The following is a 70,224-nucleotide window of genomic DNA, read 5'->3' as shown; positions in this document are numbered from 1 at the left end:
ATGTAGACAGTGCACCCCACCGTACAATGGGAATCAGCCAATGTGAGGAAGTTTATTCTAGTATCTCAGCATCCTTTCCCACAGGCACAGTCTCTACCTCTCTCTCCCTGTCAGATCACTTCTTCCACTTGGAACGTGGTGGTGTCATGATAGATTTCTTCCAAGAGTTCCTTTATTTGAATGACAATGATTCAGCTCTGAGGTTGTTATCAGTCTGAACATGTCTCACGCCACCTCACGTGATCTTTTCAGAAAATTTAAATGTGCAGGAAACCCCCAAGGCTCAAAGTACATTAGCTTTTTTATTTTTGTTCTGATGCACACCAGCTCTGGTTTTAAACATGACACAGTTAGGTACAATAACATTTATGAAATGTGTATTGAGTTGTTGTTGTTTTTTTGACAATCATAAAAAAGTCATTTTGAATATTTCAAAAATCGACTTTACTCCACTTAGGCTATAGCCTATGTGATTAGCCTATGTGTTCAATTGTGAGGCAAGTCTCTCACGCAAAGTATTTATATGCTGCTGCATGTATAGAGCCTTCCAAATGAGTCACTTGAGGTTCACGATGACTAGAATGCTGCATAGTCTTTAAAAAAACTGTCTGTATAAACTTTTGTACTGTAGTTTAAGGTTCTGTTGTAAAAAGGGGAAGATATTTGAATTACTTCCACTTTTGGATGCTAAATATTCTAGTCATTTATTATAGTATTATGAGTATAGTATATAATGACATCCAACACTGTTGTGAATATGTGTAGGGCAAGGGCAAATGTGTAGTGTATAAGCTAACAGGCTAATTTGTTAGTACTTAAGCTAAATAAAATGTACAATGTATTTCAAATAGAATATATAGTGATTTTGTAGGATTTATACTTGGGCGCTAAAGAGAATGGGATCGCTTGGAGTCCTAATGGGCCATACAGCTTAAGTTTTCTTTCAGGACAGAACAAGCTTTGCAGAAGCAGCTCGGAAGAATCGGAGCTTCTCATGTTTGAGATGCTGATGTTTCCTGCTGTTGTCTAAATAAAAACTTGTATTACATAGTTGCACAATATTGTGAGATACAGGACATAAATGCTGAAAGGAAACTCCACCTATTTTACAGGAGCATAGATGAATCTGTATTGTTAAAGTGCTGTGGAGCGTATCAGTATGCATTTGTTAGTGACCTGTTGGCAAGAAAAATGGCAAGTGACATATTAACAATCGACTGTTCAATTAGGAGTTGTTTTTCATCATATACTCACTCCGTAAGGTGACATGGATTGATTTGACTTCGCATAAAGGGTGGTGGGGGGGGGGGGGGTCAATACAGCATAGTATCTAGGGCTGGGTGATATATCTAACGATATGATCATGCGCATCTAGTCATGTTTCCCTGCTGCTCTGTCAAGCTTTGATGAAGGTAAAGATGGAAAATCTGCCTCCTCCTTGGACAGATGGCTGTCAGGCCACTTATTTTCTGTTCCAGGACAAATTAATCATATATTTATTATGCATGAATAACATCCTAAGACCTATTTTTAATGTATTGGTGCTGTGGCATAACAGATATGTTGGACACGTGGGCAACCTAAGTTTGAATCTCCTTTCTCTCTCAACATTTTTTCTTCCTCCAGAATTAAATAAATATTCTTTGACAGTTTTGGCCAAGGTTGGCATATGCATTCTGCACAGGAGCAACTGAAGTAGCATAAAATTCAAAGCATTGTTTTGGTGAGGTAAAAGTCAAGTCAGCCTCTGGTCTAAAATGGACAATACGACTTACCAAACCACACTTCCTAACTAGGGATGTGCCTGAATAGTGAATCCGTATTCGGAAAGGCACGGAAAGCAAATAATGCGTTCTACAGAGCCACTATCAATCAATCAATCACCTTTATTTATATAGTGCTTTAAACAAAATACATTGCGTCAAAGCACTGAACAACATTCATTTGGAAAACAGTGTCTTAATAATGCAAAATGATAGTTAAAGGCAGTTCATCATTGAATTCAGTTATGTCATCTCTGTTCAGTTGAAATAGTGTCTGTTTTTATTTGCAATCAAGTAAACGATATCGCTGTAGATGAAGTGACCCCAACTAAGCAAGCCAGAGGCGACAGCGGCAAGGAACCGAAACTCCATCGGTGACAGAATGGAGAAAAAAACCTTGGGAGAAACCAGGCTCAGTTGGGGGGTCAGTTCTCCTCTGACCAGACGAAAACCAGTAGCTCAATTCCAGGCTCCAGCAAAGTCAGATTGTGCAGAAGAATCATCTGTTTCCTGTGGTCTTGTCCTGGTGGAGTTGTTAAAGGGACATGGTTAGCTGCTTGCTAGCAGTTGCCTTTTACATAACAGTATATAACATTTCACTTACCACATAAACAGAGAGAGGTAAGAGGAGACTGATATGATGATGGCGAATGATTTGCACATCCTGAGCACCACTGACAAACATCTAACCTTGTGAAATGTTTGGTAAGTAGTGCCGCTTCGTAGTAGAGTAGGCTATGTGTAAATGCAAATCTCGAAAGTGGAATTAAAAATCAAATATTGTCCGCCACATGACTCTCAGGAAAATACGTAGTTTGGAGGCATTTGGATTCAAGTTTCCAGTCGGGTGTAGTGGTTTGGACAGTCAGGGGCATATATGGTCTCCTATATAAGTGCATTGTTTGTTTGTTTTTTTATGACGTATTGAAACTGATACCATTGCTATTTTTAGATCCCGCGGTATAACATATTACCGTATTACCACCCAAGCCTACTTTACAGTTGAGATTATATCGCCACCTGTTGGCTTGGCATGCTCTTGACAGTGCATCATAGCATGCGTTTGCGTTTTAATGGGAATGGAGATTTTTTTTATTCATTTTTTTAAACGGAAGTAGGAAAAACTCAGTTTATAAAAAAACTACTGTACCGTGTACATGTATACATGGCCTTTGATTATGTCTTAAAGGTGACATGAAAATCTGAATGTTTCTGTGTTTAAGTGCTGTAATTGGTTCTAATATAAAATATAGATCTAATATAAACAATGCAGTTTCTTTTCCCAGCTGTTTACCTTCACAGAAACTGTGTTTCTGCCTCCACTTAGAATAGGCATTTTCAAAACTACATAATAAATGATCTGTGGGGTATTTTGAACTGAAACTTAATGGACACATTCTGGGGACACCTGAGACTTCTATTACACCCCCCTTTTACAATATGTAATATGTCTCCTTTAAGACGTGATGTTTAAATTGATGTAGAGAATAATCACATTTTATTGGTTTTTAAAATGTTAAACCTTAAATATGGTGATTATTATACAGAATATTTTTATTGTGAAATAAAATAACTCATTTCAGGACTTGGTTCATATCACCCTGCTTTAAATTGTTTTAATTATTAATTAGATTAGCACTAATTAATAATCACTTTTTAAATAAATCCAAATCTTTGTTAGATGCTAAAATTAGCACAACATGCATAACATGTAAAAGTTTCATTTATTCTTGAAAATTTGCTGGTAGCCACATCAGTGTTTGTGTTTGGAGACTAATTGAATTCCTCCAGTGAAACTGAGTGAAAGACTTGAACAAGAGATTTCTTCAAGGTTGTGAATTTATTTTTATTTTTTTTTCAAATTCCATTGTTTCAGAGACTGTGTTTCACTTAAATATGAAGTTGATTATCCCTGATCGTCCAGCATCCTTGTCTGGTGGTGTTAAAGCTCATTAACTGTCTTGTTTCAGATTGGGCTGTTTTGTGAGTGAACCTGTGTCGCCATGACAACCCACGTGACCCTGGAGGATGCTCTGTCCAATGTGGACCTGCTGGAGGAGCTTCCCCTCCCAGACCAGCAGCCATGCATCGAACCCCCACCGTCCTCCATCATGTACCAGGTACATTCACACAAATTTTTTTTTGTATTTGTTGTTGTATGTAGAGTTCACAGTAAATTTAGATATAACTGGACTGACCTTCTGTCTGTTACTAGGCAAACTTTGACACCAACTTCGAGGACAGAAATGCGTTTGTGACTGGTATTGCCCGCTACATTGAACAGGCCACTGTGCACTCCAGCATGGTGAGTAGAAGGACGACTTTGTGAAACAGCACATTAGAATTGCTGGTCATGTGACCAGAGCAGCAATAACGAAAGGATGTTGCATTATAACAAAGCTGCTCTTTCTGAAATCTTTATCAGAAGGGCACTGAGAAGCAGAAACATGTCATTCAGTTTATCTGATGTTAGCTTTTCTTTGTTACAGCCAAATTTTAATCAGCCCAGAACAGTGCAGTTGCCTTCCCAGTGCAGTTGCCTTCCCTTTACTTACAAAAAAAAAAAAATCGTTAACATATTTTTAGGAACTGTAATAAATTAACAGTTTATTAAAATAAACTGTAATGCAATGTCATGGTTTTCTGTGAAGCACCTTGAAGTAACACTTTGTGCTTTTTTCTTTGTGAATTAATACATTTATCCAGTGTGAATGCATTAATTTAATCAAAATTGACATTTATAATATTACAAATTATTGCTATTTCAAATAAACTACTTCAAATGGTTATCTGAACATTCCATTCGTTATATAATCCTAAAAAAAAAGAATCCACAAAAGCCAGAACTAATGCCGTAAAGGGTGTGTCGTGGTGATGATGCACGTTATCATGTGACTTTTTTACCAGGTGTTTTGGAGGCAGATCCGTGTTTGCGACAAAAATATTTGTGCAAACTGTAATGAAGCAGAGATCAGTTAGTTCCTCACTTTACGCGCCGAAGCTGAGATCGTTCGCCAGCTTAAGTGAAAGTTAACGTGCCTAGCTTTTTCGACTCGTACATTACACGTCACATCCTGATGTCACGTGTCATTACGGGACCTTTATGGTTTGTGTGTGAACGCACGCACATATTCCGGGTAATCACTGGCAGTGTGTGAAAGGGACAAAATCTAGCGACCCGGGAACAATTACTGGGACACATTACTTGTGTACTTTCCAGAATCGCAGTGTGGAAGGGGCTACTGTGTTTCCTGATGATATCTCCCAGGAGTCACATGAAAAGCGTTGAAAATAACAGCCCTAGTGCTGAGCCTAGAACTGGGTTCAAGTTCAAATCAATTTAAACTTGGCTTTCATTATCCCAAACATGGATTGCTTTGTGAGAATTCTGAAATAAACATCTCGAACCATATCAACAGATTTGCAACTGTAATGACTATTTACTGTAAGGGCCAGGCATGTGTAAACTGGGCAAGATATTTTGTAACATATCAAAACCCCATCAGTTTCAATTCTGTTTTAGCAGAGGCGTGAGGCAGAGAGCTCAGGACAAACACCTTTTCACAAAGACACCCTTGTTTATGCTTGTTTTGTACAGTTTAGTTTCTGTGGGGGTTTGTGCTGGATAGAAATGGTATTGAAGGATCTACTCCACCTCTTCCTCTCACGGCTCAGTGGCTCGTGGATGTGCGTGGACTGTCAAACAGGAGTGCACATTACTCCTCAAGGACTGGAGGTCCTGTTTGCTTCAGCAACCTTCTGCTAAATCTCTAATGAGACGAGAGCATAGATGTAGACTTTGTATTCTATACACAAGTCGCTGGAGGAATGATGTGGTCTCACTAAACTTGGATTTAGGATTTTAATACAGTTTTTGCAAGGTGAGCAGTGTAGGCCTATTGAAATCAAACCCTCTTTATGTTCTTTGTTTTGTCTCACTTTTATACATTTAAATCAACTTAACATACAGACTCTATTCAGATGTTTTGTAGATGTTTAATTAGTAAGTTTGACAAGTCTAGTGCTTTCAATGAAAGACAACAAAGAGGACAATTTCAGAGAAAAGAATTATAAAAAACTATTTCAATAAGTTAAAGTACCAAGTGTACTTTTTTCACATTTTTATTACTTACTACCATAATACAATTCCATGCTTGTTTCTATATTCTAAATGTGAAATTATTCAAAAAATTTTCTCCAAAAAAAAAAAAAAGAAAAATTATAAAAATAGTATTAAATATTACTTTGAATATTTACAATGTATTTTTTTTAGCTGTTTTTTTTAATGTAATCCAGCTGTTTCTGAAAAATCACACTACAGGATTTTTAGCCCGATTTAGCCCCGATTTCCCCCTCCCGAGAATCGGAGCAAACATCTTGTCGAGCACCTCGATCTGTCCCGATGTACGGCGTGGATTATCTGGTAATGTGCGGTGTTCACCGATCGAATCTTGCACCTCCCGATCTGCTCGCACCCAAATCGGGGCAGCCCCGATTATTATCAAACATGTTTGATATTTAGGATTTAAATCGGGATGATGATGGCTAGATGATTACGTCAGTACTTTCACAGCCAATGCGCAAAACTGCAAAACAGCTGATGCGGGGCTTCCTTGGATAGTGGAGATAGAGGAAACTGTTTCTTGACATTTTGTAGTAACACAACTGTCTGTATAATATGGCAAAAACGCATCACATCTGTAAGGAGAAAGAGAAGCGCTGGAGTGAAATCGCCTTAGTATGAATGCACCGGGGTGAGGGCACAAAGCTAGCACACAAAAATAAATAAATAAATCTGATTTTAAAACTCCTGTAGTGTGAACCAGGCTTTAGGCTGTTGTTGACTAGTTGTTTAGGCAAACCACTGATTAGTTTTGCTAATATTTAGTTTGCAAAGCCTTCGTTGTAATGCTTGCTGAATGCTACTGAATTGTGATTGGCAGAAATCCAGGTTACATGTTTTATTAATGGAAAGTGGAGCGTAATTAGGGACTTTTACACCCAGTCTAAAATAAAATGTATGACAAAACTCTATCTTGACTGCAAGGACTCTGGTGATTCTAGGTTTGGCGTCTCTCCCTCTGTCTGTAAACTTAATGTTCCATCATTGCTGCCTTGCAAGAAATAATGGTCACTTCCAGCAAAAAAAAAAAAAAACGGATTGTTGGATTGTTGTTTGTAAGCATGAGGTCAGTAAAATGATCTAGCGCACATTTACACGGAATTCCCAGGAGATTATATGACTGGTTCCTGTCAAGTTGTTGTTCATTTTCCTCTTTTTCAAACTGTTTTTTTCCTTCTCAGAACGAAATGCTGGAGGAGGGGCACGAGTATGCCGTCATGTTATACACCTGGAGGAGCTGCTCCAGAGCCATTCCTCAGGTACACACACACACGTGACATCCAATGCAGTATCAGTGCTCAGATGTGAGGTGTATTCTCAAATGCATGCACAATTTGGCCGACTGGCCCACATACTGTTTTACTATCAGGTGTGTCGTGGTGCAGAAGAGGAACTTGATTATAATGGGCTATTAAGTTACATATGCATAGATTTATTGAAGTTTGTGAATGTTGCTGCCAGCATTCAAAAGTCTATGTGCTAAGTCTTGTTTTTTATGATATGCTGTCTGTCCGAAGAGAATCTGAACCCTTTTTCGATTGCTTATCTAAAAGATATGATTGAAAGGAGGACCCAGTTCAACAACATGATTGCCCTACACTCACTCCTCTCTGCAGAGAAAAGGCTCATAATTCATAATCTGAATCCTGCCAGTTTAATGACGCCCTCATGTGCATATCAGGTGAAGTGCAACGAGCAGCCAAACCGAGTGGAGATCTACGAGAAGACTGTGGAGGTGCTGGAACCTGAGGTCACCAAGCTTATGAAATTCATGTACTTCCAGGTGAGAGAGGAACTATTAAATCCTTATTAATCCTCAAATGTCATGATTATTCATCAAACAACATCTCTGATAAGAAAGAGGGAGAAATGCTCATTGCTCGTTATTTATTTCTTATCTCTTTATTTTTATTTGCTTATAAAAATAAAAAATGCTTAAAAGCAACATTCAGTTTAATTCCTTAAAATATATATTTAACTTTTCAAATAAAGGAGTGTAGTAAATAAGTAGCATAGCATAGGTTTTGCTGTGCTTTCAAAATTGTAATTGAGAGTTGTGACATTTAGTTAGTACATGGCTTTAACATTGATATCCCTCCTTCTAGCGCAAGGCCATTGAACGTTTCTGCAGCGAGGTAAAGCGACTATGTCATGCTGAGCGCAGGAAAGACTTTGTGTCCGAGGCCTACCTCCTTACTTTAGGAAAGTTCATTAACATGTTTGCTGTGCTGGACGAACTGAAGAACATGAAGTGCAGTGTTAAAAATGACCACTCTGCTTACAAGAGGTATAATGGTCGTGCTTAAATTTAAAGGAGTCATTAAAGCACTGTGACATACATGCATGCAATATAAAAAAAACAAAATCCATATTTCTTCTGTGTCTTCTTTACAGAGCAGCTCAATTTCTGAGAAAGATGGCTGACCCACAGTCCATCCAGGAGTCTCAAAACCTCTCTATGTTTTTAGCCAATCACAACAGAATCACACAGGTATGTTTAACTTCAAATATAGTCATATTTATGTTAAAACACCAAAAAGGAACCATAAAAATGGTCCATACATCTTCGGTAACTATATGTTAGGCTTGTGTGAGGACCAAGACATTTTTAATGGATAGTCTTGTCTTCCCCTAAAGTTTCTCTGTTCACTATTCATTTGCATGCAGCGTGTCATGTTTTATGTGATGTTTGTCCAGTGTCTGCACCAGCAGCTGGAGGTGATCCCAGGTTATGAGGAGCTGCTGGCTGATATTGTCAACATCTGTGTGGATTACTACGAGAACAAGATGTACCTGACCCCCAGTGAGAAACACATGCTGCTAAAGGTGAGCACATCCATTCCTGCTTAAGCTTTTAGACCTCGTTGAAAGATCTTTAGAAATGAAGGCATGGCTCTGTGTTTCAGGTCATGGGTTTTGGCCTATATTTGATGGATGGAAATGTCAGCAACATCTACAAGCTGGATGCAAAGAAAAGGATAAACCTTAGCAAAATCGATAAGTTCTTTAAGGTGAAGACAGACGTTCCGGATCTCTTGAAAATGGACTGTTTTTTTGTCACAATCCTCTGAGTGGAGCTTTGTTTTGGTTGCCTTTACAGCTTCAGGTTGTGCCTCTGTTTGGAGACATGCAGATCGAGCTGTCACGATACATAGAAACAAGTGCTCACTATGAAGAGAACAAGTCCAAGTGAGTAACTGACTTCTTAAGATAAAAAGCACACCGTGTAACCACAAGTGCATTGTTTTTCATCTGATACTAGTTCTCCTGTTGGCATTACCTGACTGGTTAACTATTTTTGGAATATATTGATACTTTTTTATTCAGTTACAAGAGTTGCATCAAAAGTGACAATAAAGACATTTATGATGTATTCATAAAAGATCTCGGTTTCAAATAAATGCTGTTCTTTTGAACATTCTATTCATCAAAGAATCTTAAAAAAAATGTCACAGTTTCCACAAGAATATTATCCAGCACAGCTTTTTTGAACATTGATAATAAATGTTGACGTAATAGAAGTGTTTCTCGAGCGGATGATTTCTAAAGGATAATTTCTTGCAAAATCAGTTTTTACTTGATAGGAATAATTACAAATTAAAATCTATTAAAATAGAAAACAGTTGTTTATTCCACATGTTACTGTTGATGTTACTGCTTTCACTGTATTTTTATCATCTTTTTAGTAGTGTCTTCTTTCCTCTTACTCTCTCTCAGGTGGACCTGCACTCAGAGCAGCATCAGTCCGCAGTATAACCTGTGCGAGCAGATGGTGCAGATCAGAGACGACCACATCCGCTTCATCTCTGAGCTGGCGCGCTACAGTAACAGTGAGGTGGTGACTGGATCAGGGCTGGACAGTCAGAAGTCTGATGAGGAATACAAGGAGCTTTTCGACCTTGCCCTCAGAGGACTGCAGCTTCTGTCCAAGTGGAGCACTCATGTCATGGAAGTGGTATGTTTGAGACCACTTAAGCAGTTGGAAGCATTCCAGTTCTCCGTCGATCTCACGTATCTTCTCTTCCTCTAGTACTCTTGGAAACTAGTCCACCCGACTGATAAGTTCTGCAACAAGGACTGTCCGGGCACAGCTGAGGAGTATGAACGCGCCACACGCTACAACTACACCAGCGAGGAGAAGTTCGCCTTGGTGGAGGTCATAGCTATGATCAAGGGTCTTCAGGTTCTGATGGGCCGGATGGAGAGCGTGTTCAACCAGGCCATCAGACACACAATCTACTCTGCCCTGCAGGACTTTGCACAAGTGATCCTGAGAGAGCCACTCAGACAGGCTGTGCGCAAGAAGAAGAACGTTCTCATCAGGTAAGATATACACCACAGAAAAAATACATACTTTTTTGGGCATTACTTCTCACCTTGCTTCTATATAGTGTACTTCAGGCAATTCGCAAAACCATCTGTGATTGGGAAGGAGGAAGAGAACCTCCTAATGACCCCTGTCTGAGGGGAGAGAAGGACCCCAAAGGAGGATTCGACATCAAAGTTCCCCGTCGTGCTGTTGGCCCCTCGAGCACACAAGTCAGTTCAATTCTGTTTGTAACATAGATGATATTTAGTGCTGTTTATAAAGATTGTTTCTGAGTAGTAGGTGTTCCTCCCTGTCCTGTAGCTCTACATGGTGCGCACCATGCTGGAGTCTCTCATCGCTGATAAAAGTGGCTCTAAAAAGACTCTTCGCAGCAGTCTGGATGGCCCCATCGTTCAGGCCATAGAGGACTTCCACAAGCAGTCTTTCTTCTTCACCCATCTCCTGAACTTTAGTGGTGAGACAAAAGCAACTGTTTTCTATAGTGCAACTGTATCATCTTTACATGTCAATATAGACTGAGAAATGTCTCATTCTCTCGTGATTGGCTGTTAGAGGCCCTGCAGCAGTGTTGTGATCTGTCCCAACTGTGGTTCCGAGAGTTCTTTCTGGAGCTCACCATGGGCCGCCGCATCCAGTTCCCCATCGAGATGTCCATGCCCTGGATCCTCACCGACCACATTCTGGAGACCAAAGAGCCCTCCATGATGGAGTATGTGCCACATACACAGTTTATTCTATTTATTAAGCTACACTAGGATTCAGAAGTTTGGAGTCGGTGTTATATTTATTCTGTGTTAGGGATGTGTTTAAATTATCGAAGGTGACAGTGAAGACATTTATATTGTTAAAAAAAGATTTTGGTTTGAGATAAATGCTGTTTCCTTTGAACTTTCTATTTATCAAAGAATCCTGAAAAACCTGCAACCTTAATGGGCGTAAAAGAAAAATCTTACTAACTCTAGCGGTAGTGTATATGAACACTGACTGATTTTGTCTGTCAGATTATAGCATTTTTCAGTTTAATCTTTTTTTTTTTTTTTTTTCAGATATGTGTTATATCCGTTGGACCTTTATAATGATAGTGGTTATTATGCCCTCACCAAATTCAAGAAGCAATTCCTCTATGATGAGATAGAGGCGGAGGTAGAGTGTCACAGACTTGTTTGATATTGTCTTCCATTCAAAGATATTTTAATAAAAACTGAAGAAATCTCTTTTTCATTATAGGTCAACCTGTGTTTTGATCAATTTGTGTACAAGTTAGCTGACCAGATATTTGCCTACTACAAAGCAATGGCTGGAAGGTAACAATACCCCTGTCTCATCTTAAACGCTTTTCAAGTTTAATTTCAGGTCGAATCAAAGAAATGACTCTGCTATAGATCATATGCTTCTTTCTCTTCCTCACAGTGTCCTCCTAGACAAACGCTTCCGTGCTGAGTGTAAGAACTACGGTGTGATCATTCCATACCCGCCTTCAAACCGCTACGAAACACTGCTCAAACAGAGACATGTGCAGGTGTGCAGACATTATACCCATTACAAATAAGAATAGGCAACTCTGTTTCACCCAGAATACACTCTAAATGATAAATCTAACAACATGTTTATGATTTTTTTAGCTGCTGGGTCGCTCCATTGACCTGAACAGATTGATAACCCAGAGGATCTCAGCAGCCATGTACAAATCCCTGGATCAGGCCATCAGCCGCTTTGAGAGCGAGGACCTCACCTCCATAGTGGTGAGAAACACATGCTTTTAGACTGTTTTGGTATTTGCTGTCATCAAAATCAGTATTCTTTTGGCATTACAAGTGTACAGACAATTTTCTTTCGCATTTTGACATCTGGTCTCTTGATTTAGAAGAACTTTGGATTATTGAAATTGGTTTGTTCCCTGTGTTTCAGGAGCTTGAATGGCTGATGGAAATCAACAGGTTGACTCATCGCCTGCTCTCGAAGCACATGACCCTGGACAGTTTTGACGCCATGTTTCGTGAGGCCAACCACAACGTGTCTGCTCCATACGGCCGCATCACGCTGCATGTCTTCTGGGAACTCAATTTTGACTTCTTGCCAAACTACTGTTATAATGGCTCCACCAACAGGTCGATGAATATAAATTGTAGATACAAATCTGTACTAATGTGGTTCAATATAGATGACAACGTTAACAAAAGTGTTCAATCTCACGGAACAGGTTTGTGCGGACAGCCATTCCCTTTACCCAGGAGCCTCAGAGGGACAAACCTGCCAATGTCCAGCCTTATTACTTGTATGGCTCCAAGGTTTGTTAGCAGCATGATTAGCTTGTGATACTAAACCAAAGACTTAAATGTGTTTCATGTAGTGTACTAGAGAACATCAGTGTCTATTTTTAAACAGCTCGCTCTGTTTTTCAGCCTCTGAACATTGCTTACTCCCACATCTACAGTTCCTACAGGAACTTTGTGGGTCCTCCGCACTTCAAAACAATCTGTCGTCTTCTTGGTTACCAGGGCATCGCTGTGGTGATGGAGGAGCTGCTCAAGATTGTCAAGAGCTTGGTATTATGTCTCTCTGTTTAGTGTGCACATAGTTGGACTTTTTTTTTTTTTACATTTCCTTTTTTCATTTATCCTGTCCATCTGTCTTTTCCAGTTGCAAGGCACCATCCTGCAGTATGTAAAGACCCTCATAGAGGTGATGCCCAAGATCTGCCGTCTCCCTCGTCACGAGTACGGATCCCCAGGTGAGATCAGGACCAGTAACACTCCAGTCGTGTCACAGTCTAATAATGAGTACAGAGACCAAATGTTTTAGCTTATATACTATATTCTAGTGCAGAGTTGTACCATCAGAATCCCTCTACCTCCCCTAACTCCACCTGTCTAGATTTACTATGGGATTTATGTATTTATGTATTCCTATCAATGCAGCTGTGTATCTTACATGCTTCAATCAGAGTGTAAATAGAGTAAATACAAAGAATAGGATACAAACATAAGATGTTAAAATAAGAATATTAAACTGTGCACTATAAGCTTGTTTTGATAAAGGTGTCTGCTAAATGCTTTAATATAAATGTAATTATATTAGAGCTGTCAATTTAATTTGTTAATTTAGTACAAGTACATTTGTATAACTCTTTGTTAAACATATTTTATAGCTTGTTAAGAAGACTGTAACTGTAGCATATAGAGATCCTAGCCTGGAGTGTTTTCGATGTTACGGAATGTGGAAAATTTGTCAGGCATCCTGGAGTTCTTCCACCATCAGCTGAAGGACATCATTGAGTACGCTGAGCTCAAGACAGATGTGTTTCAGAGTCTGAGGGAGGTGGGCAACGCCATTCTCTTCTGTCTGCTCATCGAGCAAGCTCTGGTGAGACCCTCGCTGGCTTACTCTTCCATTTTGCATGATGTAGTGTAAATGCATAGTTGATCGTTTATCATTTTACTCCTAATTAGTTGATCTAAAACTTAAATCTCAAAGCTGATTTCTATTTTAGATTTAATCTTTCAGACCTGCCAACTTCTACACATTTTGTGCATTTTGACCTCAAAAAAACAATTCTAAGATTTGTGACTCCAATCAACAGAAAAATCAAATGCCGCCATTTTGTTCAATGAGGCAACTAAAGTAGAGATACTTTTTTGTTTTGTTTTCCCTTATAGTCTTATGCTAAAATTTACAATAAATAAACATTTGGCTGGTATTAAAAAAATATTGCTTTCTCAAGGGGTTATCCCTCTCTCAGCTATAAATTACTGGATTGTTTTCTTCATGTTGTTGTGGTGGTAAGTGCCAAAATGGTGTGAAAGTATATGAACTAAGCTTTGCACCTTTGCAGTTCTCAAAATACTCTCAAAAGGTTGGCAGGTCTGATCTTTCATAAAATGCCTGGTTTACTTCAGAAGAATTATGATTTCCTTTATGCAAATATTTTTTGTTATGAAAACATCCGATTGGTGCACCAAAAATTCAAGGCCCAGTCCTTGACATGACTCAGCCTGGCTTTGCTAATCAGCTGCATAAAGACGCAGATTTGAATTAGTAGAAAGTGTGTGTTGTATGCTGATGTGTATGCCAGAGTGTGTGTGTTTCTGGATGTGAATGTTAATGAATTACTGTGTATGTTAACGCTTGTGTGGGTGGAGGACACTGCTGCCATCTGCCCCTAAAAAGCAACTTTATTTCTCATTACACGCTGGCAACAACTACAGGTGGTAAGGAATTAGGCCTCATTCATATAACAGAACCACAAACTGACTGAACGCACACTCTTCCTGGTTTTTATACTTTTTCTTTAGTCACTTTTGAGCCGTGTTCTGCCATGGATTCAAGGACACTAGTGTCACCGAGATGAGAGAATAAAAACTGAAATGTAATACGGAGCTGTGAACGTCTGGCACTGTCGTGACGTTTGGACTCTGCACACTCCTACTGGGTTAATATTAAGAGGCTTGTTTAGTATCATTTCCTCCAAAGGAAGTCTTCCTTGCTTTCATGGCAGTCACGACTCCTCTCTGGCTGCCTGTGACGTCCCGTGCTGATGCACTTCTGCTTCCATACACTTCTCTTCTTCTGACTGTTTCTCTTGTGTTTTTGTTTGGGTCTCTCTCTGAAGCATAGTGAATGTGTCGGATGATCATTGCACGCTGATCTCTCATTAACCTCGTTTCTGTCAGGATGCTCTTCTGGTCATCTCTCTCTTCTTGTTTGGGTGTTGTTCAGTGCTTGTTTTATTATTGTGAATGAAGTGATTTTTGCTCAGACTTGTGTACCTCATTGATTTGAAGGTCATTACCATAAGACCTTTTTACTTTCACATTGCATTTAGGGTTTACACCACCTGCCACAATAATTTATTTATCACACTTTTTTTATCTTTCTGGGTTTATTTAGTAAATATTGATGTAGAGATTTAATAAAATGGATATTAATAGTTAGGGATGTGCAAAACTACATTTTGTCGTCTATAGTTGGTGGATTGGGCCTATTTTTGTGTTCAGAAACATAGAACACACAATTTTTTTTAAAGGAACACTGCACTTAAAAAAAAATAATAATAATAACTGGCTAATTTTCCAACTCCCCTAGAATTGAACGGTTGAGTTTTAAAGTTTTCGAACCCATTCAGCTGATCTCTAGGTCTGGCGATAGCACTTTTAACTTAGCTTAGCATAGACCATTCAATCTGATTAGACCATTAGCATCTCGGTCAAAAATAACCAAAGAGTTTCATTATTTGTCCTACTTAAAACTAGACTCTTCTGTAGTTACATTGTGTACTATAAGACTGGCGCAAAATGAAAAGTTTTAGATTTTATATGGCTCAGAACTATAATCTCATTCCAGTGTAGTACTCAAGTGATTTTAGGTGCAGTGATATTACGCAGCACCTGAAAATAGTCCCCAGCTAGTTTGTGTAGTTTGTGCGGGGGATTGGAGTCAAGTTTTAAAAAGGAAAAATATAGAAACTCATTGGTCATTTTTTAGCAAGATGCTAACTGTCTAATAAGATTCAATGATCTATGCTAGAGACCCGGAGATCATCTGAATAGAAAGTGAGTTGGAAAGTGAGTATATAAAAAAAAAAAAAAAAAAATTATAGTGTTAAATGATTAAAATAAAGATTATGCCACTATTTAAGCAACAACCTATATTGCACAAAACTTTTTTTTTTTACTATCAAAGTTCTCACAGAAATATGCATAGTTTATGTAAATATGTATATATTTATGGAAAATTATTTTTACTATATGTAATATAAATACTCAATGCAGGTGATTTTAAAGGAAATGTTCTGTAATTGTTTCAAACTTTGGAGTAGAGTCAACCAGTGCTATTTATCCTTTTATCTGTACTATATTTGGGATAATCATTTACCTGTTTTCAGACCGAGCTTCTCAGTCAACAACTATTCTACTTATTTATCATCATATTTAGCACCAAAATGTTACATTTTCACATTTTCATACAAATTATGAGTCATGACTAACCCATTTTCACACTGATGCGTGTGATGTTTGTGCTCTGTAAAGCTTGAATCAGATTTCATTTAACAGTGTGATAAAGAAGTTCATTCATTCCCCGTCATGTTTCTCTGATGTTTGTTTGAACTCAGTCACAGGAAGAAGTTTGTGATTTACTTCATGCTGCACCCTTCCAGAACATCCTCCCAAGGGTCTACATCAAAGGTGAAAAATCACATTCGCAAACTACAAGATCATGTTCTTCTTCAGTGCTTTCTGATTTAGAGTTTTTAAATATAAATATATATTTACATTTAGTCATTTAACAGACGCTTTTATCCAAAGCGACTTACAAATGAGGACAATGGAAGCAATCAAAATCAACTAAAAAGCATTGCTATACAAAGGTATATATAATTGTATACCTGCTGAAGTCTTCCTTTAATGATGAATTTTACAGAGGGGGAGCGACTTGAGGTGAGGATGAAGAGGCTGGAGGCAAAGTACGCTCCTCTTCACCTGGTGCCCCTCATTGAGAGACTTGGGACCCCACAGGTGAGGCACTCACAGATCTCATTTGTCAGTAGCAGAACGTATTTAAAGGGGTCATATGATGCTTTTTTAAAGTTCATTATTTTGTGTATTTGGTGTAATAGGATATTTTGACATGCTTTAATGTTCAAAAAACATTATTTTTCAAATACTGTACATTACTGTTAGTCCTCTATGCCTCGCCTCTCTCAAACGTGTCTTTTTCTACAAAGTCCTTCCATCCGACAAGCGCAGTCTGCTCTGATTGGCCAACTGACACAGAGCATTGTGATTGGCTGAACACCTCAAGCACTTGTCAGAAATATTGCACCCCTTTCCATAATCGCAAGCCTTATCTTTCAAAATAAATGTAAAGACAATAGCAAATACTTAAATAACAAAACACTTACAGTAGCTGATTCAGAAGTGCAGGAACCTCTCCTAGGTTCAAGAAGCAGACGTCCATTAAATGCGTTGTTGTTCTGTTTTAAGTAATCTTTAAGATTCCTAAATCCATCTACTTTTTGAAGGCCAAATAAAGTGCGTTTGCTTTTGCCTAGATACACACAGCATCTCCCTGACATGGCTGCTTCAACACTACTGCGATTACTAAACCATGCCTGCTTTCTTTCTATTTCCACATAGTGGCGTAGACGTGTGGGGGGGGTGTTTAAATGAGCTGTTTTAGTGGTGCGTGGCAGAGTCTTAACTTTTATAAAGAATATCTCTTTGGATTTGAGACTTTAGTCTTTGCCACTTTACAGATATTTTTCATGCACCAAGAGCTTGTAACACTCCAAACAGAAAGGAAACATTTAAATTGCATCATATGACCCCTTTTAACACTAGCGCATTCAGTTTCTGAATAGAAATGTTTTGTATCATTTTAAATGCGTTTACATTCACATTTGATCAGTTAAATGCATTTATGCTGAATAGAGTAAGAAAAAATAAGTCTTACTTACCCCAGACTTTTGAATTGGTAACCATTTTAACCAAATACTTTGTTTTTTTTTATCAACTTTTTTAGCAAATTGCAATAGCACGAGAAGGAGACCTGCTGACGAAGGAGCGTCTGTGCTGTGGTCTGTCCATGTTTGAGGTCATCCTGACGCGCATTCGCAGCTTCCTGCAGGACAGTGTGTGGCGAGGTCCTCCCCCCACCAATGGCGTCATGCATGTGGATGAGTGCATGGAGTTCCACCGCCTCTGGAGCGCCATGCAGTTTGTGTACTGCATCCCTGTGGGGACACACGAGTTCACTGCAGAGTATGCATATACATTCAACATGGCTCTTTTTAATAATAAGCAAGCACTTGATTTAGGTTTACATCATATAACTGAAATGTTTTGGGTTTTTTTTTGTGTTTAGGCAGTGCTTCGGTGATGGTCTGAACTGGGCTGGATGTGCCATTATTGTGCTGTTGGGACAACAACGTCGCTTTGACCTCTTCGACTTCTGCTACCACTTGCTAAAGGTCCAGAGGCAGGACGGCAAAGATGAGATCATTAAAAATGTGGTACGTTTCTGATTCCATAGACTTAAACTATTAAAAAATGACATGAATCATTGCAGGAAGCTCTTAACAGTCAGCAATGAAATAAACACTAATGTTTTAAACACTAATGTAACTGATCAAAAGTGGCAGTAAATGCATTTGTAATGTTAATACAGGTCTGTTTCTGCTTTTTATTTATCAAACAGTACTCAAAATAAAATATGCATCATGATTTAAAAAAATATATTAATTAGCACAAGTGTCTTGAGCAGCAAATCAGCATAAATAATGTTTTCTGAAAGATCATGTGACACTGAAAAGTCAGTTTTCCCATCATAGGAATATATAATATTTAAATAAAAAAACAGTTATTTTAAATTGTAATAATATTTCACAGTATTGCTGTTTTTACTGTATTTTGTTCAAATAAATGCAGCCTTGGTGAGCATAAGAGACATCTTTCAAAATCCTAAAATCATACAGACTCCAAACTTTTGAAAGGTAAATGTACTTGTAAATATGGTCTTCTGTATGTAATGTTCTGTGGTGTAACTCTCAGCCCCTGAAGAAGATGGCAGACCGCATCAGAAAGTATCAGATTCTCAACAACGAGATCTTCGCCATCCTCAACAAGTACATGAAGGCTGTGGAGACGGACAGTTCTACTGTGGAGCATGTTCGCTGTTTCCAGCCTCCTATACATCAGTCTCTGGCCACCACATGTTAAACAAACTTTATTTGACTTCCAGCTATCCTATTCTTCCTCTGGTGTGACATTGGTCCCAAACGTAGTGTACAGGAACTTAGATCTTTCAAGATTGTCTCGGCTTTATTTAAAAAAGAGACAAACCTCCAGTCTCGCCACATGGTTAAAAAACACAGTAGATTTCTCAGTCTGCCCCAGCTGTTATCTAACCCTTATGAATATCAACACACACTATCCCTTTTGAATGAGACTTGAAGTGAACCACTTTGAGAGATTTACGACTACTGAAAATATTTCCAAGTCACCAGAGGAAATTTGAACAAATGTTGTTTAAGTTCTAGTACAAAAAAAAAGTAAATATAAATGACTTTTATTATTAGGAGAAAACATGATTCATGTCAATTAATGTCTTTTTTAACATCATGCCCATACAGATTTAATTTATAATAGTATTTGCATGTACCTCACAAACTCCATATATCCTAATATTGTTTGTACTATAATATTACAGACCAAAAAGCAAAAGTACAACTATGGATACAAATATCCATAATAATTTCCCCCTTTTTTAATTCTTTTATGGCCAGAATTGTTTACAGCATTCTGTTCTCTTTATTGTATTACAGCACTGGTTTACAGATCTTTGCATTTGTAACATCCATCATTGTGAATGGTGCAGTTTAATACTGTCATGAATTGCGTGTAGTACTTGTTCTAATTTTATTGGTACTTAACTGGTATCAGTATTTGCCTCAACTACTGAAAAGTAACCTCACTTATCTTTTCTGTCAGTTTTTGGACTGTTAATTTGGGCTATTTTATACACAATAACCATAGCGAAGCAGTTCTGAAGTACTAATAACTGGATTTGTGCTGTGATGACATCTCTTTAATAACCTCTTATTGTTACAGACTGCAGTAGTAATACTGCATTACCTTGACCAATAACGGACAAAAAGGGGAAAACATTGGACATCCACCATTCAATATAACTTCCAGAAATGTTTCAGTATTTACCCTCACAGGCCCTTTGGTTCAACAGTGTTAGACAGATTGGCAAGCATTCTCTTCAGTTTTGTAATTTATGTGGCTGTTGTAAATGTAACCTCATGAATGTTCATCATATTCTGTTATTTCCTTTTTTTCCAGATCGATTTTAATCTGTTTTTAAATAACTGTTGAATTAAATGGGTATTTTCCTGTAATCTATTTATGCATCAAAGTAGATTTTTCTTCTTGCTCTCGGAAGGGTTAATATGTGAACAATTATGGATTTTTTTTTTTTTTTTTTACTTTAAGGAAGTGCCGTTTTAAAAACTCAAAGCATGGCAGGTGTAATTTATTGTCATCATGGATCTATTTGTGACATGAGATTTTTGTTCATATTGTTGTACAAGTGATTATGTTTTGAAATACAAAAAAAGGAGAAAATAGTACAATGTACAACAAATGTTTCTGAACAGGAGTTATAATTATGTTGTATTTCCATGAAATAAAAAAGATCTAACGGAAAATGGCTTATTTTATTTATTTATTTGCATTTAACTTAAATTATTCAGAATTCCAAATAAATCATTGACTTGCACCAGCATTTTAATCTAGATTTGAGCTCTAGATTAGCACAATCAAGCATCTTTCAGTTTGATTCAAAAGTTTTCTTTTAACATCAAAGTAGAGAACATTGCAATGCTCACTTGAGGTATTAGCCTCAAACTTTATTTCATCTTTAAGAAAGAGTCTTAAGATATGACAGTGTTAATGCCCAATTGGTGATTTAATCAGTAAGTTCCTGGCATTTCTCACACCTTGGGTTGGTCTCAATAGGATGTAATTAATTGCCTTGTTTTTAAAGGCATTTCATCTAATGCATGAGGCACTTAGCACTGGATAAACATTTCCTCCACATGGGGATGATGGCACAGCTGGAAATGTGAGGAATCCGGGGTGTTTTTTGTTGTTTTGTCTTCCAAAACTGTCTTATCCGTTTATGTTTTAAACATGGTATGAATATTATTGTCTCTCCTTTGTCAACATGAATACACAACTCATAACGTATGTTTTGTAAGAGCAGAAGTGTTTCTTGAGGCCTCTGATTGGCTGAGCTCAACTGGAAGACAGATGAGGGTGGTGCTTTTAAATGGCACACAGAGTAAATGTTTGCTTTCCATCAATAAAGATGACACCCAACACCCCCAGTCCGCCAAACAGCTGTCTCCCACAATGGAGAGCACCGGGATGTGGAGTGAGAGGAAGGGAGGGGGGCGAGCTGTGACCACTGAATGAAACACAATGCTAACATTACAGACTGAAAAAAAAGAAAAAAATGCACATTAAAATATTTCTAGGTCTAGGCTCTTTATAGTAGTATCAATTTCAGAAATAGATTTTAATATTATTGCCCTCTTAAATTTCAGGAGCTTTTACCTCTAAGAAGAGTCTATTATTTTCTAATCATAAAAATTATAATTTTATGTCACATCACATTAATAGATGTATTTGAGAATTTGTATTAAGCATAAAAACTAATCTTATTCAGTTGATAACATGGGCTATGAATATCTATAGGCCTAGAATATAGGTATTTTGTGACTTTTGTCTTAATTTCCTGCTGATTATTCTGTTTCCACGTATAATTCCACATATTAGTCTTTATCAAGGTATCAAGGATGAAGAAAGATATATCAAGGATGCAAGAAAGAAAAAATGAAACGTTGTAGTTTTAAATGATCAAGAGATAATCTAAACGTCGTGTAGGATGATCAATGTTTTGGGCTAGGCTTCTAACTGGCCATTTTGTGACAATCAAATATGATGTGATCTTTTAATTGAAGTCGTGTAACTGCTCAGGAAAGTGAATAAAGCAGTGTAGCGGTGTTCAGAGGGCAGGAGGTGGGCAGGACGCTGGTCAGAGGGCGGGAGATCAGCTCGTATATGATGAGACTCGCTCTGTGAGGAGCAGCACACTAAAACACTTTCCTGACTGGACTACAACAGTTTATACACTGTGTTAGGTTTCCAAATGCTCTCTGATAGGCATCCTCACTGAGATCTAAATATCGTTTTACCTAATTAATTCATTCTGTCATTTTGCATTATTTACTAAATAATTATTTAGTTGAATAACAGAAGACATGATTGAGGAAGTGAAACGGGAGAGAAGCGATCAATGGATGTCATATTACTCCGGCGAGGTATGATTGAGATTTTTTTTATTCAAATTAGGCTACTAGAAATGTATAATATTTTAACATTATAATATTAAACATTTATAATAATTTATATTTATTTGTTTTATTTTTATTATTATTATTATTTGCTTACTCTTTAAATAAGTTATTTAAATTATTAATATTTATATATTGCCCAAAATAAAATACCCTTTTTTATCAGAAAACATTTTTCCTATCAATGACACGTTTATGTAAAAAAAAAAATGCGTTTAGTTTAGACAAAAATTAAGCTAAAACTCATCAAACCTATAGCCTAACTTTTTTTCTTATATCTAACTCAGTCAAACGCAAACAGATCAGAACAAAAACTTTTACTTATATTATTAATATTATAGTCTAGAAACAGGTGACTAAAAACGCTTTTTATCGGTGCGCCGTCACGTACACTTGCTGTGGTTATGCCTGTGTTTTCAACGTGTTTTCAGAGATTTACTCTGTGATTGTGTTGAATGTCTCACGCTTTGACACTCGTGTATGACTTACACTCGGCTCATAACCAGAGGGGCGTTTCGCAATCCGAAACACGAAAGCAGGGCTCCGATTTGAAAGCGCCGAATTATCACGATCGCTGTCCATCGGGAAAAAAAGAACAAGTGAAAACAGCAGTCGCGCCCGCAAATACCCCTATGTCATGAGATAGAAAAAAGGCGGACGGTGAGTGACTTAAAAAGAGACAAAAGGGTGAGAAGAATGGCCGGACTAGCCAGATAATGGGGTTATCGGCTGGGTGGGTGGTCAGAATACATTTAGGCTACATCAAGTTACCCAAGGCGCCATGGTTTGATTAGGAAATATGGATGCCATCATCGTCAAGATTTTCGTATATATACAAAATTATTAATAGTAACTGTATACAATGTGATTGCTGTTAATTATAAAATCAAAATAAGGCACAAGATCATATCATTTGTGACCCTGGACCACAAGACCAGACATAAGGGTCAATTTTTAAACGGAGATGTTTACAAAATGTTTTTTTTTTTTTTTTTTTTTTTTTTTTGGATAGGGCAATATTTGGTCAAGATACAACTATTTGAAAATCTGGATTCTGATGGTGCAAAAATAATCAAAGTATTGAGAAGATAGATTTTAAAGTTGTCCAAATAAAGTTCTTAGCAATGCATATTAATAATAAAAAAAATTAGGTTTTGATATATCGTTCCTTAATAATGATTTTTGGCATAAAATAAAAATCTATAATTTTGACCCATAAAATGTTTGTTATAATGTGGTTATTGTTGGCTATTGCTACAAACATACCCCAGTGACTTAAGACTGTGTATCACTGTTTTAATAGTTTTTGGTCAAAGAAATACCCATTATATTACTGACACATTCAACAACAACTGCATTTGACTGAATATTTTTAAATATATTAAATATTTAAACTGCTTTAAAAAAAAAATCCCCCCCACATTTTTAATATGGTATTTGAACCGAAACTTAGGTTTACAGGAGTTCTGACTCTGGTCCTCACTTTATTGTACAACAATACAATAAAACAATTCTAATATATATATATATATATTTATTTATTTATTTATTTTAATCTAATGTTAATTTCTCATATTTTAGGTGTTCTATGGAGCAGACAACCTGCCATTGGGTCCCAGAGGATATTGCCCCCCAGAGCATCACTACCAGAGTTATGGCCCACCGTGTGATTCGGCAGCTGCGGGAAACACCGGGAGACTCGGAAGCCCAGTGGGAATACTGCCTCCACCAAACCCCAAAGGATACGCTGAGAGCAACTCCAGAGAATCTGAGCCTGTGCTGAAATCAGTTTACAGACGGACCTTAAGCCATGCCAAGCCACCATATTCCTACATCTCTCTCATCTGCATGGCAATCCAGCAATCGCCAGCCAAGAGACTGACACTGAACGAGATCTACGACTGGATCCGCCAGCTCTTTCCGTATTACAGACAGAATCAACAGCGATGGCAAAACTCCATCCGACATTCCCTGTCTTTCAACGACTGCTTTGTGCGTGTCCCGAGATCGCCAGACTCGCCAGGGAAAGGCTCATACTGGGCCCTGCACCCCGACTCCGGTGACATGTTCGAGAACGGCTGCTACATGCGTCGCCAGAAGCGCTTCAAGTGTCAAAAGGCGATGTCACCCTCAAAAAATTTGGATGGGGAAGCTGTGAAATTGGAAGGGAAGAAGAAAAAGGTGGAGGTCAAGTCAGTCACCTCTTTTTGTAAATCACCTGGACCTCCCCTAGTTGACACCACAACACAGCATTCAGGGATATTACCAGTGTCCTATCCCACAGCCAAAACACCTTCTCCTTCCCATCTTCCTCAGCACCTTACTCCCCAACACACTCTATTTCCTACCCAGCCTCCAGAGATCTCAACACACTTGCCCTCTCTGAATGTCCCGTTCCCAACAATGCCCAGTCCCAGCCTGCAGTCTGTTCCACAAGCCTCAATGGAAACCAGCTTGCATTGTGAACCAACATCCCAATACCACATTTCTGTCCCACGACTTATCGACTTCCAGTACTGCGAGACTCCTGTGAACTACCCGGTTTACTGCCAGTCTAATTCCCATCCCAACTTTCCCTCGTATGCTGGAGACTCTGTCTACTACCCTGGGTTTAGCATGTGTTCTGCTCCTCTTCTGAGTTCCTCCTGATCAGCCTCCTATAGTGAATTAAGGGCTGTTAAAATAGGATTCATTTCTGTTTAGATGCTTATAATTGCTGTATATAATAGCTGATGGACACCTCATAGCTGGAGAAGTATCTGTTATCTGATGCTATTCTTTGATTCTGTGTGAATTTGAATTCAATTGTATTGAAGGTGTTTGAAGAAACATATGAATGTGAATTCCTTGCTGTAAATCTCAAGTAAAATTTTGAACATTCCAAAAGGTGTTAGTTCTGTTATTTGCATGTCTGGTGTGAGGTGCAAGATTATAATCACACTTTAAGGCTTTCACATTATTTTTACTGCTGTCTTTTTAAAATTCCTCAAGAGAGTGTTCGGGGAAGAATCAACCCAAGAGAGGCAGTGTCTTACTCACATTATACAAAATAATTTCCTGTCCTGACATTCATCACACTAAGTTTTGTAGCCACCTTTAGATACCAATATAATAATAATAATTATTATTATTCTTTTAACATTCACAATGTGCATAAAATAAATTATATGTATATTGCATATTTATGACACTAAGATGTCTAAATAGAACATCAAACAATATGTTTAAAAAAAATGATAAAATCAAAAATATAAAAAAATCATATATATGTATGTAGCAACATTATGCATATTTATAAGTAAATGAGTTGGAAATAATACATATTTATTCAAATAAAACATAAAAAATTAGATGTTAGATTAGGCAGAAAAAGAAAACAAAATAAATTAACAATTAAAATCCTATATATAAAATAATTAGATTTTATAAATATTATTTTACTAGTTAATGAAAAAAAATTATGTCAAACATATCTCTAAACAGGCAGAAAAACTAAAACAGACGAATAAATATTACATACTATGAAATAATTAGATAATATAAAATGAATAATATAGGGGAATTATGTATACAAATTTATTAGTGAATGAGTTTGAAATAAAAATTAATGTGTATGGCGCTTAGATGTTTTCAAACAGGCAGAACAAATGCTAAATATATTTTTTATTATATATGATAATAGAATTTGCTAATATAAAAATAAATGAACAAGAAATTGAAATAAAAATTGAAATAAAAAAAGCATATTTATAACAGCAATACAACTGCACAAACCCATCAAACTACAGATTCACTGATGATACAGAACAGGTTAGTGGTTAGTGTCCAGAAACGGCTTGCGATTTTGACTGTTTAGTGCGGTTGGTGTGGTGTCTCATGGGCTGAATGCTATCCTAACCTTTGATTCTTGGGTAAGCAGGATTGTGTTTGAGTGTATGAGAACAATAGGAAGACACTGTCTTAATGGTGGACCTCCCCAAAGCAGTGTCTTCTCAACAATGGGACACAGGGACACCCACAGCGATCTGAGCAGAAGCCACAGACCCCTCAGTGTGTGTCCGAGATTCAGACAGAGGGCGAGACGTCAGGACTCCATGAGCTTTCTGGGCTATGATCTGTTCCTGCACAGATTATTGTCTTCTTTAGAAGTCGGCCCATCAACAGATTCGGCTGCATGTTGATATGATGGATGACTGTGACGTGACTTTCTAAATATCTGAAAGTCTGGCTATGTGTGTATTCAGTTCTTAGCATTACAAGGGTGTGAATGTGGATTTGTAGGGTGTGAAGATGCTGTCTGCAGGTCATCAGTAGCCCAGCTGTGGATCCGGACTGTGAGGGGGTTGGGGCAGGAGGAAGGGATCTGCTGCCAGGTGATTGTTGGTGAAAAAGTTTGTCAAATGTAATTAAATTCTGTGTAAATTTATTTGTGTATATTTAGTTAATTTTAAATGATCCTGAGTTGTGACAAATTTTAAAAGAACTAAATTGCATGCGCAACAATTCTAAAAGAATTACAAAATGCTGTTTGAAACAGTACAGCATGTCATTCTGCAGGACATCCAAACCGTATCTTAAAACATCTCATGGGGGTTTTGTTCCGCTTGTCAAAAAGCTGGCATGTGATTGGCTGGAGAGTGGAAGCTGCCCTGTTGGCATGGCAGCGGCCGAACAGACTAGGCCATGTTGTTTACACAGTGGCCAGCTTTTTATTGCCTGTCTGTGCCTGCGCGTCTCCGTTAGTGTCCCTCCGTCTCCTTTCACAAGGGCCCGGGTAAATATGCCTGTTCAAATAGCCATCAGTCAGAGGCAGTGACAGGCCTGCACTCCTTCCCACTTCCCCCGAAACTTCACTAACCCCCCTCGCTTCAGGCCACGCTCCCTATCTGAATGAGAAAGCGTTCAAATTCTTGTTACATTTAAATTAATTCCAAAGAACTCAGGGCAAACACTTTGATTCCCTATAGGACATTGATTTAGATTAAAGAAACACTTTTCTGTTTTAGAAATGTGATAGCATTCCAGCTATGCACTTAGAATAAAATCTATAACTTGGCTTCTCTCGTTTAACGTCATGCACTATTCATCTCCTCTATTATTCTCTCTTCGTCTCTGGATCCACCTGTGTTTGCAGAGTGACAGTGGTGCGGTTCTTTCAGGACAGTCAGATAAGCTACCAGCAAATAACAAAAAAAGATGAGGGACACCCAGCATCTATTTATCCCTTTCTTTCCTCTTTCATCCCTTTGTAATGTGATTCCTCTATTCATTGCTCGGCCTTGTGGCTCTCTGTCTGGTCTGAAGCTGCTGTTTAGGGTGTGCACCTTGCTCATTTTCTGAAAGCATTGAGTTATTGCAGCTTCTGTTCAGCATATTCATCCATTGTTGGTTTTCTCTTTCTGTTCTGTTCTTTTTCTGTCTCCCATCTTTCTGTTCTAGTTTCTGGTTTAATCATAGAAGTGGTCAAACTCATCATCAGATTCCACGATCTCAATTGTGGCTGCAGGATGGCTCTTCTGTGGTAGATTTTCCTCCTCTGAATCAGAGGGTTGATCTGGATAAAAAAAAAAAAAAAAAAAAAAAAAAAGATAATGCAAATAATAAAATTTGACTAATATAATCGGTGGAAATTAAGATAATAAATGAAAAATAAAGCACATTCCATTTTTTGTTGAAAGTTTCTTAGTAGCTAGTCAGCCTGACAAGTCCTTAATCTCTAAAACTATGAATAGAACCATGAAAGGTAAATAATAATAATAATAATAATAATAATAATAATAATAATAATAATAATAATAATAATAATAATAATTGCATTAAATATGAATTCACCACTTAATGTCTAATGTAAAATCTTGGTCCTGTTTTTAGACATAAAATTCATCCATAAGCAGTATTGCATACACAAAATAATGTCAAATTTAGTATACTGTATGCCACATTTTCAATGAATGAGCAAATATGGTGGCAACAAATGTTTTCTTCTGTGTTGTGACATACATTTTAATGTAGTGGATTACTGAAAAAAATAAAGAAAAAAAGTAAGGCTGGGATATGGTTCTCAACACCAGGGAGAACATGTTATGGTATTATATTACATAATTATTACATATTCTGAGTAAACATTACAAATCCAAATTAAAACATGAAACATGCATTTGGAAAATGAAAATAATTTTCATTTTTTTGCTGATTTTAACAAGCCCTGTGTTTTTAATCTGATCTCAGGTAAATCTAAAAATGACAAATATTGTACGATTTACCAAATTCCATCCTATAGTTTGCAGGTTTTCAACAAGTCAACAAGATTTAATGAGATTAATTGTTCAATTTTGTAAAATACACATAAATATATATATAATCTTTTTTTAATTATTATTATTTTTTTACCAAATTAAACATACCATTTGATTGGTCTGTCTCCTTCATATCATCCTCCCTGTGGGAATAAATAAAGGTTAGAGTCCCAATGAGCAAAACATACAATATAATATAGAAAATAACTAAACTCACTGCTGTGTTTGGGAGTTGACAGGGTTGAGAAGACTTTCAATATCATCCTCATCATCCTCAGGGCATTTTGTATGATCATCAAAAGGGTCTCGTGACCAGGGGTATGCTTTCTCAACCACAACCTCATCATCTTCTTCTTCTTCATCATCTTCTGTTTCTCGATTGTAAACCTCTTCCTCTTCAGACTCCTCGAGGCTTTGCAGAAAGTCAGTTTTAATCCAATGAGTAGAAAATTCATATTAAGAATAAGAAATGAATATTCAAGAGCGGTGTTATTTTCATACATTTCAATATATACCTTTTGTGAATATCTTTTTCATCTTCTACAGTTTCTTGAGTCTTTCTAGCCTCCTTTGTATTTTGGAAACTATTGTCTCCCTCCTCTTCCTCCGTTGTTTCTCCTCCATCTCCACTATCTGGAATGTCATCTGGAACATCGCCTTCCCTTTCTGGCTCTTCTCTATGACTGCGTTCAGTCCCATCTCTCTTTCCCGTCATTTTCTCACTCCCTTCTTCATTGCCTCCCTGTGCTTCATCATCAAATCCTGCTTCCTCATCTCCATCTGTGCTTTCCTCATCCTCTTCTTCGTCCTTAGCTTGTCTGTGACTTATTTTCTCCTCGGCCACAATGATATCATGACTGTCATCATCTTCTTCATTAGACTCTTCTTCTTCCTCTCTAACATTAAGTCCTTCAGATCCATCTTTCTTTTCAGAGCTGACACTACTCTGAGAAATTTCTTGGCTCTTGCTTTCTTCCTGTTCGTCTTCATCTTGCATCACTGCATCAACAGCCTTCTCTGTGATAACGGATTCTTTGCTGTTGCACTTATTAAACTGCTTTTGATGTTTGTGGTTGATTTTTGGGCCCGAGTTACTATGTGAAGCATCTTGTGACATAGTGGAAGAGCTAAAACAGATAAATGTGGAAGGATGTTATAAAAATATATATTTCCAAAACTTAGGAAGATCTATCTCTAACATGTGGATGGCATTGCAGATGGAGAGAAAATGTATCATTTTTGTCTACATGGAGTTATTAAATTGTGAAACGATCCTGTTCATGTGGCATACCCATGAGATTCATCCGTATTTTCTGTAGAGTTTGAATTTGTCCCATCAATTTTTTTCTTTCTCCGTTTTTGCATCCCAGAAACTGTGACTTTAGAGGACACAGCGCTGCCATCACTACTTTCTTCATGGTTGATTGATAGACGCACTACAGGAATAAGCATACTCAGTTTTTTTAAGAATGGTTTTGTTTACATTAGATGAATATAATGTAAGGTTTTTCCCACAGAGAAATAAATCAATGTAAAGTCACAAAACAACTAACCTGGTCTACAGTCGAGCTCAGAAGACCGATCACTCCCTTTCCCTTTCCTCTTGTGTTTTGGTTTTGCTTGTGTCACCTTTTCCTTGTCTGGCTCACTGCATTGGATTGTTTCCTCACTGGGGACTGGTGCATCCATCATACCCCACGTCATGGGGTTCAGCACAGGAAGTCGTGGCCAGGAAGCAGCAGGAGGAGTGAAGTGAGCTGTAGGCATAGACCCTTGTCTTATCCCAGCCCACAGATGGTCCATTGATGGTGGCTTTTGCTGGACTGGAGAATGTAACTGATGGACTATATCGCCAGTTAAAGAATAGTAAGGTGGCAAGGCATGATTTAAGGCTTGAGTGTTCTGAAGGTTTTTGTAATCCTTTGCGACATTGTTTTGTGGGAGTCCGGAAATAGAAAGCTGTGAGCCAGTTAACCAAGTAGGTGGAATGTAAGGATCATTGTCGCATCTTTCAGAATTTAGCTTGATGTCTAAAATAAGAGGGCCTTGTTAACAGTTTTCTCAACAAAAGTTGATATGGGGCATGAGAAATTTGCTAAGCGTATTACCTTTTACTTTCTGATGAGTGTTTAGCATGGTGTGTGAAGGCTGAGGTGCGTCTGGAAAATTGGAGGATAGAAGGTGGGCTCTAAAGTCAGACCTGTGTTCAGACTTGATGCCTTCTTCCTCTTCCATCTTCTGAATATAGCTCTTTAAGTGCTGTTGTACCTGCTGGATGAAAACCAGACATTACAATCAAAACAAGTGTCCTGTTTTCCATTCACTTTTCAGTAACATTATCAGACACTCAGTTTTGTTCATGTTTGTCAAGACTCCTTTAAAAAGATATCACTTTCCCTCGAAAAAAGCACCTTTGACTTTTCAGAAACTCTTATGTCTTTGAGCCTTTGCTGCCATCGTGGGAAGCTCTCTTGCAGATACTGTTCATACTGAACCTTATAAAGAGAAAATGTCAAAGTTAGTTTAATTAAGCAACAACATGTACATTCAATTGCAAAACATTATGAATCTCTAAGGTTTAGAGGACAAATTCATGTCATATGACGGATCTGCTTATCAATGCATTATAAGGCAGCTCTTAGAAAAAGCATAATGCCAAAAAATTAACTTTTAGCTTCACAGATGGTCATTGTAACAGCATTGTTAGAGTGAAAATCGTATACCTTATTTCTCCCTAAAAGCTGCTTAGTACTAAAGATGTTATGAAATGGAAATTTTGATAGTCTTTTCTTCCTCATTATGAAGTATACCAGATTGAAACGGCTTCTTGAATAAAAATAAATGTAGGGTGGAACTTTGATTTTGTCGTTCAGAAACTAATTAGATTCTTGTATTGTTGTTGTTTGCTAATTGCCAAAAACCATTGTTTTTATTTCAGGGTGACTTATAATGTTAGATATAATGTCATTTATTTCACAGTTCTGCTCCAGTAACTGACAAACATTTTTCAGCACTTTTTTTTCTTTCTGACAATGCATGTATGGAAGGCAGGGAGGTTCCATGTGTAAGCTGACCCGTATAGTGTTCATGGCTTCAGTGCGGGCCACCATGTCATTGAGCGTGTCTTGTGCTCTCTGAAAGTCCTGCAACAGCTTTTGGTTCTTGATCTGAGCCCTGCGCTCCTGCTCACTGATCTCCAACCAGCGGCCCTGCAGCCAGGCTGCCCTGCTCCTGTCACAACAAACACATCATCAACTCATTCAGTAATAAAAAAAAAAAACGAATGAATGCCAGAATCCTCTAAAATCAAGAAGAATCCTAAAAAAACAAAATACAGCTATTCTTATAACCTGGAAAATCCAGTTTATCCTATAGGATATTATTTATGCTTATAGAATATTTGATTGATCCTATTCGTTCCAAAATAGTTATTTTTATTTTTTATCATCAACTTTTTCCTTTCTTTCTTTCTTTTTTTTTTTTTTTTTTTTTTTTGACGTAACATGTCAGCCCAATACCATATAACAAATTTAATTCATCCTCAAATTCTGAATTGAACAAATATAGGTGTTAGGATATTTAATGAACGCATGGTTTCTTACAGGCGATGATTTCGCTGCTGTGATTGAAGATCATTCTGGAGCTGCATTCTCCTTTGCTGACTGTATTAGAGAGATCGAGAAAACCATGAGTGATGTTTAACACATATACACAGACTACATAATGTCTTAAAAGAGCAGTTTACTGTCATTTTGTTCAAAATCTGTATTGTTTACTAACTTTGTTGAATATATATATATATATATATATATATATATATATATATATATATATATATATATATATATATATTATTCACTTTCATTGCATCTTTTTTTATTAAAAACTATCATTCTATCTACACAGCCTCGGCTACATCTTCTACAGGTATTATGTGTTGCTTCTTTCCTATAGGTTTCAAACAACACGAGGGTTAGTAGCCTAAATAATGACATGATAGTCATTTCTGGGTGAATTATAACTGTAATTCTTTTTTTTTTTTTTACATCCTTGTGGACATACAATAGCGCCCTCTCCTGGGTTTTATCGCTACGGGAGAACAGTCACACAATTAAATCATAATTCATTGTACAATATCATGGCAATGTACACCGTAACACCTCGACATCCCAAACTAAATTAAACTAAACAGTAAACTAAATTAAAATAATAACGAAGCAGTATAATTCCGATATATGTTTAGACTAATTTGGGACTGGGACGAAGTGAATAAAATAAAGAGTGACTGATCACCACACGAGCACTCACTTGTGTTGTAGATTCTCGTATGCCTTCGTTTGGTGATTGTCCTGGAGCTCCTCCTCAGCCTTTGTAAAGGAAGTCATGTTAAACTCTCTCTGACTAGCAGTCTGCTCTCAAACCAGACAGCAGCGAGGATTATGAGATTAGGGATTATTCTTTACGAAAGGGGGTCAAAATGAAAGCGGTGGTCAAAGGAAAATCGTGGTAGTCTATTTTTAAAGACTACGTCTCACTACTAACCCCAAGGCTTTTCACGTTATTTTACAACCTTCGATTAGGCTACTTCATAGATACCACTGATGTCCCATCCTCACAATATAGAGGATTATTCTTAAATTTGAATAATTATTTGAAATATGTCCCTCGAACTAATATTCCAACTAAAACTCCAAAATCAATTTTTTTTTTTTTTTTTTTTTTATAAACAACTGAAGACTGATCTTGACTGACTGATCTGAGACTTGATGGTCAAGCACACAGTTCTCAGAAGGACAAGAAGACACTAAAATGCAAGATGCAATGTTGTGCCCGATTTTGTCAGAGGAACTAAAAGCTCATATTTATTTAAATAGTAAACAGAGTGTGTTTTCCACCTCGTATTTTATTTATTCATAAATGTGATTTTGATATGATTGCCTTTATACAATATTTGTATTTTTAAAATGTATTTACACAGTAGTCAGCTAGATACGGTGGGATTTTAAGAACAGGAAATCTGTAAGAATTTATAAGACATTCATTCTCTCATTTGCAAGGTGTTTCTGTACAACCGTGTATATACCGTATCTGTGTACCATATCTATGTCTGTGTACAACCATAGACAGTAAAAGTGTACAACCCCCTTATCTCCGTGTGGAACTATTGTACAGTGTTATTTGTGTTAGAGGGACTGTTTCAGGTGCAACACAGAACCTGTCAGTGCCAAATGTTATTACTAGCCTGTAGCACCAGCTCATTGTTAAAGACAGCTGCCAGCAGGGTTTGTTCCACTTTTATCGTCAGAAAGATTTTCGGAATGGAATGAAAGGTCGGTATGAATTAATAAAAATAAATCGTCCTAGCCTTTCACAGTTTCCATTCGATAGCGGCTGTCAATGTGACTGGAACATAGAGTTACAAGTGTCCCATTCATTGCTAGTTTTAGATCTTAGTATTTGTTGCGTTTTCTATAAATGTCGTGTAATGAAACTTTTGAAAGGTTTTTAAAGCTTCTCTCAACTGGGCAACTTTTTATTGTTGTTTTGTGTGTGTGTTCAGACTCAAGCAAACGTGAATCGAGTGGCTTCTTCACAGGTAGGAAACAGGTTGAGCAGGTAGAGTCTCCTGCAGCAGATGAGTCAAGGCTGAAAACATGGCCAGGTTCATGAGTAGACTGTGGTGTAAGTTGGAGTCCTCCGGTCGATATCTGCCTATCGTTATGAACGCCGTGCTGGTGTTCTCCATCACTGCTGAGGTCAGCTACCTGGTGCTGGTGGAGGCTCCCCTTGAGCCAGAACAGAAAAAGACTGAGTGGTCCAGTATGTGGAAGGCCATGCATCTCTTCGCTCAGTACTTCATGTTGGGAAATATAACTTGGAATGCTTCGTTGTTTGTCAAAACTAACCCAAGTATTCGCGGAGTGTTTCTTGGAGGGGATGCATTGGGTCAAGGGTGGAGGTAATTGGTTTGTTTTGATTGTACAGTGTTTATTTATCACTTATTTGGGCTCTTAAATCTCTGTTATTGATGAATTCAGGAAGAGCCAGTAAATCATTCTAATTTGATATGTTCATCTTTTATTATAGGTATTGTTACAACTGTGAGACCCACACTCCTCCACGATGCTCACACTGCTATGACTGCAACGTGTGTGTACTGCGGCGTGATCACCACTGTGTGTTTTTTGGCCAGTGTGTCGGTTTCCACAATTACCGGTATTTCCTGACCTGTCTGCTCTTCATGTGGGCAGGGCTGCTCTATGCAGTAGTCATGAATGCTGAGGTCTTCATCGTCATCCTGAAGGAGGGTGTGACATTTCACAGCATCATGCTTTTGCTCGTGCCCTGGATAATGCTCGTCTCTGGTATGTATGAGATTTCTAATCCGTGTCTGCTCTGAGAAATGCATAATGTCTTGAGAAATAAAATGTTCCTCCATCTTTTGAAATGAGAGTTGAGCGTGCTGTGGAAATCATACTGTATATTTTCTTATTCTGAACTTTCAAAAGCTTTTAAGGCTCAATAATAAGGATAGTGTGAGAGAGTTTCAAACACTGGTGCATTGTTGGCTTTTTTGTATACTATGTGTTGTGATGCCCTGCAAACCCAAATACTGTCTGTAGTGTATTAGTGTATTAGTATAAGTATTGTTGTCGAATTGTGCAATATGGTAAAATTATCTTGGACATTATTATTGATATTGCTTATTTACCAAGTTGCTTACATAAACGCATCTGCTTAATGAGTAAATGCAAACATAAATGAGGATTTCTTTTTTAAGGCGAGAATGACTTTATAGACTTTTGATTTGTGAAAATGTTATTTATTTATTTATCAACTGTTCTCAACGATAATAATAATCATAAATATTTTTTTAAGCAGGCAAAGTAGCATATTACAGTGATTTATGAAGGATCATGTGACACTAAAGACTGGTGTTATGGCTACTAAAATATAGCTTTGCAATCAGAGGAACAAAATAAAAAAATTACAAAATTACAACAGAAAATCGTAATTTTTAATGAAATAAGTTTTTACTGACCCTGACATTTTTAACTATAAGGACCCTATTGGTTGTGGAAAAATGATAGTGAAAATTTGGCATAAAATACAATTATTCTTAAATGTATTATATGACCCCCTTTAAAATTTTCAAACAAATAACCATTAACATCTGCTTTTCTCCATGACAGGACAGGTGACGGCACGAGCATTTGCCTTTGCATTCATTGCCGACACTTGTGTAGTCGGCTTCCTATTGGTTGCTGCGTTCCTGTTCTTTCATGTGGCTCTGATGCTGAGGGGACAGACCACACGTGAGTGGTACTCCACACGGAAGCCTTACAACCTGGGAGCAGTGGCTAACATCAGGGAATGCTTGGGCAAGTACTGGTACATCTGCTGGCTCTGTCCTTTGATACCTTCCCCACTGCCTGGAGACGGCATAAACTTCAAGGTGACTGGTTCACTAGAGCCCCTGAAGTAGGGTCTGCACTGATAGATCATTTTTCATTGCAATTTGAATACACTGGCCCGGCTGATGCAGAATGCCATGTTGTTGAGCCTGAAGCAGCTGCTGAATACTGTGCTCACACCAAACAATTGGGAGTTCTTACCAGCCATTTTTGCCTTTGAGAACCAGCAAGACAAGCGGATTTCTGATTTCACTTTACAATTGATTTTGCTCATCAGCAGTCTTAAAGTTTATATTTGGTGTTAACTTGGGGTATGTAAAGTAAATATTTGATTATGTATTTTTTCTTACTTGTTCTATTTTGTAATATTTGCTTTTGTGAAGCAAACCATTTTTTTGCAAGGGGGAGTATTTTTTTCTGTGTTTTACTTGCTTGTTTTTTTTTTTTTTTTTTTTTTTTTTTTATAACCGTCATTAATGTGCCAAATAATCTGTTCGAACAAATGTGAACGTGCTACATGCCAAGCTGTCATTTTCTTTTGTCCTCGGTTATAAAACACAAAAAAAATTTATTGTATGGAAATTAATATTGTTTATCTGAAGTCTTATGCTTATATTTGTTCTTTTGAATCAGTACCTATGCATATGTTATCTTGCTTTAAAATAAATTACATTTGGTTTTATTTTTTGTTATCTAAAGCAGTGATAATGATTTTTAAATGTCTTAAAGGATCACCCAGATATGAAAAAAATTAGCTTGAAATGTATTATCTTTTAGGCCATTTAAAATACCGTAGATGAATCTGTTTTTGTCACCAGAACAGATTTGGAGAAATTTAGCATCACTTGCTAACCAATGGATCCTCTCCAGCGAATGGGTGCCATCAGAATGAGAGTCCAAACAGCTGTTAAAAACATCACAATAATCCACATGACTACAGTCAGTTAACATCTTATGAATCAAAAGATGTGTGTTTGTGAAAAACAAATCAATTGTGGATTTTCCTTTTTTGGGTGAACTATGCTAGTCTTTGTCTCTAAATAAGTCTTCATGAATTTTCAGCCGTTTTACCAAAATTTTGGTCAGAAAAAGAAAATTTGACTTTATTGTGCAATGCTTATAAATTAATCAATGACTACAAAACATAATTTCATATTTTAAAAAATATAATAAATTATGCCTCCATTTAATTTTGTTTAGTGCTAATTGAATGCAATGTATAAATTGCATAATTTAGGCTACATTAGAGTTACTACTTCTGCTTCTACTCATTAAATTAATCTAATAAAGCCTTGAACCACTGCGCTGGGCAGATTTGCCCTAGCTGGATAAGGGTGTTGTTATTATTGTGAACCCTGCATGAGGGCGCAGTTGTGAGTCTGGGAAACACCCTCAGTGACGGAGTCCAGCGCCTGGTGGAGGGAGGAGAGAGCGCGAGAAAGAGGGACACGGATGGAGATGAGGTGGGTGTGATTAGAATGCTTATAAGCTGAGACAATATGTGAAAACATTTGAATAATTCCGCGCTCAGTGACACTTTAAGACATTTTCGTATCTTGCTATTACTAAATATCAAGGAAGGGATAAATATCGTTAAGTGGAAACTGATATTGTGTCTTTATTGAAGCGATAGGATGCTGAGGCGATAGACGTATGGCTGAAATTAAGCAAGCTAGTCCGCCGTATGTTGAAAAGAAAGGCCAAAATAGGTGGTGTGAATGAAAGAAGAGGGCTTCTCTCTTGGATGGACATGTTTTGAGAGGTGTGGTGGAGGGATGAAGGCGGTGTTGGCATCCAGACGGCAGCGGCTCTTCTATCGGCTCTTCATATGTGCAGTCGGGCTCATCGCCGTCACCTGCTTCACACAAATTCTTCATGTAACAGGTGCGTTTATTCATTAACAAATCTTTTCGCTTCTAATATATATATATATATATATATATATATATATATATATATATATATATATATGCATGTATGCAAATAGTAAATGTGTTTTATATATATATATATATATATTGTTAAATGTTGGTGCATGTTTCCCGTCTTACCGCGGTGCATTATATAGGCTACATTCCTATATGAATATTATCCTTTTGAGTGTTTTAGATTGTCGTGGAGATGTGGAGCATTCATAATTAATTGACTAGTTTCTGTTGTATTAAGGTGTTTCTTTTATCCAGTATGACTGTGGATCAGCCACATAAGCAACAATAACAGTGTGCATGATCAAACCAAATTATAAGAGCCACTAGGAGTCAAGAACAGGGTGGGAACTGCAGGAGTGAGGATTCAAGTCTCCACTCCCACACCCACCCCCAAAGTCAAAACTAAATGTTTGGGGTCTCTCATAAATAGTAATTTTCTTTTCTTTTTCTACTTCTTTATTTTTTTCTTAAACCTTTTAAATAAGGTTTAAAACCTTTTAAAGGGTTAATTTGATGCAATATCAAGTTTTCCTTTCTTGTTGGAGTGTTACATGCAAGCTGTTTGTGTAAACAAGATCCCTAAAGTTGCAAAGACTAAAGACTCAATCCCAAAGAGATCTTCTTTATAAAAGTTAAGATTGGTCCACACCCTCCTAAAATGCCTAATTTAAACACCCACACATCATCACTGCGCGGGAAGAGTTGCATAACGCAACTCAAATGTTTAAGCAAAGAAGGAAAGTGTAACGTGATTCTGGCTGTAGAATTGTTGCTTCCGCCATGTTGTGGAGATGCTGTATGTTTCGTTGTGGAAGCAAAAATACTTAGTTTGGCCTTTCAAAAGAGCACACGACTAGAATGCATTTAGTGTTGTATTTACAACACTGTCCAATAACAGCTCAAATCAAATATTCAGATGTGTGCAAGGCATTATTTATTTCTTGATCTGCCAGCTGTTCTTAATCTCAGTCAATAAATACATTTACATATGTAAAGGATTTGCCACTGATGATTCAAACATTAGTTTTTTTGAGCAGTGTAGAGTAGCACTTGTTGTTTTTTGTTTCTCCGATCACACGTGCAGACATGGTTTTATGTTTATGCGACAGTATAAGTCATTATAAATCATAATTCTGTCCCCACTGGATGCAACAAATGCCTCGTTTGTAATAGGTTTTATTGTTTTTTGACCGGGACACTCCATCACAGTATGGCAAGGGGCATAAAATTTCCATCACACACTTGAAGTATTCGGCCAATCACAACACACTGGATAGCTGGCCAATCAGAACACACCTCGCTTTTCAGACTGATGAGCTTTGTAAAAATCGATACGTTTCAAAAAGGCTGTGCATAGAGGAGAAACAATAATGTACAGTATGTGAAAAATAATGTGTTTTTTGAAACTTAAACAACATAAACACATTTTATCACACCAAATACACAAAATAATGTTCTTTTTAGCAACATCATATGACCCCTTATGCAACATTCATTTCGCAAAAAAGATGAACTATAAGTAATCAGGCAGAACAAAATAGATGCCCTCAGTCAGAAATTGCATTCGCCAGCAAGGTAACCATAGCAACAGCTCGTCGCTTTCACCCATTAGGGAGATCTTTAGAAAACATTGAGCGATGCTTAGACAAAATATGTGACCTTTGACCACAAAACCATAAGTAGCACAGCTATATTTGTAGCAATATCCCACCATTCAAAATTATCGATTTTTCTTTTATGCCAGAATTCATTAGGATATTAAGTAAAGATCATGTTCCATGAAGGTATTTTGTACATTTCCTACCATAAATATGGTAAAACTTAATTTTTGATTAGTAATGTGCATTGCAAAAAACTTCATTTGGACAACTTAAAGGGGATTTTCTCAATATTTAGATTTTTTATTTTTGCACCCTCAGATTCCAGATTTTCAAATAGTTGTATCTCAGCTAAATGTTTTCCTATCCTAACAAACTATACATCAATGGAAAGTTTATTTCTAAATCTCAATTTCAAAAGAATTACCCTTTAATATTTGACACTTACCCTATAATATTTGACACTTAAATGTCCGGATCCTGGGGCACCAAAAATACAATTAGCTTGCAAACAGATTGCTCATTGTCAAAAATTTGTACTAAAAATGTTCTAAAAAGTTTTTGCGCACTTACAATCAACATTATATTAATTACATAACATGATTACTCAATTTCTTTGTGTCATTGATTTTAAAGCATCCTGTACTGAAACCCTGAATGCAGTAGTGGAGGAGCAACAGGGACTAAGTGAAGTGTAGGGGTGGCAGAACATGGCAGGCACATGACAGTGACAGCTGCTTCAGCCTGACATATTTCACATTGACCTCCCCAGAACCTCTAGATCAGGGATAGGCAACTCCAGTCCAGTCCACACCTGAAGAAGGCAATCAATGTTTTCCGGATTACTAGATAGATACAGGCAGGTGAGTTTTTATGAGGGCTGAAGCTAAACTCTGCAGGATAGTGGCCCTCCAGGACCGGAGTTGCCTATCCCTGCTCTAGATCATTGTTAACCTGGACATCACAGCTGTGTCTTGGGTGTTCACTTGGCTATTACTTGTTTCCACAGGTTGAAGGGTAAAATCAGAGAAGATCTGTTCAGCTGAGTCCATTTAATCACATTACCTTTTTAGAGATAAATTTTGCTGTAGTTAAGGCTCTTACCCGGAGTACTTGGATACTTCAAATTTATTCTGAAAATGGACAAAAAAAAATATTTTTTTACAATGTGTCCATGTTATTTATTTCTTTTTATTATTATTATTATTATTATTATTATTATTATTATTATTATTATTATTATTATTATGTCAGTGGGATCCAATATTGTATGAACCCCAAAATTCTGAATAGAATAGAAGAAATAATAATTATAAATTATGATAATTTTTATACGACTGCCTTGCAAACACAGAATGTCCCTAACCTTTGTTTTTGGTTCACATTTGGTTATATTTTTAGGAACCAAATACTTATTATAATGTTCTGGGAACATTATACTAATGTTAAGGGAGTGTTAGATTATTGTTAGAATAACGTTATGTGAACAAAAAACTGGAACTGGGTGTTCTTGGAACGTTACAATATGGTTATGGGAACGTTCTGGGAACCAAATTTTTTTTACCTGGGTAAGGACTGTTAGTTGATGCATAACATGTCCATATATGATTCAAATAGTCACCTTTTCCTTTTATTTTTGTACCATTTTAATCACCTTCTTCCGTCCACCTGTGGTCTGACAAAAGTGTGGTTAAAAAAACTGAAAGTGCAAAAATTTGATCTCACAATTAATATGAGCTTATCAAAACTGGATATGTAATACAAGTTTGAATAAAATTATTTATAAATGAGTATAGCATGTCACACCTCAGGACATATCAGCTACCAAATGAGTTGTTCCAGAGATGACATTTCGACACCCTGTCAAAAAGCAAATTTGATGCTGACAGAGATGAGGAAAAAAGATACAAACATGTGCAATGTGACCTGCTTCTGCATCATCATTCTGTGTTGCTTATAATTTGATCTTTTCACAGTGCCTTTAATTTTTCCAGCTTTGTCTGTGTGAGTAATGAGTTTCTCTGGGAGGCTGAGTCTGAATGTTAAGCAGCTCCTGAAACATGCCATTGGAATCTGCAGCTGAATGAAACGAAGGTTCACTTTAATAATAGACAATAACATCACCATGTCAAGAACAATGCAGGTTCAGATGTGGATCTACAGATATGTCAAAAACCAAACAAACTGTATACTGTAGATGAAATAGATGTAGGTACACCATAGGTGATTGACAAATAGCTGCTCTCTACTTTGTGATGATCACAAAAATATTTAGTCAACTAAGCATTGAATTTTTATTTTTTATAAGTCTACATGTTTACATTCTGTCTATGTATTCTAATACACAGGCAGTTAGCCTATTGCGGTTATATTTGGAACTGATTAGTTTGCATATGCAAATGAGAACTATCTTTGCCATTTGGTTTTTGGGTAAGCCACACCCTCTCTGGGCTCAAATCCAGTCCCACACCACTCATTAATCACAGCTTTTGGATCGGGTTTCCATGGGAACTTGAGAGGAGGGAAGGAAGCATTCTGATTGCCTCAATCTTTTGCCCGTTTTTAAATAAGTTAGAGTTCAAGTTTGAAACAACAGGTCCAAAACACTGAAAATTCCAATAATTTGGAAAAGAATGCAAAACAGAGCATTTTTACCAGACTTTTGGACGCTGCACTGTATTGAATTGTGGTTATATATAAAATGTTGGTTTTTATAGCCCATTCCAAAGAGGATTCGGACCTGACTTGGGCCCGGCGTAAACTAACCCAGCAGATCGTAGAGGAGAACCAGACATCCAGTATACCCAGAGCTGGTGAGTGAAAACATGAGCAATTCTCTCTCTCTCTTATTATTATTCACCCATCTGTCTGTATCACATCTCTCCATATCTCGCTGTCTTTCCCCCTGCCTCCTCATTCTGTGAAATGATGCAGACAGGTGCCCTCTTCATAGTCAAGCCCCCTTTGAGGCTTGTGTTACTAAGCAACAGCATCCCTAATTTCAGAACAGAGGAGAGTCTGTTTTAAGCATTCAAAGTGTGCCACTTTAGAGAGATACGTCATATGCCCTTTTTTTCTTTCAATCAACTACGCAAATCAGTCATCCCAAGAGGTGTTTCTCTTTTTCATTTATTTCCTTTTTTTCTTATGCACTCTCCTTCTCACTCACTTTCTCATCTTTAGAAAAGAGAGATTTCACCAAAGCAAGTTTTATATATATATATATATATATATATATATATATATATATATATATATATATATTAGGGCTGTCAAAAATAGCGCGTTAACGACGTTAATTAGTTGTTTGTTGTTAATTACGTCAAAAAATTTTAACGCATTTCACGTATGCGCAGTGTGACAAATTATTGAGGTCAGGAAAGTCTCGTTGATCTCTGAATTCTCAAGATAGTAAAAAACATTGGCGAGCGCCGTGACGAAAACACCGAAGAAGCTTAAGGTTTTACCCCAGTTACTCTCAAATACATTCATGCCAAGCTCGATAAACAGAGACGACTTTGGTAGTTGATACGGTGGAGCTTCTTCCTGTTATAGCGTCCTGTGTTTCACACTGCGCATGCGCAGAACGACCTACATGCAATGCAGCGAAAATAACAGCTGTTTGGGAAAGCATTTGCATTTTTACTTGGTTTTACTGGCACTTGAAGCCTTCAGAACGTGAAAATATCGATCCTAAAGTATTGTGGCAGAGCAAATGAACACCTCCTAAAAACAAGAGTGCCCAGAGTGCTTCTTATGTGATGGTGGCGCCTGTTTGTGTTTCTGAGTTCATTCTTTCGAGTTTCTCTATGCATAATTTCATAGATATGTGGCTATATTTAACCACTGGTTCACCTAAAACTCTTACACTATCTGTAGTTAAATAGCATGGTTTGATATAGTGCTCAGGTAAATTTGATGTAAGTAAATGTTAAACTTTTGAAATTCAGAAAAAAAGAACCACATGTTGATGAATCAATACATGAAAATTATGTATCTGTGTCCTGTTATTTATCTTTTGGTATGCATTTCAGAAAAAAAAAATGGTTAGGATTCAGGTGTAATAGCAAATAGTGATTAATCCTGATTAATCCACTGAAAATTCTGATTAATTTGATTAAAAATTTTAATCATTTGACAGCCCTAATATATATATATTATAGCTTGTGAAAGTTCTAATGTCCCTCAACCCTTGTGTAGGTTGCACCTTTCAGACTTTTATACATGATAATAATATAGTCTGTGATCCAATTATAATTAAATTATAATCATCTTTCAGACTGGATATGATTCACTTTAATAATGTAAAACACTTTTAAGATCATTGTTTTTCAGGGTTTATTGCAGAGAAAAAATGCCAATTGTTATTTGCTTGCAATTGACATTTAATACTTCATCTTTGTGTGTTATTATCCATGCTTATATATTATTAATATTTAGTGAAAGCTGTTTGCAATGCTTTTTGGAAAATAAATGTTTAAAAACAGCTAACTAAGATGTCAGCGGTAGTGTAGGCCGAGCAGATTGATTCTGGAGGACAAATGTAATAAAATGTAATGCTCTAAAAGCTCTTCAAACCATCTCACCCCTTTAATTATTTAAAAATCCTTTTGATTTATGAAATACAAGGAAGTCCTTGGTAAATTTAATCTTAAATGTAACTGAGCAGCTATTGATTCCAGCTATGCATTAAGATAACAGACTCAATACTATTGCTTAGATTAATCGAGACACATTTTCCATTGCATTTGACATTATGAAGTAGCATTTAAATAATAGCAAATTATATGTAAATTCAATGCAAGAAAAGTTTAAAAACACGAAGACTGTGATTGTTATTAAGCTGTGCATTTAAAAGGGTGTCATTTCCTCCTCCTCTTTATTGCATGGCTGTTTATTAGACAGTTGGCCTCTTTAAGGCAGTCAGAGCAAGAACCGTCTTTACGCTGACTGCATCTAAAGAAGCTGTGGGCTAAAGTATTACCAGTCCTCTGATTTAACTAGGCCCACTCTTCCTGGCCTCTCTGCACTATTACAGATTAGCTAAAAGGCTGGTCAATTGAATTGCCACTTAGTTACCATAGACAAAAGCTTCTTAACAACCTTAAGTTAAATGGAGCACATTGCATTGATAAGGACTACATCAGTGAAGTAAGAAAGAACAACACTAGATAGATCAGTGTTCTCACAGATGAAATACCCTTTGCTTTGCCTTGTTTGTTTGTGTAATGTTTTCATCCTCCCATTATGTGCGCAAAGTGTTGGCCTTGCTTTATAGATTGCATAGTTTCTGTATTTCTGATGGTCTTTTAACCCCTGCCTCACACAAAAATGTTCACTTTTCCTCTCAGCTATCCATGAATTTCCAGAGGACATCTTCACTAAGGCACAGAGGAGGCATGGGGCAGTTCTACTGCATGTGTTTTGTGTAAGTACACAAGCACAGTACAGTGAGAAATATATAGAGAACTGTATAGTGCAGGGACTGACTAAATAATTCAAAGTGCAATAACAATCAAAAGTTTAGGGTGAATAAGAATTTTTTTTTTTTTTTGAAAGACATAATTTTTTTTTCAGCAAGAATACAATTAATTGGTCGCATGTGACTGTAAAGAAGATTTCTGTTTTAAATAAATACTGGACTGTAATACCTAGTTCAACTGCTCAGTGTCAATCCTACATACAGCACGTTTCTTGAGCACCAAACCAGCATATTAATACGATTTCTAAAGGATCATGTGACGCTCAAGACTGGAGAAACGTCTGCTCAATATTCAGTTTTTTTCCAAATGTATTAAAATAGGAAATAGTTATAATTTATGTTATAATTTTATGTTTTTATGACAATATAACAATTATGTTTTTGATGAAATAAATCCAACGTTGGTGGGCATCATAGACTTTTAAAAGAGTTTTAAAAAATATTTTTAAAAAAAGACCCCAAACTTTTGAATGATAGTGTACATTTCCTTTTTTATTTGCATTTTTAAGGGTTTTACTAGTTTTTTTTTACTTGATTTCTAGTTTCACTTGTAGAATTATTGTAATTTGAGTAGATAAAAATTTTTTTACTTGTAAGGATGCATAGCAAAATTCAAAATAATGATATAACTATAAATGAAAGACTTTGTTCCGTACAGTCTTCGATAACACCTTGTAAAGCTGGTGTTTGTAAAGGTTAAATAATGGATCTCTGCTGACCTGAATACTGTGTGCTGTTTTGACCACAGGCAGTTTACATGTTCTACGCCCTTGCTATCGTCTGCGATGTCTACTTTGTCCCCTCTCTGGAAAAGATCTGTGGGGTGAGTGTACTTTGTTCAAACTGGCAGGAATGTCTTACTGTGAAATTTCAGAGCATATTCTGAGCCGGAGTTTGTCATTTCAGAATCTGCACCTCAGTGAGGATGTTGCAGGGGCCACTTTCATGGCAGCAGGCAGCTCCGCCCCCGAGCTTTTCACATCCTTGATTGGTCAGGCCTCTGGCAATGTTTTTCAAGAAGTTGTTGCTGTAAATAAGTCATCAATAAATAATTGTCTCTTCATATCAGGCGTGTTCATCACCAAGGGAGACCTGGGGGTGGGAACTATCGTGGGATCAGCTGTCTTCAACATCCTGGTCATCATCGGAGTTTGTGGAATATTTTCTGGACAGGTAGTATATGCATATGCCTTGCATTAAATATGAAACGTTACAGTTCTCGTGACATTCCACCCTTCCTGCTTCACAGACCATCATTCTGACCTGGTGGCCGCTCTTCCGTGACTCTGTCTACTACACCCTCTCAGTGTTAGCCTTGATTCTGGTAAGCAGGAGCTTGACTGTGGCTGAAGGTTACATTTATAGTCCCACTTAATTCATTTTTGTGTTTCTTTTTGTGCATTTCAGATCATATATGATGAAAAAGTAATTTGGTAAGTGTGCTGAAACCATAAAGAAGCTGTAATAATGCTCATTGAGATTTAAGTGATCCGAGCTTATAGCATAATCATATAATATCACTGTTGCAGGTGGGAAACTATAATCCTCATATCAATGTATGGAGTTTACATCCTTATCATGAAGTAAGCATCTAACATGTTTATTCATTATTCACAATAACAGTCGTATGAATGTAATTAATGTTAATATGTATATTTGATATATTTATTTTGAACATACTTTAATGAAATTTTCACATGCTATAATATGAGTTTGTGTGTGTGCTTCTTTCAAGGTTTAACAGTCAGATTTGGGGCTGGGTGGAGCAGAGGTTTGGTATTCCAGGTCAGCAGTGTTTGGTGAGCAGTCTGCGCAGAGATGTGTCGGTAGGAGAGGCGAGCTCACACTGTGACACCTCCATGATCCTTTTGAAGAAAGGTGTGTGTGGGTGGAGCTGTGTGGATCATACTGAGTGCTTGTGCATTATAAAGTATCACTTCTCTCTCTCTCTCCCAGGTCAGAATGCGGGTGGCCAGGACTCCCCGGTGGTGATGGTGGATGAGATGATGAGTCTACACCCTCACCAGTTCTCTTTCTCAGAGGCAAGCCTCCGTGTCATGATCACGCCCCACTTCTCCCCCCGCACTCGCCTCAGCATGGCCGGACGCATGCTCATCACTGAGGTATTGGCTGGATGCTTGCTCGCTTTGTGCACATCTGGATCGGACAACAGCACCTGTGTTTCTCAACCAAGAATGTAAACTATCAGGCTAGTTTGATGTACAGTATGGATTATAGGAAGCTATTAGAGTTCCCATAGATTCTTTTTTAGTGTATCAACTTTGTCTCAAAAATGATGGATTATTGTCTTGTTTTCCAGTAAAAATATTTTAGTGTCCTTAAAAAAATAAAATTAATTTTAGAAAAATGCATATGATATTAAGGCTAGAGAAAGAGAATACACTACCGTTCAAATATTTGAGGTTGATAAGATTTTTTTTTGTTGTTGTTGAAAGTAGTCACTTATGTTAACCAAAAATGCATTTATTTGTTCACAGTAAAAACAGTTATATTTTGAAATAAAATTACAATTTAAAATAACAGTTTTCATATATTTTAATGTAATTTATTCCTGTAATGGCAAAGCTGAATTTTCAGCAGCATATTTTCTCTAATCTTGTGTCACATGATCTTTCATAAATAATTTCTTCTTTCTTATTATTCTTCATTTCAGGTGTTGTCTTTCTTGCATATCTATTATTATCAATGCTGAAAAACAGTTTTGCTACCTCTCAGTAAAATTCAAAAGAACAGCATTTAATTTAAATATTAATATTTTGTAACATTATAAATGCACTGTTGAAAAAAATGGTAAAATAATGCCAGTCATTTGATATAATTAGTATAATTATTTCTTTAAAAAAATAGGATATATCGATTTTTTTTCTTAGTCCATTAAAAAAAATAGTTTTCTTGTTTAAAATAAAAAAACAGTTTGAGAAAAAAAAAATTCTTGATGTTTCTGCTTAAAATGAGAAATTATTGACTGAGATAGTAAAACGTACTTCAGTACACATTCTCATTAAGTCTTATTATATTGCACAGATTTTAAATTTAAATAACTTGTATCCTAACCCTAACCCTAACTTGTTTAAATCATGATTTATATAGAATATGAAATAAAAAAAATTCCTCTCAAGAGAAAAATGTGAGAAGCAATCCAGTCATTTTGAGCTCATTTAATGTCATTGCTGTCTTGGAGAATTATTAAAGAGATTTCATTTATAATTTCTCTTTTCTATGGGTCCTTTAATATGACCCTTCAGCTGTAACTTCTGCAACAGGTAGGATTTGTGCCTTATCCAATCCTTAGATCATCTGCTGTCATTTCCTGTATAACTGAAAGTTTACTCCTCAAATGTCAGCAATAGCATTTCTTCCTAGGTGTAGGTATCCTAAGAAACTACTCCCGATTTAATTTTGTTGAGACCCCTTTAAACCTTATGTAACCATTCTGTTGTTTGTGTGAGCAGATGCTTTATTCCATCAACAGTTGTTCACGTGACTTGCTTGTTGGCTTGACTCTTCTAGCTCTTGCATGTCATCACTACGACACTCGAATGGACTGTGCTTTACCTTGGTCTTGCGATGTGTTCAGCAAGCTTGACTCTGAAACTCTGTCCTCTCCATTTCTCATCTAACCGAATCTCATTCATTTGAAAGGGTTCACACTGGGTCTCCTCTTCTCCAGCTCTGCGGTGTGTGACTGCACATCTTTCAAATCTTCTGTCTGTCTTCAACAGAGGCAGAGACTGATTAGAAACAGGAGCCCTGGAGACAGCAGTGGCAGCGGAGCAGGGGACACTCCTGGCCAAGATGGGCCAGGCATGGAGGGGGTTCCTTGGGGTCTGGAGAATGGAGGGGCCCTTGAGAGTGAAACGCAACCCCTGGAGGAACCTAGGCAGCGGGGCCAAGGAGGGGATTTAGAGCGAGTAGCAGACATAGGAGACACACAGCCTAAAGATGATGAGGAAGAGGAGGAGGAAGAGGCAGATGAGGAACAACCCTTCCGACCTCTTACTGTGCCAGGTGAGTGAATATTTAACAATTTTAGATCATAAATAATAATAAAGAAATCGTGAATATAATAAAATTTAATACAATAATTTTATATTTGTAATAAATGTATATTTTTATATGTATATACATATGTAATATCCATGTATACACTGAAAAAAATGATACATACACACACTCACACACACCCATATATATATGTACATTTATACATTAAAAAAAATATTAGTGTATAAATAACTCAGAAATTCCTAATAAATTTCACATTGAATTGCTTAGAAACACTGAATAGCACACTGAATTTATTGTAAAACTTCAAAGTAAAAAAAAATAATAATTGTATTTTCAGTCTAATAATCTTATGTACAAAACCGTGTGTTTGGAATCTTGGCGCCCCTCTGTGCACTTGCTGAAAATTTTGATTCATCCAGAATCCATTTAGATATGATTCAAAAACAAATTGTATCATAAGGGGCATAAATTCTCCATCCCATAGTGGATATTTTTTTTTTAAATAGTTCCAAAACATAACATTAAACCATTATTCAGAATAACAGGACAACATATTGAGTTTATTGTGGTTCATCGGTCTACAGTTTTTTTTTCCACATCCTGATTAGAAGAATGGCCCTCATTTTTGGCCCCTTAAGGACCATAATCCATTAGCCTGAGAGCCATTTCTAGATAATGGAGGCATGCATTTTAGATTCATGCTCTAGTGTTATGATTATAGAAAAGTGATGAGAGCTCTCAAACCTCTCGGGGCTGATGCGGCTTGCAATCAAATCAACTTCATCACTGCTGAACAATTGAAAATCTTACTGAAGATGACATTAAGGGGTGAAAATTGCAATTTGAAGAGCTCAAAGGGAAAACCTTTGAAATATTTGAATAACAAAAGCCAGAGAGAGAGAGAGAGAGATCATGAATACTGAATGCAAGTATCATACGCCAGTCTTTGTCCTGTTGGTGATATTTTGTATGAATACTTACAAAAAAAGGTACAGATCGGTCCCTGTGGCAATACATTTTACCTTAAATGTACACATCAGTTCAGGTATATTAGTACATAAATAGTACATTATTAGAATTTATTTTTAAAGGGTACTGTCCTAGTGAAAGCTTTTGTATCTTTTTACATATACGTGAAATCTGTTTTTGTCCAGTAGGTGGTGTTAAGGAGCCTAGTATGAAGTGAGGAAAAGATTTAATGAAGTACTTTTATCCACAGAGGGGCGCTGGGAACAGGTCAGGTGGGTGTTGTCATGGCCCTTAGGCTGTCTTCTGTACTACACTGTCCCAAACTGTGTTTTGCCTCGCTGGGAGCGCTGGTTCATGGTTACCTTTGTGGCCTCAACACTCTGGATTGCCGTGTTCTCCTACCTCATGGTGTGGATGGTGAGATCAATGCTTCATTGTCATGTGGGAATGTCTCAGTATATGATATGATGGGCTGTTAACACACATCGTCTTTGTTGCAGGTCACCATTATCAGCTTTACACTGGACATTCCAGATGTTGTCATGGGAATTACGTTTCTAGCAGCAGGCACCAGTGTCCCAGACTGCATGGCTAGTCTCATAGTTGCCCGTCAAGGTGCTGAGATCACCCTATTCTTCCTTGTCCTGAGCGCATGTAGATTTAAAAGATCAGAGTTTTTGTAAAGTTGAGTTTACTGGTCAGATGGATGAATGTGTCTGGTGATGCAGGTATGGGAGACATGGCGGTGTCCAACTCGATTGGCAGTAACATCTTCGACATTCTGCTGGGTCTTGGTTTCCCCTGGGCTTTGCGCACTTTAGTGGTTGATTATGGGTCAACGGTGAGTTTGTATTTATTTTAACTAGGGGTTGATCACAGTGGTCACTGAGGCATTCCAGTTATTTTTCCAATCATTGTGCATCAATCAGTAAATTAAGGAAATTAAATTAATTAATTAATTTAAAAAAAAAAAAAAAAAAAAAACAGTATTGCAATAGATTTTATTTTAAATTTTGTTTAAGTTTCATTCATGTTTTTTAAATATTACATTTAAATGTTAAACTTTGTGCTTCAACTTCAACATATTTAAGTCTAACTTCAACCTACTCAAGTCTAATTGACACTAATTTTAGTGTTATTTATGGAATATTTAATAATATTTATATACTCACATTAATTTTATACATTTTTTGTAATAGCCCTATTTTTATAGTTTAAATTTTAATTTCAGTTTAATTTTTACAGATTTTTATTTTTTATTAGTTTTTTTGTTTTGTTTTTTACCTTAAGGTAATGACACTGGTTCTGTGTATTAAATTCAAGTGACACCAAAATATTCATTTGATTCTTGCAACATTCTCTCCTGGTCTTCCTCTAGGTCTTCATTAACAGTAAGGGGCTGGTGTACTCAGTGATTCTTCTCCTTGCTTCCGTTTTTCTCACTGTAAGATGATCAGTTATCATTTGAGAACTCTATCTTGATCTCATATGCTCGTTCATATTTTGTAATCTTGGTCTCATGGCCTGTTTCCGGTCTGTCATTGTTTGCACAGGTACTGAGCGTGCACCTGAACCACTGGAGGCTGGACCGGAGGTTAGGCCTGGGGCTTATGTTCCTGTATGCCATCTTCCTGCTCTGCTCCATCTGCTTTGAGAAACTTTAGATCCTGCTTTCTATGTTTTGCTGAGCTGTAGTATAGATCTAGACCTAGATAACCATATTTTACCCCCAGTCACTACCTTATTAGTATCGGTTATTTCAGCCATGGTTTGAAGCCAGAGTAGTGAACATTTTACATTACATTTTAAAATGTGACTCTGCTTCAGTCAGTTCTACACACGTCTTAAAGCCAATCATCTGCTAGACAGTGCCGCCAAACTCAAGGACACTGTACTTCATAATGTACCTCTGAAACATTTCTACTTAGCATAAAGAGCTTCTTTAAGAGAACAAAAATCTGATTCAATTTCAAGGTGTGATGAATTTATACAAGCGGTATTAAATGTTTACAGCACACTGGACACTTCCTCTAGCCTCGCCTTTTGCATATTCCTATTCTGAAATCTTATAGTCACAATCAAGCATGATACGAAGAAAAGTATCGCAAAAGTGTTACTACTAAAAAAAGTCCTATTAACTCTTGTAATCGAGTTCACTCCATTTATTGCATTCCTTTGCCTTATTTATTTTTGACTTTAGGTCGGTAAAAAGTTGTGCTTTTTTAGGATTCCCAAACGTTCCTGTTTCAGTATATTTAAGAGCAGTTTGTTCATTTATGTGCTGTTCCTTGAAAAAGAAAGTATTCTGTTTTTTTTGTTTTTTTTTGGAAAGCGTTTCTTGTAGTATTTCCGATTAACCAAAAACATCCTTTGGTAAGTGTTTCCATACCAAACATGCATAGTTTTATATAAAGTCCCGCTTTAGAGGTGTCTGCTGCACATTTTGATATGTTGTAACGAAATGATTTTTGTGCCCTGCTGCAACTTTATGAATATGAACATAAGAAAGTAACAATCAATTAACAATGTGTAACCATTATTCACAAATAACCGCTTTATACACAGGCCTTTACCATGTTAGAAGCACAGTGTTTGGAATCTCAATATAGTTATAACTGGTATTTGTTTTCCAACGATCATATATTGCATACTGTCTACAGGACAGATAATGAATTATAATTAACATAATTTAAATTCAGAATCAAAGGATTTGGTACAGCAGTGTTTTAATTGTTGTCAAGTAATCTTTAAAGTTATTTTTGGCATATTATCCTGATTTAATATGCTTATGTTTTAGTTCTGTTGTGTATTAATTTTTTTTAAAGACATTTAAGAAATTTTGTTGCTTGTGGTTTGCAGTTCTCTTAGTAATAATGAGCAAAATTTAATTTGTCTAGAATATTTTCAACTTACCACTCACAATAAGTTAATTCAGTTAATGGGAGTAATGAATTGTAAACGACAAGTTATAGCCAGAGTAAACATCTTATTATGATCCAGTTCAACATCTTCCCTGTTTGTTTTCATTTTAGAAGTCATAATCAATATCTCACCATTTGTTCTATCTATATTCTTAAAGATATTTGTATGTTGTTGAGTGCAATAAAACAAGGTCTGTGCAATACCCCAAAACATCACTGTAAGAAGTCATGTGCATTCTTCCCCTTGAACTTCTGGAAGTGTCACAAATAAAGTTTCATTTTGTGAACACATTTGAGATGCTGAGTTATTTTTCTTATTTTATTTATTTATCTATTGGGAAACATTTTCAGGAAAGAAAGTTTTGTTGTTTTTACATTTACAGTTTTTACAATGGTTTAACATTTATAACCACTTTTATCTTAAATTCATGATCTAGCAATTTGTTGTTGACCAGATCCTTAAACTTAAATAAGCCCAATAATTAAACAAGAGTTGAATTTTTTCTATTTATCAAAAGGAAAAAATTATTTATGCAACTGTTTTCAAATTGATAATAATATGAATTATTCTTGAACAGCAAATCAGCGTCTTAGAATGATTTCTGAAGGATCATGTGACACTAAAGAATGGAATATCAGGAAAAATTCAGCTTTGCCCCACAGGAATAAATTGCATTTTAAAATTAATTATTATTAAAATAGAAAACATGTCTATTAAATTGTAATACTATTTCACAATTTACAGTTTTTACATGATCAAATAAATGCTGTCTTGGTGAGAATAAAAAAAAAAAAAACAAGAATCATACAACCCTTAACTTGTGAACAACAGAGTAAATTATTTTGACATTTATTAATAAAACCAACTATCACACCAACCATTCACTAATATATAAAGGTAAACTTTAGTTTAGAATAATTTTAACTTAATTTAGTTTGAGGAAACAAAATCTTGCTTTTCTCCAAAAACAAATGATGTTCTTTACTATGTTCTTGTTGTTTCTTTCTGTCTTTGGACATAATGTTTCATCAAAGACAGTGGAAGATGAGAGATGTTCGACCAATACCTCCACCTGCAATTTCGGAAAAAACAGAGACACATAATCCATCACCGTGCTGCGCTGTTTGTCCATTTAGCACCAACCTTTGTGTCATATACCTTTCACTTTGATAAATACAGCAAAAGAGAAACCAATAGCACTGTCCCAGAACACACGTCATCTGGTGCGTAAGACGGCTTTTTAGGCTTTGCATGTGTGACAGTATCTAACTTTGAACATCACTGAAAACAAAACTGTCCAAAATGAATCAAAATCAAATGCATGTAATGCAATTAGCTTGTTCCACGTGATAAAAATGCACCGATTCATTAAACAATTGGGACTGACTCAAAAATCATTCCAAATTTATAAAATACATCATGCAACATAAGATGTCAGACATAAAGAATCTGAGACAGAGTAGTCACTGATGGAAAGTGAAGAGTAAACATTTGTTAGGGGTCTCTGTGCAAGCAGAGATAGGCTCTGTCCGAACTGACAGCACAACTTTAATTGTGTCTATGACGAGGGAAGCATCACATCAAACCATTAAGACTGGGATGGGGTGACACGAGCAATATTGATCCCTTCAGGATAGATGGCCTCTGAAGATATAAAACTGAAGATCCTGACTGGGGCGAGAGTACTGGAGACTGGAGTCACTCAGCAACCTCTCAACATGTTGTCACTGGCACTGCTCTACATTCTGGCCGTGGTTTGCTCTGCGCGGAGAACTCACGCACTGCCTCTTTATTCAGACACGGCACTGCCTCAACAGGAAGGTAAGATTAGCAGCGTGCTCTTGATAAGTTGGCAAGCTCATGGATTTTGTTAAGGCTGAACATGAGGCTAACCATGTGTAATGGACATTGGGCTGGTTGCTCAACATCCCTTCTGCTTTCGGTGTAAATATTAAAGTGAAAGTGGTGAATGCAGAATGGGAAGGGTTTGATAAAGACCCATGAGCTTGATCAGTGATAACATGATAACTCAATTCTTCTGCACTACAAATTTGAAACATAAACATTTAATTTAATAGTTTTTGGTGAAAATTCAAAGAAAAAAGTGTTTCAGTGTTTTTATTTTAAAATGTAATGTTTGTCAGTGAATTACATGCTGTTTTTTTGTTTTATTATTATTATTTGTGAAATTGACTAGCAATTTCTGAGTGCAAATTGTTTCACCACCAACTTTTTTTTTTGTGTGGTTTTCTAATATAATGACTGAAATTCTACGTTTATTTTTTAATCTTTGCAGAACTGATTCAAAAACTGGTGGCAGAGGTAGAGGACAGACAGAATAATGACTTAACAGAGCAAAGAGACATCAAAACTGTGCTCCCTGTCCTGCTCCAGAGAGGTGAGACTGTGACTCTTGGGTACATAACCTTTATCCTGTTATTAGAATGGATACAATTGTCAAAACTCTCTGTAGCCTAACCAGGGTTTTGTTTTTTTTTTTTTTTTTTTTTTTTTTGTACTTTCCTTCTAGGTGCAAAAGAGACTTTGCAACAAGGCAAAATAAATAACATGGTATACTCTTTGTTATAAATGCACAGTTTGTTCTTTCTTTCTTTCACATAATAAAAATAATGATAATGAATGCGTATGTTCTGTCTTGAGGTGGAAGATTTAAAAGCAGTCGTCTTGAAACTCGCAGCAGCTGATAACCTGCGTTCTCAAGGCTATCTACGATCTGAGCAAAACTTACCAAAAAACAATAAGAGAGGTGAGCAATTAAAGTATATAAGCAGACGTTTTCATATATGTAGTGAAAAACAGTTTAGTGAATGTTTTAAAGTACATACAATTATGTAATGCAGATTTTTAAAAATGTCAAAGACAACACATTGGCTTTTTATTTATTTTATTATATTGCATTACAAAATAAACTTTTTGTCCTTCCTTTTACAGCCTGTTTTTGGAAATACTGTGTTACAAACTAGGATTTAATCTGCTCAGATGGACAGAGGACCAGCTTAACACACCTTATGTACAAACATCTAAAATGTATGCTTTTGTTTTTCCCCATAAAGAAAGTCCACCCAGCCGCTGTTTGACATTGTGAATATTGTTTTATATACAGTAATTTAACAGGAATATGAATGTATTTTTTATCATGAATGAAAACTGACCTAGAACTGCAACTATAAAATAAAAAGATACTCTGGGTTAAACAGATCGGTTGTAAGATTTATGTTTTTAAACCAATCTTTCATCAAAGCTCTGGATATGCTTCACGATCACATTAAAAGAGAAAGACAAATGTGTGATGTGTATATTATTAATTTCATTTTTAAGTGAAACCTAAAGAAAGCAGTTTAATCTCTTTCTTAAACAATCCTAATGTCTAACAATGGAGTCTATGTGACTCATACATCCATCACAATAACCCTTAATACAAAACAACCATTACTGCCACATTACTCACTGACTCCAAACTTCTACCTCTACAGTGTTTTCAGCTTATTCTTACGGATGTTTAAAAACACCCTTTCAGCTATACATTACATATAACCGAATACACCCTAATGAATGTAAAATACATACACAAATATGCACAAAAACATTACATATGATATTGCAGTTAAAAGCACAATTCTGTTGACTGTTGCGCTCAAGATCATTTGCAAAGGATCCTAACCTCTAAAACTACCAGAATAAAGCCTCTTTGACAGTAGCAGTCACTCAGAAGGGCTTTGAGATCACAAGCACAATGAAAGTACATTAGCAAACTGTGTGTGGTGTGTTTTTGGCTTCAGCTGTAATAGATTTCCACACCTGTGAACTACAACTATGTAGATGGCTATGCACTTGTATTTACACTATTTCAACAGTTGATCACAATATTGCTTCGTTAATCTGAAGTTCAGTTCCTCATGACCACACTCAGATAGGCTTTCTCGATTTCAATGTCAGCTGGACAGGTCTGGCTGAACTCTTCTCTCTCGTACGCATTCTGCAGGTAACGCCACACTCCCATGAACTGAGGAGGAATCTCGAAACTACAGTACTTTTTGGCAGCAACCTACAAAACCAAAAAAAAACAACAAAAAAAACAGAATAAACACATTTATAAATTGGAAGTAGCTTTATTAGATCACACAGGCCTGTGAATGTATAAACCACAGAGGCGTATCACCTTGATGACGTGCAGCTTTGGTAACAAATTGCAGTCTGCCAGTGTCAAGTGGCTGCCATCAAGGAACTTTCTTTCGGATACGATGACGTTTCGATCCAGCTCATCCTGAAGCGGAGTATTCAGATAGTCATCCAGGCGCTTAAACTCTCTCAATAAGGCTTTTTCGTGGACTGTGGAATCAAACATTAGAGAAAAAAATATTCAAGAGTGATGATAGCCTAAAGTAGGCTATACTATAACCTAATTGTGAATTCACAATGTCATAGATACTCATTTTGTTTTGTTCCATTATGTAGGCCTAAGTGTAATGTAAATTAATCTAATTATGTACCTACATATTTATAATATCATCTGGATTCAGCTTTACTGATACAGCTTTACTGATTACTGTTTACAGATCACCCAGTTTCTATACTGGCAGGTGAGGATTTTCAATGACTCTTTCTGACCCTCAATAACCAGTAGGTGGCGACAAATTGCTGTCCTTTGAGTAATTGAAGCATTGAGTCATTGAACCGATTCATTTCAAACAGCTGATTCATCTTGAAGCGACATACGACTATTTTATTTTGAACGAGTCATTGAATCATTCACTGAACCGATTTATTCAAAACACTGAATCGTGCATGATACAGCAGGAACAAGGCACTTCAGTAATGTCGGTAATAGCTGTGGCCATGGCCGCGGGAAGTGGGGGTGCTGGGGGTGCTGCAGCACCCCCTAGTGACGAGAGGGAGATTAAAAAAAATGTAGGCCTATTAAAATATTTTCCACAATTTATAAATTCCTTATGAATATTTTAGAAAATTATTTTGACACACGTAGGCTATTACGTATATTTTGGATTTTAATTTCATATTTTGAGGCCTAATCAACACAGGTTCGGAAGTTACGTTGTCAACGTCAGGCAGGCAGGTTTGGTCGCCGAGTAACGAGGTTTCCCGCTCGTTCCATGCAGAATACATCCATCTTTGGCAGCAGCTGACTAGTAAATTTACATAGTTTTCGCTGATGCATACCAACACAGACATTCTGAACTCCCTGGACATTCGTCCCCTCATGAGAGACTTTATCTCCACGACCCCAGAGCGCACCTCGACATTTGGACACCTGTAACCAGGGCACCCCGCCTGCATGTAGCTCAGGTAAGATCATTGTGCTTCCGCGCTTGTAACATTTATTTTTTTGGCAACAAGTGTGGGATCAGCTTTGACTAGCCAAGCAATTGTAAGTAGTACACTATAGTATTTTTGTAAGGTGGTGGGGATGGAGATGGAGAGTATTATTTCGTTCGTGTGTTCTTTGCGTAATGGTTGTGGAGAACTGTTAAATAAAGTTTAAATAGTCGGAGATTATTTCCTTGTGGTTTGTGTAAAAAGGTTGGAGATGGAGACAGAAAGCTTTATACTGTGCGTGTGTTCTTTGCGTAATGGATGTGGAGAACTGTTCAATAAACAAATTACTTAAATAGTCAGAGATTATTTCCTTGTGGTGTGCGTAAAAAGATTTTGGAGTTAATAGAGTTGCGTGTGACATAAACGTGCAGTGACTCAAGCCAGCTGCCCAAATCGATTGCATTGTTTTAGCGTTATTGTGAAGTTTGATTAATATTATATTTTGTTGTAATGTTATTTGTGGTATCTAAATAAGTTGCATGTATGTATAGGCTATCTGAAATTGTAATGAAAGTAATTATTTCGTTTTCTTTCGATTATTAAACTATTATTTCTGCTTCTGCTTCAGATTAATAGCGCATTGCGCATATCTGAGAACTGATGTCTGTGTGTTTCAGACCCTGGCTGGCTGAGCACTGAAGTGTATATGACAATAAAGTAGTAAATATCAATGTATTTATTTTTAAAATTTATTTTAAATAGGCCTATAGGCTCATAGGTTTTTTGTCAAAAAAAAAAAAAAAAAAAAAAATTCACAGCACCCCCTCTTCAAAATTACTTCCCGCGGCCCTGGCTGTGGCTGTGTTTGGAACTTGCAATATTGTTTCTAAAATGTAAGTTACTCAATATTAACCTTTTATGTAATGAGCAATTGCATAAAAGCAATATCACACAATAGTGCTGAGCAACTCAAATAAGGTCCTAGAAACGTCTCAAGCAGATTTCGCAATGGTTTTCTCCGCGCTGACCATCAAGCTGGTGACTTGTGGATGAGAATGTGATTCATACTGTCACTATTTGCTACAATACGGACAGTAGACAATAAACTTTCGTAACTAATGTTACTGCACTTTCAGATCCACACATTTTGAATTAGCAAACAGCAACATGACGCTGTGGCTTAATTTTATTTTATTTTTTTCATGTATGACTTGTTTGTGAAATGAGACTTACAAGCATTATTTGGGCTGTTCTTGATGAAAGCGGAGAACTTGGCAAAAATGTCAGCACCGACATCAAAAGACTCTTTGTAGCGGGGGCTGAGATGAGGATAGCTGATAGGATCAGAAAGAGACATATATACTTCATACACCCAAAACATAGACAATCAACAATTATGTGCACAATTATGCTGACGTTAAAATAAAAGTCTCTATTTGCCTTAAGATTGTCTATATACATAATGCTATAGGGTTTTATTAAATTAGTCATAGGCACACTATTAAAAATGTTGGAGTCTGTAGGAAATATTATGCTCATCAATACTGTTTATTTGGCCTAAAATACAGCTATTTGATCATATACTGTAAAACATTCATATTGTTTTTTTTTTTTATGAATAGAACAATTAAATGCATGTTTGCTGAATAAAAGTAGTAATTTCTTTCAGTGCTGAATTTCTAATATCTTTGGAACCATCGATATAAAATAAGTCTATTAGCAAGAAATATTCTGAAGTACTGGGTGGCAAGTCTTTGATGTGGATGTTTTATTACAGCAATGTCAATAAATTAGATAATATTTAAATGAGTGCAGCCATTTGACAGAATAACTCTAGAACAATATGTTTATGGAACTTTTTGTTAAAGTGAAGACGATATGTTTGATATGGCATTTACATGACATGCACATGTACCGGGGAGGGGCGAGGGTGGTCTCCAGGAACTCTTCGATCTTAATGAAGTCGGTCTTCAGTGTGCCATTGTACAAGAGGAAAGGAGGGTTGGTGCCTGGAGCTAAGTCTTTTAGCTCTTCTGGCTTCCTAAACAACACAGGGTGGAGCAAAGCAGAGGGAGTGTAAGCCACGGGGCGCGGACATGGTCAATATGAAGTCATTTATTGTCTTTGAATGAGAACTAAAGTGATTAATGCTGCTTTAAAACAATTTGAAAGTCAATTTAATAACTCAAAGCACATGGATATGGGAGTGTCCAGCTGGTATATGGATGAAAGCTGCATTTGCTTTAAAAGATTTAGTTGGGAACAGTGCAATTGGAAAGTTCTCACTGCCTTGATCATGTTTGTACAATGTACACCGTTCCCATCCCCACCACCAGTGTTATCAAACTCAGTCCGGTGCGGGCCCACAGTTCCTCAGATTTCTCTATTTGTCTACTGAATTCCATTCCATTAGCCTTATCGTCATGTTTCAGAGATATGAAAGCTTCATTTGACACTCACTTCCTCATGTCAACAGTGGTTACCGTGAACCTGACTCCTTTCAGCCAAAGAACCATGAAGAGTCTCTGACAGAAGGGACAGTTCCCCACATTCTCTCCATCATGACCGGCCTTGAGTTGAAAAAAAAAAGATAAATCCATGGTCAGTATCACATAAGCACAGACTAGACCCTTAGTCACATACTCATAGACAGAGAAACACAGACTGTAGATTTCCTTCATGTTCTGTTAAGATTGACCGTACTGTTTTTATGCTTAGAATCCAAGAGACTCATATGTTAAATATTTATAAATGTCTTTACAGTAACTTTTAATCAATGTAATACATCCTGTCTAAATTAAAGTATTAATATCCTTCGGAGAAAAAATTGCTAACCCCAAACTTTTAAACAGTACTTTATACAAGTGATTTGCTTTCTCCACAACTTTCCATGTATCCAGGTATGTTAAACTGTTTTGAGAAAAAAAAAAAAATCTGAAGAAAAACAAAGTTATTGGCAACTACTGGTTTCCAGCTGGGACTTTAACCGGATATTAAGTTTAAAGTCATTTCCTTTAACCCTAAAACACAACACAGTGCAATTCATCATTTAAAATACCAGTAAAAAACGTGTTGAAAAACAATACAGATTTTTTTTGTTTAGAAAGTAGCATAAGGAAGCGATAGAAGCCTGTTTCCATCACTGAATAAAAAATAAAACAAGTTAATTGCTTAGGAATTACGAGTTCATATCCTGCAATTCTGACTTTATAACATACAGTTGTGAGTTCTAAAGTCAAAATTGCAAGTTATAAAGTCAGAATTTGGAGATATAAACTTGCAATTCTTTTTTTCTCAGAATTGCGAGTTCATATCTCACCATTCTGACTTCATGAAACACAACTGTGAGTTATAAAGTCAAAATTGTGTGTTATTAACTCGCAATTGTGAGTTATAGTCAAAATTGTGAGTTATAAAGTCAGAATTTAGAGATATAAACTCGCAATTCTGATTTATTTTCTTGGAATTTATATCTCTCAATTCTGAGTAAAAACAAAATCATAATTGAGAAATACGGACTCTCAATTCTTAGGGGAAAAAAAGAAAATAACTCTGAATTATGACTTTATATCTCAGAATTGTAAGTTATAAAGTCAGAATTGCGAGTTATAAACTTGCAATTCAGAGAAAAATTTGAGAATTGTGAGATGATTACCTTGTTTTATTTTTTATTTAGTGGCGGAAACGGACTTCCATAGAAAACAGCATTTGCATTTACTGTTTACATTTGCATTTGCTGTTTACACAATGTTTCAGACTGCTGTTTTATTTTTTTTAAATGTACGTAAATACAGTCAGTATGTCCTTAAGATATTTTTGACCCCAAGCAGTCTGTTATTATTAATGGATAGCTTTTATTTTTAACTAAATGTGTCCCTCCCGTCAAAAAATAAAATAAAATAGGACATAAATAGCCCATGTATTGTGTGGGTGTGGACGGACAATTCAAGAGCTTGTTCCAAACAGAGGAAAAGCAGGAATTTTCTAGAAGGTGGAGATAACAGATCTGCACAATGCTTCTGTCGCCCATGATGCACATCTTTTCAAGTAAGAACGTAAACAAGTGAATTATAAATAACTGGGTGACCATCTACAAAGCTTTGATGATCTTTAGGATCTAAAAGTCACCACTCATCCATATCCTACTCATTTAGTTCATGAATTGTGTCTAGACTGGTAAAGCATGGTAATGGGATCTACAGTATAGGAAATGTAAGCATGTTTATGGGTGTGACTACATGAGCCAAGAGCCGTCAGTCTTTCTGTGTGTGTGTGTGTGTGTGTGTGTGTTTGTTGATAAGATGACCTCAGTCCTGACTGTATGTCAGATAAAGAGTAGCGTAAGCGAGAACAGTTATATATCAACCATACTATCCAGTCTTCACTATTACATGTGTTAACTGAGTTCACTGTAATGCCCATGTCAACCTCTGATTCATGGTGCCCAAAGGAAAACCTTCCCTTACAGAAAGCACTAATAGAGTGTAAATCCACCATTAATCCAATTTTGCCAGCTGCCTCAAAATGTCACAAGCTATTTTTTATTTTATTTAGTCTATAAGAGTGTGAAGGACTTTTTTCCCCTTGTCAATCAGAAATAAATTATACTGATATCATAAGTGGAAAATAAGAGGCGAGATGTACAGTACATAAACTATTTTATTAGCTACAATCATTCAGTAAAAAGTTAGTATAATTCAGTGAGTTTAACATCATTATTCCAACAATAAGGATTACATAATAACGGACCTAATCACAGTCGACACGTGCTCTGTTGACACGTCCCCACCTCAATGTTCAGATTACTGGATCATTTAAATAGTTGATTATTAAATTCTACTTCTTATTAATACATTATTTTTTATTTTCAAAATATGATTTATTAAATATATTACAGATATATATACAGAAGTTTATTTAATGTTGTTTTATATTGCTATAATAAATATAATTTAAATTTGGAAATTATTTTAATTTGGAATCACAGTATCTGGCCAACTAAAACTAAAGTTTAACAACTGACCTTTATGAAGAGCTCAATTCGTGGTTCTTTATCTGAGTCTTGTCTGAGTGCCATTTTCTTCAGCAGGAAAACGACTTTAGTTAGTCGGGACCTCCTTGAAAAGTATTCCACAAATTACCAGAGAGCTGAAGATGCCCCAAAAGATTGGTAAGCAGCTGTGATGTGTGAAAGTTAGTCAGACTCTTGCTGTTTGTTGTCTCCCTCCGGCTACAGACTTTAAAGTCAGGAGGGAGGGAGGCTATGGGCGTGACCCCAGGATGGGCGTGACCCCAGTTATATAACACTGCTGCCAGAATGTGACAGAGGGCTCTAAAATAACTTTTCATTTTATCCAACATGCATTTACACTCGCGGTGTTATCTCTGAAGTGAAGCAAGGACCTGTGTAGACTATTAACACTTAACACAGATTTGAAAGTGAGAAACTGAAAATCGTTACATTTGCCAAGTATGGTAACCCATACTCGAAATTGGTGCTCTGTATTTAACCCATCCAAGTGCATTTATTTTTTAGTCTATAAGATGTGTGTAGCTGACCTATTACTAACATTCATCCCTCCCATATGTTCAATCACAATGTGTTTCTTTCAGCATTGTAATACACTCAAAAAAATGATTTTTGCTCTTTGTTCAATTTAATTAATTAAAATGAGCACATACAACATAACTCTTTGTAAAAATGGTGTCAACTTAATTATATTTAACAGAAACAATGTAATTTTCAAAAAATTAGGTTTACAAATTTTTTTTTAATTGAGTCAACAAGAATATTTTTTGTTCGTCTTAACCGGATGCACGTCACCAACGGAAACGGATGTAGATGGATTGCTCAGCAGCGAACATGCGAGTTGGGTAAGTGGCCTTTTTTTCTTATCTATCACCGTCCATCTAATTTTATTTATTTAACAAACTAATTAAAATATGCTTTCTTAATATCTTGTTGCATACCATAAAGTTATTTTTCTATAAGCACTGTATGAATATAGCTCTTAAGTGTGTCGTTTGTAGCTGATGTTAGGTTTCTGTATTCAGCACGTGGTGCAGACTTTCTTTTTTTACTAAAAGTATCAAATAACGTTAAAATGAAGAATCGCGGAACAAGAGAGAACAGAAAACCCTTCAGTACCATGAATTAATGTAAAAAACCAGGGCCATAAGACACGCCCGATAAGTAGAAATGGCCAAATTGTCCCCTAGGATTTTAAATTCTTACTCTGCATTCAGCTGTTGTTAGGGTGACAAAGTTTCAAATGTATATTTTAGGTCTTCCTCGTCTTTATTTAATTTATTGCTCGTCATTGTTAAAACGATTGAGATGCCAATCAAAGCGCACAGCAGCCAATCAAAGGCTTTAGATTAGTCACGCTTGTTAAAGTCACGTGCTCGTGACTGAATTCACCGCGTTCACGGAGTCTCTCGTCTTAAACAACAAATAGTGTTTTAGCGACGTAAGTATTACATTTCGCTGCTTCAGTAATTGTAAGTGGAGTTTTTGCATTTCTTCTGCTAGCTAGATTATGGTCATGGACCGACATTATGTCTGTGTAGTCAGCTAATAACGTTTTGTTTCTCCAAGCGCTTGTATGTGTAAGTTAATGTTATTCTGTTACTTGCGATTAATATATCAAGAGGAATAATCGAAAATGATTTCTGTCATAAATAAGTTGTCACCCTGACCGTGTACTAAATATTTTGTTTTCTTTGTAGCATTTTAACCTTTTTTGTCTTTGCTGAATTGCCCATAAACAAGACCTCTGTAACTTATGTCTTCAGATAAATGATGAATTTCATCGGATCACAACCCTTCCTTTACACTCCAAAATTCATGTTCAAACTGGATCTGTTCTCTGATGATCTGCTAAAAGTGTTTACCAAAAAGGGTGGAGTGTTTAGAAAAAAGATTCAAGATGTGATGCTGCCAATGTCTCAGGTAGTATTTTTATTTTATTTATTTTCAGTTTTTTTTTATATATTGCTTTTTAATACAAGCTATTGATATAGTGCTCTGTAATGCATAATGGCTCAGAGATGTGTATTGGAGGGTGTCATGTATGAATATCAGAAACTTGAAAAAATGTTTTGTCTGTTTTCTTACAATGCCACCATGGAGACCAAGCAAGAGTGCATTCTCAAGGGGCTATGCATCTACCTGAATGAAGATGGATATGATGGAGTATTTGGTGAGTTCTTTTTCGTTACAAACAGTTATCACAAGTAATAACAAACTTGACCTTGCAAAAGATGTGACATGAACTGCGCCTAATTTTTTCAATTTAAAAGCAGAGACACTTTCTTATATATATATATATATATATATATATATATATATATATATATATATACACACACACATACATTTGTATGTTTAAATATCAAAAGACATTCCCCATAAAAGCTGCTGATGGGTAAAGAGTTAATGTACATTTTTTAATTTTAAAATATTGAGTAAATTGTAAAGCTCAGATATGAATTAAATGACTGATGTTAACTTCTCTTTAAACCTTTGTACTCCACACAGCCACTGGTTTAGGTTTACGTGATATCATCCTGTTTGATAAGCACAGTTCTTGATAGTCAATTCGATTCACCTTTATTTAAATCGCACTCTACACAATACACATTGTCAAAGCAGCATAATTAAACAGGAAAATAGTTTGTCGGTAATGCAAGAGGACAATAACAAACAGACAGTTTTTGTTTTGTTTTTTAAGAAAAAGTCAGTTCATTGATTATTCAGTGATGTCATCATCCAGTTCAACTCTCTTCCAATAGTGTCTATGCAACCAGTCAAGCATCCCCATTCGCCAAAGGTGGCAGTGGCAAGGAACCAAAACTTAAAGGGATGGTTCACTTTCAGATTAAATTTTGGTATGTTTTAGCTTACCTCAAGGACTTCCAAGATGTAGGTGTCTTTGTTTCCACAGTATTTCCCATTTTTATATTTTTAGGTCAAACTGTTCTTGTCTGTGACTAATATAATGGAGGTCTATGGTCACCACCTCAAAGAGCATAAACAGAGAAGTCCAAATTAAACAATTCCCCACCGTAAGTACACATTGATGACCGAAGACACGAAACGAGCAGTTTGTGTAAGAAAACAAACAGTATTTATATCGTTTTTACCTTTTGTACACAACCACGTCCAACTGATGTGAGGGCGCGAGTGCTTCCTGTTGTGTGACGTGTGCGCACTCTGGCTTAGTCTGCGCAAGCACGGAAAGCACACTCATTGTTTACGCTTACTGTTTATGGTTTACACAGAGATTTCCTTACACTGTGAAGATTTAAACACATTTATACGTACAGGAAATTGCAATGGAAGATGATTTCAATACATCAACAGACAACGTTGAATTTGTCACAGCCATATTTGAACCAGAATACACAGATAAAGTACTCAGGAGCAATCATGGAAGCATCCGCTACGGCAGCACGTCTTCAAGCCTCAGAGACCGAGATCTCTTAAAAAATGGTGGTGTTTTAGTAGCAAGTGTTGAGAGATGCCAACAGAAGTGGACAAGGACATTGACAGTATTGCATCACACACCTGCCTGACTGATGATACTTGGTTTTCTTCGCTGTTGAGCTGCAGCGTTTTGCACATTGTGTTTAGTTTGCCACGTATAAACTGGAGGCGACGTCCAATGCCAGAGGGACCCAATGGCACACTGTCAATAGAGTGAGTAATGTGTTGTTTATTATAATTGCAACGATTATAGGGTGCATAATAAACACATTAATAATTACAGTTACTGCATTATATTTCAGACAATGCAGATTGGTGGTGTATTGTGTGGTAAACCGTAAACAAGTGATGTACACGCGCGATAGATTGCTTCCGGCGCTTTCCGCGCTTGCGCAGACTAAGCCAGAGCGCGCGCACGTCACGTCAGGAAGCATTCGTGCACTCAGATCAGTTGGACGTGGTTGTGTACAGGAGACAAAACCAAAATAAATAGTTCATTTTCTTACACAAACCGTTTGTTTCATGTCTTAGGTCATCAATGTGTACTTACGGTGGGGAATTGTTTAATTTGGACTTCTCTGTTTATGCTCTTTGAGGTGGTGACCTTAGACCTCCATTATATGAGTCACAGACAAGAACAGTTTGACCTAAAAATATCAAAATGTAAACTACTATGGAAACAAAAAACACCTACATCTTGGATGCCCTTGAGGTAAGCTAAAACATACCTAAATATAATTTGAAAGTGAACTATCCCTTTAATTAGTGACAGAAATGGAAAATAAACTTTGGGAGAAACTTTACTTAATCTGGGTGCCAGTTCTCCTCTGGCCTGATGAAAACAACAGTTTAATTCCAGGCTTCATGGGGAAGTTGTGGCCTAATGGTTAGAGAGGCGTACTTGCAATCTAAGCATTGTGAGTTCGAGTCTCGGGCCGGCAGGAATTGTGGGTGGGGGGAGTGCATGTACAGTTCTCTCTCCACCTTCAATACCACGACTTAGATGCCCTTGAGCAAGGCTCTGAACCCCCAACTGCTCCCCGGGCGCCGCACCATAAATGATGAACACTGCTCCGGGTGTGTGTGTGTGTGTGTGTGTGTTCACTGCTGTCTGTGTGCACCTTGGATGGGTTAAAAGCAGAGCACGAATTCTGAGTATGGGTCACCATACTTGGCCGTATGTCACGTCACACTTAAAAAAAATAGATAAATAAATAAATAAATAAATAAATATATATATATATATATATATATATATATATATATATATATATATATATACCTTTAACATACAAAGTAATTACATTCCGTTTGTTCAGTAATTTATATATTTTACAGTGCGCTCGTTTAGGTTAATGGCATTGCATCCATGTATGTTGGTTTGAAAATAAAGTGACTAATGATTTTATAGATGAAATTAAAGTACACAAACCTGTATTTTGGCAAAGATTTGCACCAATTTGGTGGTGCCAAGGACTGCGCTGTTCTTAAGAAAATTGAAAAAAAAGCTTGTACTCAGTAACTCAGTGCTGTCAGCAGTTGTTTTAATTGTGCCCAATTTTGGTTAAAGATAAGTAATATTGATTTGAAATAAGTATCGGTAGCATTTTATAATAATGGTCCATTAGTTAACTGCATTAGTTAACATGATCTAAGCAAGAACAATCCTTCTACAGCATTTATGAATCTTAGTTGATGTTAATTTCAACATTTACTAATGCATTATTCAAATCAAAAGTTGTGCTTGTTAACATTAGTTAATACACTGTGAATTACCATGAACTAACAATGAATAACTGTATTTTCATTAAGATTAACAAAGATGAATAAATACAGTAATGTATTGTTCATGTTACTTACTGAATTAACTAACATTAACTAATGGACATCATTCTAAAGTGTTACCGAAGTATCAATGGCTCTTGAGAATATCTGGTATTTTATAAATGTAATTTGTTAATGTCATCTAAATTAATTAAAAATTTTGAACAGTCACTGAGTGATAGAGATTTTAAGGAAGCATAGTTATTCATTGTTGTGATATTGACAAAGGCACTGTATTATTTTACATTATAAAGTGGAACACAGTCTGCCAAAGGTGTTGAGTTGGGTTGTGATCTGGTGACCGAACGCAATAGCATTGTTTTTAGATGGCTCGTGACTGTATGAATGTGCTGTGGAAGTAGAGTTGTTCACTAAAAATAACTTTTTTTTTTTTTTTTTCAAAGGATGATGACCCTGCAAGAACCGAAGCGGACATAAAGAAGACCTTTTAGGGATTCTGTGATGTAAAGCATGAATTTGCTGATGCAACAGAAGACCCTGAAGATATCTGCATTGTGCTGGAAGATGTGGAGGTGCTTTCTGGTTTAGGTAATGTAGCATTGGCTGCAGCCATGCTACTTGGACTAATATACTCTTTAAATCTTACTCATCCACAGGAGATCCATTACACTTTTAAGGTGCTCCAAAAATGATTCTCGAGCTGAACTTGTGTATATTGTCTGCCAAAGCACAGGCGCAGAAAACAAAACTCTTCACTTAGGTGTGCTGTGTTTGAGGATCCCTTTGTGAATGCTGTGTTTTATTTCCTTGTATGCTCATGTGATTTTGTTGTATCTGAATTTTTGCACGATGAGCAGAGGTGATTACGTCTCTCAATCACATTTAATATCATGTTTAAGAAAACAAAATAAAATAACATTTTGTTATATTCTTATATGCTCATGTTTTATTTGCATTGTCTTTTTTTTACTTAATGAGCATGTTTAATTGCCATATTTGCAGTTTTAAGCAAGAAGACACTCAAGGTTAAATGTGCTCATGTTTTAAATAAAGGTTTTTACTAAGTGGATTGACTTTTAACATATTGACTTTCTTCACAGTAGATTATAGGTATACAGTAAAAAGGTTTTAATGTAATAGAACACAATTATTTCACTTTCATTTGGAAGTAACTAGAGTCAAGTTAGATAAGTGTAATGATTTAAATTGTTTCTAGTATGCAGTACAAAAATGTTTGTAGTTGACATTGCATTGTTAGATATAGTAGACATGACCAAATTGAATGTAGTTAACATGGCATTATTTTATATAGTAGGCATGACAAAATTCAGAGTAGTTAACCTGACACAACTTTCTCTATTAGGCATGGCTAAACTTTATCTAGTAGAATGGACCAATTTTCTTCTTGTTGTCTTGACTAAAATAATTTAAGTTTACACAACAAGATTACAACAAATAATTTCAAACTAATTCGATATTGTTTGGAAAATGTAATTCAATTTCGTGGAAAAGTTTACTCAAATTTTTTTAAGTTCATTCAACAACTTTTTTTTTTGAGTGTGTAGTGGCTGTTTATTATAAATCAGTTGAGCCACTTTAACTTTCACTTTAAAGAAAGCGTATAATGGCTTTCAGATTTCAGACCACAGAGCGATCACACAATCTCTTCTCTGTGTTTGAAAGATTCAGTTCATTTGATTCTGTTTCTGACTCAGTCTTCATTATCTTCTTTGGAATTTTTCTAACTTCCAGTAACCCCTGGTTAAACTTTCAAAAACAACCAGATTTCACTTTTGAAATCAGTTGAGACACAGGAGAACATGTGGCAAGTGTCAACTCAAAATGTAAGCTACATTCCTTGGGGAACATTCGGGGAAGTCACAT

General features: G+C 36.5%; 5 protein-coding genes and 2 long non-coding RNA genes across 11 annotated transcripts in view; 5 read left to right on the top strand and 2 right to left on the bottom strand.

The window, feature by feature from the left end:
• The window catches only part of cyfip2 (cytoplasmic FMR1 interacting protein 2), a 25,642-nt gene extending 5,219 nt beyond the window's left edge, over positions 1-20,423 (top strand). Inside the window, exons 2-29 of one of the 3 annotated variants that reach the window (XM_052574252.1) lie at positions 3,734-3,883; positions 3,979-4,068; positions 7,068-7,145; positions 7,568-7,669; positions 7,992-8,173; positions 8,281-8,377; positions 8,584-8,712; positions 8,793-8,897; positions 8,987-9,075; positions 9,604-9,841; positions 9,917-10,209; positions 10,278-10,425; positions 10,517-10,670; positions 10,769-10,925; positions 11,263-11,359; positions 11,444-11,520; positions 11,627-11,735; positions 11,839-11,958; positions 12,125-12,324; positions 12,417-12,504; positions 12,619-12,762; positions 12,857-12,947; positions 13,449-13,579; positions 16,326-16,398; positions 16,634-16,728; positions 17,735-17,973; positions 18,077-18,224; positions 18,763-20,423. In XM_052574252.1, coding sequence (XP_052430212.1) covers positions 3,767-3,883; positions 3,979-4,068; positions 7,068-7,145; positions 7,568-7,669; positions 7,992-8,173; positions 8,281-8,377; positions 8,584-8,712; positions 8,793-8,897; positions 8,987-9,075; positions 9,604-9,841; positions 9,917-10,209; positions 10,278-10,425; positions 10,517-10,670; positions 10,769-10,925; positions 11,263-11,359; positions 11,444-11,520; positions 11,627-11,735; positions 11,839-11,958; positions 12,125-12,324; positions 12,417-12,504; positions 12,619-12,762; positions 12,857-12,947; positions 13,449-13,579; positions 16,326-16,398; positions 16,634-16,728; positions 17,735-17,973; positions 18,077-18,224; positions 18,763-18,930 — 3,759 coding nt within the window. In that variant the 5' untranslated portion in view covers positions 3,734-3,766 and the 3' untranslated portion in view covers positions 18,931-20,423. Of the gene's footprint in view, positions 1-3,733; positions 3,884-3,978; positions 4,069-7,067; positions 7,146-7,567; positions 7,670-7,991; positions 8,174-8,280; positions 8,378-8,583; positions 8,713-8,792; positions 8,898-8,986; positions 9,076-9,603; positions 9,842-9,916; positions 10,210-10,277; positions 10,426-10,516; positions 10,671-10,768; positions 10,926-11,262; positions 11,360-11,443; positions 11,521-11,626; positions 11,736-11,838; positions 11,959-12,124; positions 12,325-12,416; positions 12,505-12,618; positions 12,763-12,856; positions 12,948-13,448; positions 13,583-14,421; positions 15,866-16,325; positions 16,399-16,633; positions 16,729-17,734; positions 17,974-18,076; positions 18,225-18,762 lie in introns of those variants that run through there. The other 2 variants (XM_052574251.1, XM_052574253.1) reach the window with 2 other exon arrangements.
• Positions 20,424-21,834: 1,411 nt separating this feature from the next.
• On the top strand, positions 21,835-25,009 carry foxa (forkhead box A sequence). The gene is made up of 2 exons (XM_052574960.1): positions 21,835-22,100; positions 23,715-25,009. Exons 1-2 carry the CDS (start codon positions 22,041-22,043, stop codon positions 24,780-24,782), a joined length of 1,128 nt encoding a protein of 375 aa, XP_052430920.1. The 5' UTR covers positions 21,835-22,040; the 3' UTR covers positions 24,783-25,009.
• Positions 25,010-25,781: 772 nt separating this feature from the next.
• Positions 25,782-28,572, bottom strand: LOC127971950 (uncharacterized). The gene is made up of 2 exons (XR_008156977.1): positions 28,538-28,572; positions 25,782-27,687 (listed from the first exon to the last, which is right to left on the bottom strand). It is a non-coding gene; the product is annotated as an uncharacterized LOC127971950 (long non-coding RNA).
• Positions 28,573-33,593: 5,021 nt separating this feature from the next.
• zdhhc24 (zinc finger DHHC-type containing 24) lies at positions 33,594-36,526 on the top strand. 2 transcript variants are annotated; one of them, XM_052574761.1, is made up of 4 exons: positions 33,594-33,759; positions 33,990-34,388; positions 34,517-34,794; positions 35,623-36,526. In XM_052574761.1, exons 2-4 carry the CDS (start codon positions 34,084-34,086, stop codon positions 35,913-35,915), a joined length of 876 nt encoding a protein of 291 aa, XP_052430721.1. In that variant the 5' UTR covers positions 33,594-33,759; positions 33,990-34,083; the 3' UTR covers positions 35,916-36,526. The 2 variants fall into 2 exon arrangements, with proteins under 2 accessions (XP_052430721.1, XP_052430722.1); XM_052574762.1 differs by having other exon boundaries at positions 33,615-33,759; positions 34,026-34,388.
• Positions 36,527-37,211: 685 nt separating this feature from the next.
• On the top strand, positions 37,212-53,062 carry LOC127971618 (sodium/potassium/calcium exchanger 3-like). Of its 2 annotated transcripts, XM_052574759.1 has the most exons (18): positions 37,212-37,307; positions 37,472-37,728; positions 42,088-42,183; positions 44,722-44,798; positions 45,601-45,675; positions 45,759-45,843; positions 45,922-46,025; positions 46,102-46,176; positions 46,260-46,285; positions 46,382-46,435; positions 46,588-46,730; positions 46,809-46,975; positions 48,596-48,881; positions 50,101-50,267; positions 50,351-50,465; positions 50,579-50,691; positions 51,229-51,294; positions 51,404-53,062. In XM_052574759.1, the coding sequence occupies exons 2-18, from the start codon at positions 37,563-37,565 to the stop codon at positions 51,512-51,514; spliced, it is 1,926 nt and encodes a 641-aa protein (XP_052430719.1). In that variant the 5' UTR covers positions 37,212-37,307; positions 37,472-37,562; the 3' UTR covers positions 51,515-53,062. The 2 variants fall into 2 exon arrangements, with proteins under 2 accessions (XP_052430719.1, XP_052430720.1); XM_052574760.1 differs by lacking the exon at positions 37,212-37,307 and having other exon boundaries at positions 37,316-37,728; positions 46,809-46,894.
• Positions 53,063-55,660: 2,598 nt separating this feature from the next.
• Positions 55,661-63,289, bottom strand: clic2 (chloride intracellular channel 2). The gene is made up of 6 exons (XM_052574763.1): positions 63,091-63,289; positions 60,528-60,637; positions 59,983-60,108; positions 59,301-59,401; positions 56,953-57,122; positions 55,661-56,838 (listed from the first exon to the last, which is right to left on the bottom strand). Exons 1-6 carry the CDS (start codon positions 63,142-63,144, stop codon positions 56,680-56,682), a joined length of 720 nt encoding a protein of 239 aa, XP_052430723.1. The 5' UTR covers positions 63,145-63,289; the 3' UTR covers positions 55,661-56,679.
• A 1,147-nt stretch (positions 63,290-64,436) lies between these two features.
• On the top strand, positions 64,437-69,276 carry LOC127971755 (uncharacterized). Its single transcript, XR_008156908.1, has 3 exons — positions 64,437-65,019; positions 65,200-65,269; positions 68,784-69,276. It is a non-coding gene; the product is annotated as an uncharacterized LOC127971755 (long non-coding RNA).
• The last annotated feature ends 948 nt before the right edge of the window (positions 69,277-70,224 follow it).

Source organism: Carassius gibelio, chromosome B14 (genome assembly GCF_023724105.1).
Source record: "Carassius gibelio isolate Cgi1373 ecotype wild population from Czech Republic chromosome B14, carGib1.2-hapl.c, whole genome shotgun sequence".
NCBI classification, from domain to species: domain Eukaryota; kingdom Metazoa; phylum Chordata; class Actinopteri; order Cypriniformes; family Cyprinidae; genus Carassius; species Carassius gibelio.
The sequence above is the reverse complement of the archived record's forward strand: the minus strand, read 5'-3'. Positions and strand labels throughout refer to the sequence as shown.

What these genes read in the sequence shown, in the direction of transcription:
- foxa (XM_052574960.1), top strand. Translation starts at nt 22,041, where the DNA reads ATGATTGAGGAAGTGAAACGGGAGAGAAGCGATCAATGGATGTCATAT. An exon ending in TGTCATATTACTCCGGCGAG is followed by an intron (nt 22,101 to 23,714) that starts GTATGATTGAGA and finishes CTCATATTTTAG; the next exon opens with GTGTTCTATGGAGCAGACAA.
- zdhhc24 (XM_052574761.1), top strand. Translation starts at nt 34,084, where the DNA reads ATGGCCAGGTTCATGAGTAGACTGTGGTGTAAGTTGGAGTCCTCCGGT. An exon ending in GCATTGGGTCAAGGGTGGAG is followed by an intron (nt 34,389 to 34,516) that starts GTAATTGGTTTG and finishes CTTTTATTATAG; the next exon opens with GTATTGTTACAACTGTGAGA. An exon ending in CTGGATAATGCTCGTCTCTG is followed by an intron (nt 34,795 to 35,622) that starts GTATGTATGAGA and finishes TCTCCATGACAG; the next exon opens with GACAGGTGACGGCACGAGCA.
- LOC127971618 (XM_052574759.1), top strand. Translation starts at nt 37,563, where the DNA reads ATGAAAGAAGAGGGCTTCTCTCTTGGATGGACATGTTTTGAGAGGTGT. An exon ending in TTCTACTGCATGTGTTTTGT is followed by an intron (nt 44,799 to 45,600) that starts GTAAGTACACAA and finishes TTTTGACCACAG; the next exon opens with GCAGTTTACATGTTCTACGC. An exon ending in CAGTGTTAGCCTTGATTCTG is followed by an intron (nt 46,177 to 46,259) that starts GTAAGCAGGAGC and finishes TGTGCATTTCAG; the next exon opens with ATCATATATGATGAAAAAGT.
- clic2 (XM_052574763.1), bottom strand. Translation starts at nt 63,144, where the DNA reads ATGGCACTCAGACAAGACTCAGATAAAGAACCACGAATTGAGCTCTTC. An exon ending in GAACAGCCCAAATAATGCTT is followed by an intron (nt 57,123 to 59,300) that starts GTAAGTCTCATT and finishes TTGATTCCACAG; the next exon opens with TCCACGAAAAAGCCTTATTG. An exon ending in CAAAGCTGCACGTCATCAAG is followed by an intron (nt 56,839 to 56,952) that starts GTGATACGCCTC and finishes TTGGTTTTGTAG; the next exon opens with GTTGCTGCCAAAAAGTACTG.